This window comes from Coffea arabica, chromosome 2e (genome assembly GCF_036785885.1).
Source record: "Coffea arabica cultivar ET-39 chromosome 2e, Coffea Arabica ET-39 HiFi, whole genome shotgun sequence".
Taxonomy (NCBI): Eukaryota; Viridiplantae; Streptophyta; class Magnoliopsida; order Gentianales; family Rubiaceae; genus Coffea; species Coffea arabica.
Genome location: NC_092313.1, coordinates 39361939 through 39434027, shown reverse-complemented (window position 1 = coordinate 39434027; position 72089 = coordinate 39361939). Strand labels below are relative to the sequence as shown.

Genomic DNA, 72089 nt, shown 5'->3' with positions numbered 1-72089 from the left:
ATAAATCAATAATATTCATAATATAAAATATAATGGGCTTTGAACAACACTTGTAAAGATGCATGAAGCGTAGGTAAACAAATGTGTGGATGGAATTTTGACGCAAGTATATTATTGAAAAAAATCTTATGCACTGGTGGTTCAACAAAAGTTTCAGAAGCGTAACACAAAATATGAATTCATGAAAAAGCAAAGACAAGATAGAGCGGGCTTATTAATGAGCAAAGTTTAGTTTTGGTCGACATGCACTTTATTAGTTTTCTTTTGAAACTAAAGCAAGCAAAAAATCCCTGTAGTTGCCATTAGCAACTTCTTCAATCCTTTTGGACAGACTAACTCCAGAAAACTTGTGTTGAAACTCTTCTTTGATCTGCTTGATGTCCACATCTGCTCGTGTGAGAATCACTCTAGTGACAGAATCTCTTGCAGCCTCATCCACATCAGTTCTTAGTGATGCATCCAAAATCTGAACATAATTAAGGCACATTAGAGCAATTTAAATTGACCAAGATTAGATCAAAAAATTAAAAAAAAAGTAATAATGTTAATAATAATAATTGTAGTATTAGTAGATTGGAGGGAAAAAAAAAAAGAATCCTCGAAATGATTAAATTAAAGAGCTTTCCTTGGATGCTGGAAAGTGTTACCTTGCTAAAGTATGCATGTGGCATGCATAAGCATTGGACTGTTTGTTTCAGAGCCCAATCACCATCTGGATCCTGAGAAGGGATAATGGATATTGAGAGAGTGGTCATATTAAAGGGCCCAAATAATTAGTATACAAATCGCTTGTTTTCAATAAATTAGTTTAGTATGCAAGAAAAGGCAAAAGACTTTTTAAATATGGATTTTTTCTAATGATTTTCTCTCAAGGAATTTGTTCATCAATCTGAATTTTACTCAATTTAATAGATGAATGCACACACTCACATCAAATCCACCCCTATAGTTAGAGACATTCCTAAATTAGTTTTACTTTTTTTAAAAAAAATTAACACTTAAAACCCGTACTAACGTGTGCATCAAGGCATGTTTTAGCCAAACCTTTTGAGTATGCCATGAGCGTCAAACAGAAACATATTGTGTAAGAGAAGGGGTGGCTTTAACTACGTCTGCCGGACACTGCTCTCGAATTTGCAAAATTCCTAATCTTAGGACTATTAGATACGGTTGATAATGAGATTTAGCTAAAACCCTTTATCTCTTAAGCTTGCCTTTACTCAAAATTAGACCTTGTCTTGATCTTAGTGGTTCAGGTTTCCAATTGAACAACCTCCTTGGACAATTTTCAATTGAGATATTCAAATTAATGGTGATTCACGCATTGCACTTTCTGTAATTTACCATGGAAGTCATTGATGCCTCCGCTGATGTTACATTAACGCGTGTTTATTATATTTGATTTACACCGTATGAACTATTAATAGACCAGAAAATTCTAACTATAAAAGAAAAATGAGAACAGTGTACAAAAATGCTTAACTTGTTTGAAAAGTTAAAGGTTTCTAACGGTTTTATCTTCAAATTAATGAAACGAATCTCTGACTCATAGAATTGTTGCATAGTTAATTACCTGTTGCAAGTGGTTTCCGCTAATTTCCTCGCAATATTTGTAGACAGCCTTGATATGGGATTTGCTTCTTGTTGCTAGTATCATTATAACTTCTTCATTCTCAGTAGGATTCTTCTTTGCAACAGCTTTAATAGCATTATAAAGCACCTTGGCTTCTGATTTTGCCGTTTCTTCTTGAACATGTGGACCTTCATAGCGGTACGCACTTACAAGTGCAACTAAAAGCTGTTTAATGCACCCAAAAAAAAAAAAAAAAAATATTAGGACAAAGAAAAATAAAAATGTCAATGGCACTCCAAAAATTGTCATTCCAAAAATGGAGTATGAGAATTTTCCCATATATTTCAAGCACATCCTCTACAAATTGTGCCCAACTGTGGATTTGTCTTGTATTCGCGTGCAGAAGCAGCTTCATTAGCCCACATATTTATTTGGGCATCTAATCCCTCAATTTCTCAAATTGTCAGGTAGGCCACAATCTTTTTTGGTTTACGCGTTTCCCCTACCATTTTCCCACTTTTTTGACATGTATATAACTTGAGAGTTGAATTTCAATGGAACCCGCACGTAAATTTTGTTGACAAAGTTAGAATTAGAAGTTCTCTTATTGGTTGTATAATACTTTCAAATAGCTAAGAAAATAATTTTTTTCAGCAGCTAAGTAAATAATTGATGAGAATATACCAATTGTTACATTGAAAATCAGACTTGTAAGCAATCGATTGCAACTTTGATCATGATATTTTAAGTGTGTAATTAATTGTAACTGTTGAGATTTCTGAATTTTATGTAGGTAACGGTCATAACTCAAGTTTGTGAGACCAAAGTGTGGAAAAAGGAAAAAAAAAAAAAAAGATGCAATAATTGTCAACCAAAATTTCCAATTAAGAAACTTTAGTTTGCCTCGTATCTCACCTTACGTTCACTGGTGTGGATTTGGGAAGCTATGTCTTCCTCAATAGAGTGGTGGAAGAGGGAATGGTAGGCTCTTCTTGCTCCCAAAAGGTCTTCAGATGATCTTGTACATGCTGTTTCTATAATAATATCAATTCTTGGGCCCATCTGCAAAGCCTCCTTAAATAAACGAGCATCTCTTTCCCAAGGATGCATAGTCCGGAGCACCACAGCATCCTACCCAATTCAATTTAGATTAGCAACAAGTCATTGATTTAGGCATCATGTAAAAACTGGTTTTTTACAATCAAGATCTTTATTTCTTGAGGGTTGTTAATTTCCTGCTTAATTTCCGATCAATTCAAACAGTCCCTTTTATGACCAAAAGAGATTTTCAGCATCTTTAATTAGATTGAAATATTATGCAATTGGTTAAACACCAAAAGATGAATATGCCAATTAGAGAGAAATCTACATATTTAAAATCGAAAAAAGGGTACTTTTAGGATGGATATAGAAAGTAAGAGTACGTTACTACTTAGGCCCCTTTGGGGTTGTGTAGCTTAACGAAAAGTACATTTTCAATTGGGTTTTTAATAAAAGCACTTATTGAATGTTTAAATATTTTTAAATATATTGTTTGGAAATATAGTTAAATAAATACTTATTATATTAGATAATGACTAATTTGAAATTTTTAAATGTATTATATTTTTATTTAGTTCATAACATAGAATAAAATGATTAAATTTAATATTTTAGTTTTTAAATCACAAAACCTATTGTAAAAGCACCAAATTTGAGTTTTTGCTAAAAATACTTTTAGCACCTAAAACTCTTCTCCTAATTTTATGAGATGATAAAAAAATTTAAAAGTGCTTTTAGCACCTAAAAGTATTTTTTATCAAAAACACTACAACCCCAAACAGGGTCTTAATTGAATGTTACAAAAAGCTTCTCGGTGTTGTAGATCATGCATTATGTGAGAGAAAAGATAAAAAGGGAAAGAAAATGACCCCCAAAAAAAAAAGAAAAACAAATCTTCCTTTGCATTTTCTCTCCAATGATAATATATAATTTAACTTTTTCATGATCTAAAATGTTCAAAAAAATAAAAACAGAAATCTTCGTCGTTCGCATTTTATCTCAAATGCAAAGTATCCAAGTGTGACATGCAGGTTAAACGGTAACTTGTTGGCAGATTGGTTGACTTCTTGAGTATGGTAACATAATCTTTTTAGCTTTCCATTTAGCGCTTAAAAAATTGAAGAATTAACTTCTTGCAAAAAAAAAAGGCACATGACCATTAATACCCAACAAAAAGAAGAAAAACAAATGATACCCACCTTGAAGCGTATGAATTCTTGTCTAAGTTGTAGGACACGTGGATCTGACCATCTCTCAAATTGACGTTCATCTTCTATGAAGAAATCTGGAGTGGCTTTTCTATATGAATGTAGCTGATGTGGATGCCATTTTGTCAATATAGATATAGAAGTCTTCTCATCGACTCCAAGTCCTAAGATAAAAAGTACATAAATATCAGTTCATTAATACGTACTTTTAAGATTTTGATTGTAATTCACCAGAAGTATTGAAAATAAATGAGAGTGCTTATGCGTTTAATTCTGCAAATAATACATTTAATTAAGGTGATGGTCAATGTAACCATCGTCCAATGTTTGAAAAGAAATAGTGGCTTAGGAAGCTACAAGAACATGATTGTTGATCAGTGGATAAAGATCCCATCAAGGAAGCCTTAAGAATAGAAATTGTTGTAGCAAAATTTTCTGGTTCTTGGCTACAAAAATTTGTTTTCTTTATGAGGTGAATAAAGAAACTTACATATGAGAAGTCAAAAACATTGTGGTTCTTGTCTTAGACTTGGAATGATTTTTTACATATCCTTGTCAAAAATCAAAAAATACTAACAAGAAATATGAGGTGAATAAACACGCACGTAACCAATTACTTGAACAATCAATTGCCTGTTTTCAGACAAAATAGACAACAAAAATAATTCTTCAGTGGATGAGCTTGAAGAACCTGTGAAAGCCTTGTTGAGAGCTGAGATCTCCTTTGGGTGTGCCATTATAATATGTCAAAGACTGCAGATAATAATATGTCAAAGACTCAAAGCTCTTATTGCTCTGGAGTCTCTGGGTGAAAGGGTGAGGAAGAATGTTCAGCCAATGCCTCTTTTATACCCCACCATGAGGGTATATGTGTCTATAAAAATGATCAAATAAGAAGACAACCATGGAGTTGAGCAAATAAAAAATGACACATAAGTGTACTATGCTAGGTGCCATGTGAAATCATTGAAAGACAAAAAGTAACATATTTAAAGAAAGCAATTGAAAAGCTTTCATATTTGGCCATCTACTGTTCTGTTTTAGCTGTGTCATGACTTGATGTCTCGAGGCAGCTTCTGTAACATGTGGATTCATTAATGAACGACGTTATATGAAGGACTAAGTGCACAGTAGCATTAAATTGTGCTGAGCAAAAAATGAAAAAAATAATATATATATATATATATTAGCATTCATGTTAAGTAACATTCAAATCTATAAGGTGCAATTAACTTTTAGATCTTATTTATTTGCTGACTACCAGCTCACAAGCTAAGTAGGAATAAATGCGTCCAATTTTGCTTGCTTCTTGGATTTAAATTTACATGCATTGTTGGCATAATATTTCTTCTTTGAATGCTATGTGAATAGAGCTATTAAATGGAACGGGCAGCTCGAAAGTTCGATTGAACTCAACTCGATAAGGTTTGAGGTCAACTCGTTAAATATGGTAAACGAGCCGAATTCGAGTTGGAGATATGCTCGTTTAATTAACAAGTCGAGTAAACTCGACTCGTTTATTATTCGAGTAGCTCGATTAGACTCGATAAAGAAGGGTATATATGTCATTTCACAATTCAAAAGTATAAAAATTGAAAATTATAGATTTTTATTAGGGGTCAATTTGCACAAACTCGAGCTTGAACTCGCGTAAGCTCGGCTCATTTGTCATAAACAAGTCCGCTTAGTCGAGTTCGAACATATTTCAAAACTCGTCCACCTAGTCGAGCGAACTCGAACTTGGTTCGAGTTAAATTCGAGTCAAGCTCAGTAGCCAAAATACTCGGTTCGATTAACGGCACTATATGTGAAAGAGTTATAGATGTTTTGTCACCATGTGCAAGAAATTCTCTTAAAGTTTTATATGTGATTATGTAATAATAATGTGAGACAGTAGAGAGTTGCAATGGAAATAATTAAGTGTTTTTAGAAACCCTAATTGTTTGGAGCTAATTCGGAGCCAAAAATGTTATTCGAAGATACAATTATAGGCGTGTATAAAAAAAATAAGTACAGTACATTTTACAAAATAATGTTTGAATGGATCTGTTTCTCATAACATGTTTTTAAAATTAGTCCAAAGACCTTCTTCAACCATTTTTTTTTATTGTTCATATATATATATTTATATAAAAAAACTACTACAATAATGTTTTTCTAAAACTACTAGAGTAATTTTTTCTAGCTAGCTATGTTAACGACAGATTTATCGAACTACATCTGTAGCTCTATTTCGATTCAAAGGATGATGAAGAAGGAAAAAAAAAGGAAAGACTTGAAGGACAGACCAAACAGCAGCTTAAGCCATATACATGTAAAGTGATGTTATCTTTCTTCAGAAAAGTAATTTTGGATCATGAACTACAGTAAGAAAGAAAAAGATTTTCGTCAGAAAGATGAGTACAATAAATAAAACGCACAATATATATTTTAGATTAGTTCTTGACTTCTTATTACTAAAACCAAGAACCTATCATGTTAGAGCTAATTAAATCTAAGAAAATTTTGTCAAAGTTTCATAGTTCAAGAAAAGAGAGGATATTTGAGAAATTGAAGACATAAAATGTATTCACTGAAATGAAAACTTGTCATCAATATTTTAAAATCTTAAAAATAATTTAACAACATCGTCTCAATTGAAAATTGCCACAGCCATTGAACAGGCAACAACTCAAAAAGCATAAGAAATAGAATTCTCAAGGGTCACATTCGATGTGACTGTCACGATACTTAATTTTCTCGTGATATAAGTGTTCATAAAATTATGAAAACTTATGGATCATACATTACAGCTATTCTTGATTCTGTCAATTCTTTGACTTATCTATATAGTGAAGACCACGTAACAGTAATTATAGTTATGTGAAAGATATCATAGGTTGGTCATGAGCATGTGAGACGTAGGATTAGTTTTCCCATGTCAATCATGGAGGAGGGGCAGGAACGGGCATGATTTGGCCTAAAAAATTTGTACGATTCAGATTATTTCGTGCATCTCGATATTCACAATGTGTATGGGACTCATAAAAATTTGTTCTAAAATTACACGTTGTGCAAATAAAGCTACACCGTGTGCAAAAAAAGTTACGCGATGTGCAAAATGCACAAAATCGCCAGGAACAGTTGCACCTGCAACCGTTCCTGCCTGCGGTCCGTCAATCATCCATTGTCTTAGTGGGCACAAAACAATAAGACTGCTTCAACGACGTATGTATTCATCGTGATGATACTTTTTTAGTTCTTGGTTATTATACAATGTAGATCCAACATTTGTACACTGCAAAGATTAATTGAATAAATATTTCAAAAAAAAAAAAGATTAATTGAATAAAGGGCTAACTCCACTTTGTATCTTTGAATTTGTACTTTTTTTTGCATCTTAAATTCAATTTTAGATACCTAAACTCTTAAATTTGTTCCATTTAAATCCAATCAATAATTACCTTCCCAAAATTAACAAGATAAAAATGTTAAAAATTAATGACAATGTACAATTTTGTTCTCAGTGCAATCCTTTAATTTTTTTTTAGTACATTACCATTGATTTATATTGCTTCAATCACTATATTATTAACAAAATTAATGAGATAAAATATGGTACCAGTTAATGACAATGTGTTGTTCTATTTTTGCTACGATATTGTGTCACAATTTGACCATTTTCAACACATTATCATTGATTTGTTGGATTTTCTATGCCATTAATTTTGCTAAAGTTATCATTGAGTGGATTTAAATGGGACAAATTTGACAATTTAGGTAAAAATTTGAGAGTTTAGAGTACAAAATATCTAAAATTAATGTTTAGGATGTAAAGTAAAAAAATAATACAAGTTTAACGGTGTAAATTGATGCTAGACCTAATAATCCAAGCATTTTGATTACTTGACACTCGTTAAATTGAACGTCTTTTCCCCTGTCTCTTCTGTGATCATGGATTGGCATGGTCAATAACCTTCCCAGAAAGGACGAGAGACACCTTAATAAAAGCCACGGTTTATGGAAAATCAACACAGGTTTGTTGAGTTAATTTGAATTAGAATGATTGACATGAACTTTCTTTGGAAAGGCATTCCCTTATCTTTCTTTAGCCTACCGTTTTATGTTCAAAGAAAACCAATAGAAGCATCTTAGAGCAATTAAAGGAATAATACTACATTTCCACAACTTAAAAAAAAAAGAAAAAACTTAGAGCCTAACTGCTTTTGTTTCTCGAATTTGGTCCATTTTTGAGAACTGGTTTACAGATTATTAGAGGATCACGATGGGCAAAGAGGACACGAGACACATGGCAGGTGGGAAAATCTTCTGTATCTTTCTTTAGTCGAAGGTCATCCCAATTATTCACGCTCTAGAAAATGACAAATAAGGGTACCATGCTAGGTGCCATGTGAAATCATTGAAGAACAACCATATTTAGGGCCAGTTTGATAGGACTAAAAATATTTTTCGAAAGATATTTTCTGGAATTTTCAATGTTTGGTTGCATAAGTGCATGGAAAAATCTTTTCTGCCAAGAAACATTTTACACCAACGGGTGTACAGCAACTTCCGTTCTCACTCCACTGAAATTGTTTTCCTTACGTTCCGCCACTTCATTTAAAGAAAGGAGAATGATGTGTCCACTATGCTTCAAAGGTCATAGTTAGAACTCAAATCTGTCACACAATCTTTACCTTTATGATTCCTTGGTGATCACATCGGTATTTTCCCATAGCAATCCCTCTCTAAACATCCAAATTCTTGCTTTGTCAATCAAGGGCGACTTTTACATCTTACAAGCAAATTCTGAATTTGATTACCTATCTGAGCATGATTTTGATATTGGAGTACAGATCTTTGAGAAAAGATACTCCTTTATTGATGAACTAATCTGATGAATCCTAATTTCTGCAATACCATTTGCCAGCCATTGGTATTTTTTAAAAACTTCTTCTTGTTTCATGAGACTTCTCCATTGATGACAATTTTCTTCCGCCGTGGGGATGCGGTAGGAATGGTGCTGGGACTGGCAAGGAGGAGTTTTTTGCAGCTGTGGTGACAAGGGGTTAAAGAACGTGGACGGTAGGCAGCTTTGCTGGTGGTAGGCATGACGAAGCAAAACGTATGTTAGGATGCAAGGCGCTGCTGTGGGTTGGATATTCGAGAGCTAACGGGCTTAAATTTCTAGGAGGACAAACTAGTCAACCAAACACCGAAGACGAATAGGAAAGCATTTATTTTCTTTGAATAAATATTCTTTGGAAAATATTTTCTTACACCCAATCAAACAAACCCTTAAAGAAAGCAATTGAAACGCTCTCATATTTTTTTTCAAAAGAAAGAAAAATAAAACGCTTTCATATTTGGCCTTATGCTGTTCTGTTTCAGTTGTGTCATGTGCTGAGGCAGCTATGTGGATTCATTAATGAACAATACGTTATCTGAAATTCTAAATTCACAGTAGCATCAACTCGTGCTGTGCAAAAAATAAAGAAGCATTCATGTTAATTAACACTCAAATCCATAACGCACAATTAACTTTTAGATCTTATTCATTTGCTTACTACCACCTCACAAGCTAAGCACCCATTCGTTGTATTTTTGTAAGTCGTTGAACTTCGCTATGTGAAGGCAAATATGTTATTTTGATATTTGGTTATTAAAACTATCAAATAGGGCGAGTTGGGTGTAATTATTTACAAGCCTGAGGCAGCTCATTGAAATTGTCATAAACCTCAACCTCAAGTTAGGTTTCTAAAATTATTTCTCAGTCCAATAACATCGTCTCTGTTGAAAACTGCCCTGGCCATTGATTAGGCAACCACTCAATAAGAACAAGAGAGAGATATTTCCAAGTTCACATCCGATGTGACTATCATGAATTTACGATGCCTGGTCCTCTCGAGAGAAATGTGGTCATTGAATTATGAAAACCTGTGGATCACACATTACAGCTAAGCAGTGAAGGCCATCTAACAGAAATTATAAGGTTAGTCAAGAGCGTGTGAACGATATCATAGGTTGATCATGAGTATGTGACACGTAGGTTAGCCTTCCCATGCCAATTATCCAATGTGCCGGTTGGAACAGAAGGAAAAATCTACTTCGACAGCTTACGTTTTCATCCTAATGCTAATTATTAAGTTCTTGGTTGTTATACAATGTAGATCCAACATTGCACGTTGCAAGATCAATTGAGCAAATAATCCTAGCATTTTGCTTACTTAAAAAAAAAGGGATAATTTCAGAAACCTCCCCTGAGGTTTCTGACACTTTCACTGGCACCCCTGAGGTTCTCAAAATTTCACTGACCTCCCTTGATAGAAAATTGGGCCCCTTTGCTGACATCATGAAGGCCAAAATTACAAATATATCCTATGAAACTGGGTTTTATTACTGAAGATAGAGTGTATTACTACCGTTTAGTTGAAGAAAAAGACATCTAAAATGAATATTTTATCATTTTTTTGCTTGAAAAAAGTTCGAATGTGTTTAGATTCGATCAAGGGTCAGAACATGTTCTGAAACTATAAATCACTTTAAAGAGTTTTTACACGCCGCTCATCAACATTGTTTTCACATCAATAGTAAAATTTGAACATATAACTTTTTATAAAGAAGTGATTTTTGCTTACTAATTGAGTCAAATCCCACTGGTTGCTCCTAAACTAGTACCCTCGACAAATCGTGCAATAAAGAAATCGATCCAATCCTGAGACACATGATTCACGCAGGAGAGAACGACAACAAATGATATGTCCCAGTTCCCACCGGTGCAGCTTTAGCTAGTCATTACTAGTTCAGATGATGTCCCACTATTAATAGCTATCCAACAAAAAAGGGTTGGTTGTGTAAGTCAGTAGATATATTAATTTATGTTGTTCAACCTTAAACATGGTAGGCCAAACCAAAAGTTATATCGACAAAAGAGAGACAAGCCTGGAATTGAAAAGGCAGATGTGAATGCATGTCGACCTGCTATATCAATGCCTCGTGTCTGTCTTTTGCTTTAGTCATTGTTCTAGATTATAGCTCGAAAAGGATTTATTTGGATCTTATTAATGGCTGTCCAAGAATTATGTAATCAACTATCAGCATTGACTTGCACCACCCACTCTGTACAACTAATCAAGAATTAAAATTTGATGTTAAGTGATAAATCCTATTCCTCACATATTATACGTGTAAATCTAATCGATTCAGTATGAGTTTATATTAAATTCTTTTGTTTTTTTATGGAAAATAATATTCACATAGCCTGTTTTGTGTAGAAAGAAAAAAAGAAGCATGTTAAGATACACATGCTTCAGGAAACATCTTCGATCTGTGCCCCATTAAGAAATCAATTTGGTATGAAACATGTGTTTCCCAGATTTATGAAGCAACCGGACAGAGTATGCAACAACTAAGCTCAATGATGTGGTGAGTTGTTTAATCCCTCTCTAAGGTAAAAGTACACCTAAACAAATTAATTTAAAATGTCAGTCTATTTCTTGCCAAAAAAATTCAATTACAGAAACCCTGACTTACTGATATTTTAATTCTTGAATTCATCATTTTCTTTTAAGGTGCAAACCTCTTGGATTTTAACATCTCTTAACTTGTGAGAATTCAATATCTGGCAGGAACGGTATCCTCACTATTTATACTAATTATTTTGTGTAGTTTCTTGAATAATTTACAGAATCTAGAAGTAGTAAATTCAAAATTTAAGATTATATTTGCTTAAAGTTTTATGTCATGTTATATCATATTTTCGACTTTAGTTTTCTTTGCCTTTGTTTAGCATCCTGTTTCACATTACAAGTGATAATGTGGCCGCAAAAAAACACTATTTTATTTAAATTTACTTGTAAAAATTAGTGAAGAATTGTTCGTGTGTAGAAATTTAACTCGTGCAATTGGTAAGGATATTTTTTCATCGCATTATAATATCAGGGAGGAGGGCACCGACAAAAGAGTAGTTGGTACTTCGTACCAGTTCTTAATTAAGCCGACTTAGTTGTTTACTATATAGAATGATGTCCCACTATTAATTGCCGTCCAAGAAAGAAGATTTGAACGTGCAACTCATGGGATAAATACTACATGAGCTTTAAACATGGTAGGCCTTATTTCACGAGTGTTGTCAGGCATGCCAACCCAAAAATCATATCATAAAAAGTGACATAAGTAAAAAAAAAAAAATTTTGATTAAGCAAATATGAATGCTTTTTTTTTGTTGTAATGATAATATTCCTATGATCTATAATCTATTCTATTTTAAAGGAAGGAAAAGTCTAAAAAAATTGTGTAAGAGGTTAGTAGATATACAGACTTGATTAGATCAAAGGGCCGATGCTCTAGCACCTCCTTTAGATTTTTTTTTTTTAAAACAATTGGAGTTTAAAACCCCGACCTATAACCCAAAGAGGGACTTAGTCCCTTTCTGATGATCACTGATCAGTCAAAGCTCAGTGGTTAAGAAAATATGAATGTATGATTTGCAATTAATGAAAAAAAAGGGAGTCATATGATTCGTTTGGTAGAAATGGAAGAGTTATTGATGACCTAACTACTTCAGTAATGCCCATCTTCCATGGATATTTCATTGAAATTTGCATGAGGAAGGTGCTAGGTATATTGCTAAGTCGTTTTCACGCCCTAGGACACCACACAATCATGGAACACTTGATTTTAACAAATTCGAAATGCTGGATATTTATTTCTTACTCTGCCAATTCAGTCTAGTTATTTTCTAATTGTTGAAATCTTTAATAAAAATTTCCTTCTATTTATCGCCTAACCATGCTGGCTTTTTGGAACACAGATTTCTTATTGGCTTCAACCAGCTGGTTTCTTTCCCTTCAAAGTGTATCTGAAATTGAGCAGACTAAAATCCTTTTATATCAACTCAGATATATAACAGGAAAGACTAAAAATTCAGCTAAAGTAAAAGAATAAATTAAAGAAATTCTCAGCATCCTTAAAAACATTGTTTTTTTTTTAAAAAGAAAAAGAAAAAGAAAAAGGTCACTACGTCAAAGTAATTTGGTATCTCATCTGATTTTTTTTCCGCTGTATTCTTGTTCACTATTAGTGTACCGTATCATCCATTTGATATTTACGGTAAGTAGCATAATCTAAAGAAACAAGGTGTTGCATGTCTAAGTCAATTTCCAGAGGCATATCGAAAGTGAGTTCCACTACTTAATGCATCTGCATGTATTTGAGGTGCAACAAGTATCTCTTGCATTTCTTCCACTTTGTTATATGCAACTTTTATCTGTGATAGGGGTCGAAGTAAATTGCGGTACTTTTTTGAAAGGGATAATTTCACAAACCTCCCATGAAGTATCTAACAACTATAGAGAGCTCCCTCAAATTTTAAAAATTATACCTAGTTCCCTTGCCTTAACTATTTAGGTAACAAAATAGGTCCATCAAGCTAGATTTTTCCTCAAATACCCTAAATTACCCTTGTTCTATAAAAAAACAAACGAAAACTAGTTTCTTTAACACTTTCTTCCAAATTTGCAACAACATCACCACCAAGCAAATATTTCAAACTCTAATGCCAAATCTAATTATTTCCAAACATGCGACAAACCTACTAAGCAAATAGTTTAAACAGTTCAAGAATTTCAATAGCTCCAAAAATCTTTGCTACATCTTTGTTGTCACATCATCATTTTTTAAAATGAAAGAGAAAAGTTAATTTATATAAAAATTCCTGTCAGGATATCATATAATTAAATGAAAATGATGTCATAGACTTAACTGATCAAGAAACAAGTGAAAAACCACTGTTGATAATCTAATTTATAAAAAAAAAATGGCTAAAAAAAGAGTTGGAAAGGAATAAAAACTGCAGCAAGGGCAAAAATGTCCACTGGAACAAATAAATTTCAACTCCACTTTTCCAGCCATTTCTCAGGCAGGGGAGGGAAAACTAATTAAACAGGAAAACAAAAAACGTCAAGAAAACAAAACAGAAACAGGAGACAGATTCCAAGTGAAGAGAACTAATGGCTACACTGAGAGTACCAGATATTGTTCCATCTCCTGCTGAAGACTGTAAAACACTGAAGAAAGCCTTCCAAGGTCTCTCTCTTAATTTACTCTTCAAGAATTACTATCTACTCCTTTTTCTTGCTGATTCTTCTTCCTTAAATGCCTCCTATTTTTGTGTGGTTAACTAATTTTTTTTTTTGGTTGGGTTTTGATTATTGTAGTACTCATTCATCTGCGAATGTAATTGTTTGACGTTAATGGTGATTTGGTTGGTTGGATTTCATTTTTCAGGATGGGGGACTGATGAGAAGGCAATAATAAAGGTGTTGGGACGCAGAAATGCAAGCCAAAGGAAGAACATCAGAGAAACATTTCAGCAGCTTTACAACAAGTCCCTAATTGATGAGCTCGTTTCTGAATTGTCTGGTGATTTCAGGGTAACAAAACTGCCTGAAAATACTTCTTTGCGTAATAATTAGTTTGATTTCTACTGTAGTTTGTAATCCGTTGAACCATAAGTGTATCAGAACACTGCTAATTAGGGTAAATTTGGAAGGGCTCTCTCTAGTTTCTCCAGCTTATGCAATTTCCAACTTAATCTCTCTTGAAAATGGCATTCTTGTTGTGTTGCATTTGGACTCAGTTTCACAATATTTCTAGAACTGCAAATAAATAAATTTCAAATGCAAATATTTGTATTCTATCCAATTTCACTTTTATGTATGCTTTTTTTTTTTTATAATGTCTTCTTATCTGACTTAGATGTTGGTTTTACTACTGGTTTCCTACTATTTTTGTGATCGCAAGGATGTTGATGTACAAACAAATTCAATGGTAGTAAAGTTCTGTTGAATTATAAGAGTATCAGCCTGCTTACCTTGGCAACTGAGTAGGCTCTCTGTAAATTCTCCATACTTATCTCTGTCTCTGTTGAGAATGGGATAACTCTGATACCCCGCATTTCATGTTCAATATTTCGAAATCAAGGCCAGTTGAAAGTGTTATAGAACTGCCTTATTTTGTGTAATACACGTCATTCTGCAGTTGCTCTTTGATCTTTAGAAAGAAAAGGGGAGCATGCATATCTTTGAACTTGATGCTTTCAAGCACACTGCACACAGTAAACTTTTCAACTCTAAAAGTGCAAGTTTTTGTGGTGATTGGTGACAGAACGCTGTGATCTTGTGGACATATGATCCACCTGAAAGAGATGCAAGGCTTGTAAATGAAGCTCTGAAATCAAGGAAGAAAGGAATCAGGGAATTCCAAGTAATTGTTGAGATTGCATGTGCATCATTTCCTCATCATCTCGTTGCTGTAAGGAAGGCTTATTTCTCACTTTTTGACTGTTCACTTGAAGAGGACATCAGTTCAAATGTTTCTCTGCCAATACAAAAGGTATCTTCTCTTAATTAATGATAGGGTATCATTTGTTAGTAATTTTATTATTAATGTCCCCTTTTGTCCTTGTCAAATAGTGTTTTAATTGGTAATATTTACTTATATTTGGTATTTGGAATCAATTTCAGGAGTGAAGCAGAAAATTACCAAAAAGAAGGGACTTTCTGGAGCATATTACTTGAGACATGGGAGATTTCTAAAAAGCTCTATCAAACGCGGCCCACAAGAAAGGAACAAAAAACTAATTTCCTACCCTTTTGCTGATGAGGAGAAGACCAGTACGGAGAAGTCCTACTAGCAATAGGAAACAAGAGTCAATTCGGCAGGGCCTATCCTTGGTAATTCATCTTCTCAATTCGGTGGGGGCCCACGGGATAAGGAGCACTAGTCATTCGGCTAAAGAAAGGAAAGTAACGCACGGAGGCCTAAAAAAACAAGAAGAATTCGGCTTGCTTGTGGCAAAATGGTGGGGACCACGGAAGATAGGAAAAGCATTAGTTATCTTTGGCTTTAAGAAGGGAACAGACGGATAGGCGGGGGGAACACTAGCTCTTAGGATAGTTTTAGTTTTAGTTTTTCTTTTCCTTTCCCTTTGTCAGACACACGCCAACTGTTCGACAATATTCCCCAACGGAAAAGACATCTTTTATTCCTTACTTTCTAGTAAAAAAAAAAAATACAATACCTTCGCAATCAATTAATTTGCGTGGAGATTTAATTATGCGGCGTGGCTAAGCCTTCCATCTAGTCAAGGGTCAATTCGACGGCGCAGTCCCAAAAATCTGTGAGATCTAATTAGTTTTCACGCGTTCCTCAATTTATTAATATTTGCACGTTGTCTGCTTGAATTTTCATGGGATTATTTTATTAATTGGATGTCAAGGGCCCGATGTTCAATGTGATTTATTAATCTCGTGCCAATTTAGTCAATTAAATCCGTAATTGTTTGATTGATTAATATTAGTGGCAACTGGTGTGTTTACACATTAGGGGAATGTGTAATCTAATTAAAATAACCCTCGTAGCGTGTTATTATTTATTAGGGTTAGGTTTTCTAGTTATTAATGCAATTGAAAAATTAATTCCTACGGTCGTACCTAGGAATATTTTCTGGTTAGGGGTGATTAACGGTCGTACCTTGGTCCTCTATAAATTAAGGAAAAATTGGTCGTTAGACTTCATCGGCGACTGTAAGGCCCAAAAACAACCTAAGAGGGGGGTGAATTAGGTTGATTAAAAACTTAATTGAGTTTATGCACTTTTTCCTTAATAAAAAATTTACCTTCTTTTCTAGCAGTGATCAATCAAGTAAATTTAAAGAAGAGAACAATGTTGATCAGAATTAAGAATATATATAAGCAATGAGAATTTTATTGAACAAAAAGAATAAGATAGAGTATCAAACCGATTGTCTACCAAGCTTTCCTCAAACTTTAAGACCAATCACAAGGATGAGCACCTTCTCTTTGATGAACAATAATCAACTCAATGTACAATGGAGGGATCACTTCCTCCTTGCCCCAAACCTCACTTAGTCAAGTTAGGAAGTTTTACTATCACTCAGATAACCCTCAACAAAGCTACACTATTGAAAATTTCAAACACAAGAGAAGTGCTTACAAGAAATTCACACCACTTGGAGAACAAATCTTGCTTAGGAGACTATTTTCTAACTAAAATATCTCTTGAGATCTTGTAAACAAAGTGTGCAAAAATCCCTCACTGGTTCAGAATCGTTTGTATTTCAAGGGGACCAAAAATGGGCTTCAATAATGCTTCCAACGGATAGTAGGCATATGAAGAGTCAGCTAGCCGTTGGGGCCGTCGGACGTCCGACAGATTAATCACCGTCCGATCTCATCGTCCGAAAATCAGCCAAGTTGTCGTTCGGACGTTCGATGGGATATTATCGTCCGACAGCATCTGCGTCCGAACGTCGTCAGAGAGTCATCAAAACTTTGCGAAATTTCTCGGACGTCCGATGCTTCCTTACGAGCGTCCGACAGAGTTTCCTTTTTGATGTTCTTCATCCTTTCGGACGTCCGACAGCTTCCTTTAGGACGTCCGACATGAGTGCCCTGTTTTTGCTTCTTCTTTTGGTTGATTTTCTTTCCTTGACACCTTTGTACCTGATTCTCTTAAAAGCAAAACACTTATATTTGAAGAGAATTAGATAAACATTTCAAAGTGCTTTGTGATCATCAAAATCAAGAATAACATTCTCCCCCTTTTTGATGATGACAAAACAATGGTTTGAAATGAAATTTGATGATTACAAATAGGCTCCCCCTTTCTCATTTGACAAAAGCTCCCCCTTACTTAGTTAATCGTAGAACAAAAACTGAAAAACTCCCCCTCACTTGGCTAATCCACAGATTTATTTAAAATAGTTTATCCCCGACATTTTACCAACTGTCCAGTCAATTCAACTGTCCAACTGTCCAGACATTTTACCAACTGTCCAGCCATATCCATTCTCCCCTTTTTTGTCATCACAAAAGTCAAAAGGCAGTAACATGAACAAGAACTGATCGTTCATAACAAAGTTTTTGAACTAAACATTCATAACAAGAACTAAACATTCATAACATTACATCCACATATCCAGTTTTGAACATTACAAGCACCAGAATTAAAGAAACAACAAAAAAAATTCGAGGCAGCCATCTAATATCCAGCAAATAGAAAACAGTCAAACAGAATGCAAATGATCCTAATAGGACTAGTGATCCTAAATGGTAAACTAAGTGGACCCAGGGGTCCTTCGAGTGAGCAGATACTGAGAGAGATCCTCCTCCTCAGTGTCTTCATCATCTTCAGCATCTTCACCAACTGGTTTCTTGCCTTTGTCAGATGTGGAAGGATCATGAGGTGTCACGGGAGTAGAGGTGAGGTCAATGGGAGCAGGACTCATAGAGCGAATAGGAGCTGATGAACTGGGATCAGTAGAGCGCGGCTCTTTGCTATGAGGAACTTCCTCAACCACAGGTGGGGGAAAGAGAAGATTCTTTTTATCCAGGAAGTCTGCTTGTTGCTCGGATGACATGGTGAGCATGAGACCATGTTCAAGAAGTAGAACATGTTGTTTAAGATCTCGAAGGAGGTCAACCACTTCAGAATTTGAAGAAGAAGATGCCTTAGTGGCAGTCTTCCTAGGATGAATAGAAGTCAGTGATGGAGTGTGAAGGGGATCATGTGCAGCCTTAGATCTAGGTTCATTAGACATAGCCCCCTTATAAGCCCACAAATTATCCCTAAAGACAAGATTCTTACGCTCAAAATAAGTCTTAGTAAAGGCAGAAGAAAACGTTTCTTTGGGACAAACACCAAGGATGGGTATTTTGAAAAAATCAAAAATCTTCTGAAGAAATTTTCCATAAGACAATTTTCTACTAGAATCAGTGGTAAAGCGAAGTAAAAACTTGTACATGACAAAGCCAAAGTCAATGCGAATTTTTTCTCGAAAACAATAAAAAAGATACAGCTCCATTTTATTGGCATCTGTCCTATAGCCATCGGTAGGCACAAGCAAATTTGAAATGATTGAGAAAGCAATGAGATTCACAGGAGCAAGGTCATTTAGTTTTGCATCAGCAGGGGCAGAAAATTTATTTTGAAAATAGGACAACATCTTAGCACTGTCAAAGTGATTATCAACAGTGGGATGCTCTTCATAAGAAAAGAAATTGGCAATTTTACTTTTGCATCCTGGTTCAATAACAGTATTTAAAACAGTATTCACAATCTCAGGATCAAACACTAAATCTACCCCATTTACCCTGGACATAATTTCAGTGTGGTCAGTGCTTTTCCTAAAATTGGCAAAGAATTGATATAGCATTTCAGGGTAATAAACGTTAGGCATGGAAATGATATGTGACCATTTCTGGAATTCAAAGAGACGCAGAATGGACTCTAAACCTATCTTGCGAAATTCAGAGGGATTTATAGTGCGTTGAGGAATGAAACCTTTTTGGGTTATTCAGGAGTGTTTTTCTTTGGCAGCATCATCAAAGAATGGGGAGACAGTGGTTGATTGGGAGGGCGGTTGAGATGTAGTCCCTTGTCCGGATTCAGGCTGAGCAGAAGGCTGTGAAGTTTGAGCATTTACTGATCCCTTTTTGAAACGTTTGGAGGATCTTTTGGCCCTAGGAGAATCAGCATCCTCATCCCTGAGTGTGTGTTTGCGTCCGGCAGGCACTTTTCCTCCTCTTAGATTCACCATTGTGTGAAATGTGTGAGATGTATGATGTTAATGATGCACACAATAGTATGGGAGCGAATCTCACAAGAATTTTGGAGTAAACGAGCCTTTAAGATGATTGATCAGAGTGGTTATGGGAAAATAGGGTTTTGAGGAAAATTTGGGAACTGTCGAAATGTGATGATTTTTGGTGGAAAAATCAGGAAGATGAACTAGCAATGATCAGGAAAATTTTTTGTTGAGTCAATTTTGGACTAGGTGCTTCAGAAAAGTATGAATTGATAGTGAAAGGTGAGACAGTTTTCGTCTGAAAGAGAAGAGAAGAAGAAAGGTCTGAAGCAAATGAGGAGGGAAGTTACTGTAAAAAGTGTACCGTTGCACTGTCGGACGGCCGAACGAAGTCGTGCGTCCGACAGTTTCGTCCGAACAGGTGCTTTCTGGGAAAATAGCTGAAGAACATTATCGGACGTCCGCTCATCTGCTTTCGGAGGTCCGAAGGCTTTGAAAAATTTTTAAGATGATTTTTCGATTATTCCTAATTTTGATTTTAGATGAATGAATTGATCCAATGACAAAGTTTTTGTAAAAATATCAGCAATTTGATCTTTAGAACAAACATAATTCACACAAACTTCACCTTTTTGAACAAGATCGCGAATAAAGTGGTGTTTTATATCTATATGTTTTGTCCTAGAATGCTGAATTGGATTTTTGGTCAAATTGATAGCACTAGTATTATCACAGAATATAGGCATGCAGTCATATAACAATCCAAAATGTGACAGCCCCACCTCCCCCTAAGGCGAACCAAAGGGTTCGGCGGGCCGCCTGCCCAGCTCTCGTCGGGACTCAAAATTTTAAAACAATAAAATTCAATAAACCTACAAGCATACTATTCATAAGATATCTAACGCCAAAAGAGTTCTATTTACACCTTCAAAAGTATCGAGTCAAACCACTCTAATACATTAGAATAACGACCAGCAGAAGGTAGACCATATGGAGGGTTCTTATACAAACCACCAAAACAAAAACAAACATCCTAACTGTCTGACTGTTACAATCAAATCTAACTATACTAGTGTATGTGTCAAAAGTCCCCGCGTCGGCCCCTGCTAAGGAAAACAAAAGAAAAGGGGTAAGATATATGCTTAGTAAGTAAACAGGGGCAAAAGCTTAAATCTCACGTAACAACAATTGCACAGTAAGGGTAAAGCAAAAGCAGAAAAGTAACATCACATAGTAAGGATACAGGTGGCTCCAAAGCCAAGTCATTTGCCATGCGTGATCTCCTGTCGACACTCCGTCGACCATAAATAAGGTCCGTAGAAACTTCACTTGTACACCCACCGAACACCTTATCACCCTCACTGGCCAGTCACCTCACAAACTTGCCCGGGCGAACGAAATCACAAACTTGAGCTTGAGTCACAAGCTCGGGTCACAAACTTGGTCCACATAATCGGTGAACCGGATTCACAAACTTGGTGACCTCAAACCAGGTTGGACTAACTTCGACCAAGCCCTAACCGGCTCGAATAGTCCATCTCGGTCGGAAGATCAACCCCAAACTCACAAACTTCACAAAATTATTCAAAAGTCACCCCGAGCCACAAGCTCAAGGGGTTTAGTTCCAAAATGATTCATATACATATGCCATATACAAATGTGTGCGTAAATTAGGGTTTAGGTCGAGTGTGATAAAGTACACCCTCGCCTAGGTACCCATTTCATACATATCAAAACACATAAGCAACTAACACATAAGAGTGGCCTGAATACTTACACAACGAACAAAAGAGCAAAAGTACGAAATTTGTGCCGCGAGGAGTAGCTAGTAGGCCCCACCGGCTCCACCTAGCTCACCAACGTCTGAAATTGAAGATTGTGTCACAATATATCACAAACGGCTACTAACATACTTAAAACAAGCAAAACGGCAAAATCGGCACATGCAAGTGCGGAAACGGCAAAACGGGTGCACGCGCCCGCGCGGAACGGCAAACGGAAATGGTCAAATCTGCCTTCTCAAACCGTTTTGATCAAAAGTTAGCCTAGGAATGTCGGATCAAGGTACATGAGGTACCTTTACGAAGCTAAGAGGAAGGGCTACAATTTTCATGAAGACACCTAAATCCGGATCTGAACAGAAATAGGCCGAAAGTACAGAAAACCGTTCCAGGAATTCGCACTCTAGAGTAACGAACAGGGTATGTTTGCTGGACCATAACTCCCAGCTCACAAATCCAAATCAGGAAATTCCAAAGGCATTAGAAAGCTGAGACATAAGGCTAAAACTTTGATGTTTTGGTCAAGACCTGAATCCACTCAGAACAGAACGAAAATTGAGTGCCAAAGTACCTGTCAGAACTGTCCAGATTCAAGGCAGTTCTGACGATCGATTTTGTTTTGGTCATAACAGGAGCTACGGAACTCGGATTTCGACGTACTTCATATCGTTTCGAAGCCAAAACCAAGATCTACATTTCTTATGAAAGAGTTGACACCCAGATCGTATGGGATCAAAACGGAAAAATGCACGGACAGAGGCTGAAATTCAAAACGTACACAATTTCAGGGTACAAAACAGGTGCGAGTGTTTTGGTTATAACTCGAGCTACACAGATCCGTTTGACCGGAAATTTTTGTAGATATATTCAGGACATAAGAGGCTACAATATTGAAGAAGGCTACTCAGTCTAGTTTCGAGGGTAACTAGATCAAAAATGCAAAATACTACACCCGAATCACAAAAACAGATTCACAGAATGCATTCTAGCGGAAACATCATAAATCAGGCTATCGAAGTCCAAATCAAGTAATTCCAAAGCCATCCGAAAGCTAAGATACAGGGATACATTTCATCAGAAGACCTAAACAATCAAATCCTAAGCATTCCAACCCAAAATAACCAATTACAGTTGCAGTTCTCAGGTTCGGGTAGAAACAGGACAGCAAGGGTAATTTCGACTTTTCTCATGATACGCTACTCCGATTGACCTGAAATGTTTCAGGCACCTATAAAATTTCATTCCCTACAACTTTCATGTTTTAAGCCAAGGCCAATTCGGCCTCTAACATAGGGCTACAAAACCGGACAGAAAGGGGAACAAATTTTCCAGATTCTGGAATTTTTGGTCTTCAATGAAACTTTCTCAAATTTCTTGTTCCAATCACTACCAAAGCCCCTTATATAACCTTATATACAACATATACTAACTATACAACAAGTTTAGGCAGAAAATTATTAAACCCTAACTTGCATATCTCATCCAATAATCATCACAACTACTTGCACATCTTGAAATCAAGCCAAAACTTAAGCTAAATAACATCTTAAAGCAAGATTTAAAAGATCAAGGACCATGATCAGATTTAGTACCTCAAAAACAAAGATTGGAAGAGTGATACTCCATTTCCTTTGAAAATTTCTAGTTCCTCTAGCTTCCCAACTCACAATTAGCACTTTAACCGGTTTGGAAATTTGATTTGTCACTTGGATTGCTCAGATTCAAGAAGAAGAAAGTTGTTCTTGTTCTCTCTTTTCTCTCTCTCTTTGGTCAGCTATGGAGCAGAAATAATGAAGGGAAAGTGCAGAAAATTGGTTTAAGAAGGTTAGTTACTCACTTGGCCAAGAAACTCTAGGATGGCGACAAGTGTCGCCACCTCCACCTTTCATTTTTCTCTTTCTTTCCTTGCTATTTCTAGCCTCTAATTTTCGGTCAAACAAGCTGACAATTAAGAGGATATTTTGCTCAAATATCAATAAACTTGTATGGTAAGAAAGTGGTGGTCAATTGGTGCGTTCAAGCGGTAGTGCGCGGGACCCGCCGGTTCGCGCCGTTTTTCTTAAAAACACACGTACTAGGGTTTTTACTTCCCATTCACTAACTTTATATCATTGCTCCTAATCACATATTATTTCCCACTTAAAAGTCACTTTTAATCACCAAATTTGATCCTTGCTCCATACCGAAAATTCATCCGGCGGAAAATTGCGAAAACCCTAATTTTGCTCCAGTCTTGAAAACGAAGAGTGAAACCCTACTTTCTAGGTTTATCTGCACTTATTGTGGAATAATTGGGTAGGAGGCTTTAATAAATAATAATTTTCAAATAAAAGGCATTTTTGAGGAAAAACATAAGAAATTTGCGGGTCCTCACACTCTCTCCCCCTTAAAGAAATTTCGTCCTCGAAATTTTATTTTATTTTATTTTTTTTTTCAAAAGAGTATTTTAATGAATGAATGCAGTAAAGCGACAAAAGCAATCGAATTCTAGCACACCAATTACACAAAAGACATATACACACATAATACACCATATATCAAGAAGGCAGATAATCAAATACACCCGTACATGTCAAATTAGACAAATAATCATATGCACAAATACTCAAACTAATGTCATGTCATAACGGGATAAAAGCAAATCAAAAGTAAGGGCGATATCATCCCAGTCCCAGTTAAATAACCTCGTCCGGTCTCTCACGTCACTTATCATTCAAACTAGATGTCCATTGACCTCTTATACTCTTTCCAGTCGAACAAAGCCTGTTCATGTTTCCCCAAAGTACAAGTCTCAGGTACTTAATACCACTTCAACTTTGGAGTACTCAGGCACAAGAATCCGAAATAAGACGATTCACGTCTCGAGCTGGCCAGTCCCAAGAGTAAAACATCTACAATCGAAATTCCTACCCGACGTACCTATCTATGATCCTCAAATACCACGGAAAAGATTAAAGGCCCATAACATTCGCAATTCATAGCTTATGCTCGAACGGGCACTTAGTCCCTCATACTTATTCACCACTTAGTCCAGGGTCACTCCGCGCAGAGACCACGCAAAGCAGCTATAGGTTTTATCCCTTAATCGCTTAACTTTCAAGTCAAATCGAATCCCACAGTCCGGCATCCTAAACTTCAAGCCTAGGATACACTACAGAGATCTGAAGCCTAAGCTCTGATACCACCTGTGACAGCCCCACCTCCCCTTAAGGCGAACCAAAGGGTTCGGCGGGCCGCCTGCCCAGCTCTCGCCGGGATTCAAAATTTTAAAACAATAAAATTCAATAAACCTACAAGCATACTATTCACAAGATATCTAACGCCAAAAGAGTTCTATTTACACCTTCAAAAGTATCGAGTCAAACCACTCTAATACATTAGAATAACGACCAGCAGAAGGTAGACCATATGGAGGGTTCTTATACAAACCACCAAAACAAAAACAAACATCCTAACTGTCTGACTGTTACAATCAAACCTAACTATACTAGTGTATGTGTCAAAAGTCCCCGCGTCGGCCCCTGCTAAGGAAAACAAAAGGAAAGGGGTAAGCTATATGCTTAGTAAGTAAACAGGGGCAAAAGCTTAAATCTCACGTAACAACAATTGCACAGTAAGGGTAAAGCAAAAGCAGAAAAGTAACATCACATAGTAAGGATACAGGTGGCTCCAAAGCCAAGTCATTTGCCATGCGTGATCTCCTATCGACACTCCGTCGACCATAAATAAGGTCCGTAGAAACTTCACTTGTACACCCACCGAACACCTTATCACCCTCACAGGCCAGTCACCTCACAAACTTGCCCGGGCGAATGAAATCACAAACTTGAGCTTGAGTCACAAGCTCGGGTCACAAACTTGGTCCACATAATCGGTGAACCGGATTCACAAACTTGGTGACCTCAAACCAGGTTGGACTAACTTCGACCAAGCCCTAACCGGCTCGAATAGTCCATCTCGGTCGGAAGATCAACCCCAAACTCACAAACTTCACAAAATTATTCAAAAGTCACCCCGAGCCACAAGCTCAAGGGGTTTAGTTCCAAAATGATTCATATACATATGCCATATACAAATGTGTGCGTAAATTAGGGTTTAGGTCGAGTGTGATAAAGTACACCCTCGCCTAGGTACCCATTTCATACATATCAAAACACATAAGCAACTAACACATAAGAGTGGCCTGAATACTTACACAACGAACAAAAGAGCAAAAGTACGAAATTTGTGCCGCGAGGAGTAGCTAGTAGGCCCCACCGGCTCCACCTAGCTCACCAACGTCTGAAATTGAAGATTGTGTCACAATATATCACAAACGGCTACTAACATACTTAAAACAAGCAAAACGGCAAAATCGGCACATGCAAGTGCGGAAACGGCAAAACGGGTGCACGCGCCCGCGCGGAACGGCAAACGGAAATGGTCAAATCTGCCTTCTCAAACCGTTTTGATCAAAAGTTAGTCTAGGAATGTCGGATCAAGGTACATGAGGTACCTTTACGAAGCTAAGAGGAAGGGCTACAATTTTCATGAAGACACCTAAATCCGGATCTGAACAGAAATAGGTCGAAAGTACAGAAAACCGTTCCAGGAATTCGCACTCTAGAGTAACGAACAGGGTATGTTTGCTGGACCATAACTCCCAGCTCACAAATCCAAATCAGGAAATTCCAAAGGCATTAGAAAGCTGAGACATAAGGCTAAAACTTTGATGTTTTGGTCAAGACCTGAATCCACTCAGAACAGAACGAAAATTGAGTGCCAAAGTACCTGTCAGAACTGTCCAGATTCAAGGCAGTTCTGACGATCGATTTTGTTTTGGTCATAACAGGAGCTACGGAACTCGGATTTCGACGTACTTCATATCGTTTCGAAGCCAAAACCAAGATCTACATTTCTTATGAAAGAGTTGACACCCAGATCGTATGGGATCAAAACGGAAAAATGCACGGACAGAGGCTGAAATTCAAAACGTACACAATTTCAGGGTACAAAACAGGTGCGAGTGTTTTGGTTATAACTCGAGCTACACAGATCCGTTTGACCGGAAATTTTTGTAGATATATTCAGGACATAAGAGGCTACAATATTGAAGAAGGCTACTCAGTCTAGTTTCGAGGGTAACTAGATCAAAAATGCAAAATATTACACCCGAATCACAAAAACAGATTCACAGAATGCATTCTAGCGGAAACATCATAAATCAGGCTATCGAAGTCCAAATCAAGTAATTCCAAAGCCATCCGAAAGCTAAGATACAGGGATACATTTCATCAGAAGACCTAAACAATCAAATCCGAAGCATTCCAACCCAAAATAACCAATTACAGTTGCAGTTCTCAGGTTCGGGTAGAAACAGGATAGCAAGGGTAATTTTGACTTTTCTCATGATACGCTACTCCGATTGACCTGAAATGTTTCAGGCACCTATAAAATTTCATTCCCTACAACTTTCATGTTTTAAGCCAAGGCCAATTCGGCCTCTAACATAGGGCTACAAAACCGGACAGAAAGGGGAACAAATTTTCCAGATTCTGGAATTTTTGGTCTTCAATGAAACTTTCTCAAATTTCTTGTTCCAATCACTACCAAAGCCCCTTATATAACCTTATATACAACATATACTAACTATATAACAAGTTTAGGCAGAAAATTATTAAACCCTAACTTGCATATCTCATCCAATAATCATCACAACTACTTGCACATCTTGAAATCAAGCCAAAACTTAAGCTAAATAACATCTTAAAGCAAGATTTAAAAGATCAAGGACCATGATCAGATTTAGTACCTCAAAAACAAAGATTGGAAGAGTGATACTCCATTTCCTTTGAAAATTTCTAGTTCCTCTAGCTTCCCAACTCACAATTAGCACTTTAACCGGTTTGGAAATTTGATTTGTCACTTGGATTGCTCAGATTCAAGAAGAAGAAAGTTGTTCTTGTTCTCTCTTTTCTCTCTCTCTTTGGTCAGCTATGGAGCAGAAATAATGAAGGGAAAGTGCAGAAAATTGGTTTAAGAAGGTTAGTTACTCACTTGGCCAAGAAACTCTAGGATGGCGACAAGTGTCGCCACCTCCACCTTTCATTTTTCTCTTTCTTTCCTTGCTATTTCTAGCCTCTAATTTTCGGTCAAACAAGCTGACAATTAAGAGGATATTTTGCTCAAATATCAATAAACTTGTATGGTAAGAAAGTGGTGGTCAATTGGTGCGTTCAAGCGGTAGTGCGCGGGACCCGCCGGTTCGCGCCGTTTTTCTTAAAAACACACGTACTAGGGTTTTTACTTCCCATTCACTAACTTTATATCATTGCTCCTAATCACATATTATTTCCCACTTAAAAGTCACTTCTAATCACCAAATTTGATCCTTGCTCCATACCGAAAATTCATCCGGCGAAAAATTACGAAAACCCTAATTTTGCTCCAATCTTGAAAACGAAGAGTGAAACCCTACTTTCTAGGTTTATCTGCACTTATTGTGGAATAATTGGGTAGGAGGCTTTAATAAATAATAATTTTCAAATAAAAGGCATTTTTGAGGAAAAACATAAGAAATTTGCGGGTTCTCACACAAAATCATTCAAGGTATGCTTCATCCATAAAAGTTGAGCACAACATGCACTAGCGGCAATATATTCCGCTTCGGTTGTAGACAAAGAGATTGCATTTTATTTTTTGCTAAACCAAGAAACTAAGCAATTACCAAGAAAGTGACAAGTTCCACTAGTACTTTTTCTGTCCACACGACAACCACCAAAATCCGCATCCGAATATCCATATAGAGCAAATTCACAAGATCTAGCATACCAAAGACCATAGTCTAATTTACCTTTCAAATACCTAAAAATCCTTTTAACAGCGTTCAAATGTGATTCTTTTGGACAAGATTGAAATCTAGCATACAAGCAAACAGCAAACATAATATCAGGTCTACTTGCGGTTAAATAGAATAGGCTTCCAATCATACCTCTATAGTACTTTTCATCCACATGATTACCTTCTTCATCTTTGTTAAGTTTTGTTGAAGTGCACATTGGAGTTCCAACTTGCTTTGAGTCCTCCATGCCAAACCTTTTCAGCAATTCCTTGGTGTATTTTGCTTGATTTATAAAAATTCCCTCTAGGGCTTGATGTATTTGAAGTCCAAGGAAGAAATTTAATTCTCCCATCATACTCATTTCAAATTCACTTTGCATAATGATGGAAAAATCCTTGCATAGATACTCATTAGTAGTACCAAAAATAATATTATTTACATATATTTGCACAATAAGAAGATCATTTAACACTTTCTTAGTAAAAAGTGTGGTATCCACAATACCTCTTTTGAAACCATTTTCAATCAAGAAACCACTCAATCTTTCATACCAAGCTCTTGGAGCTTGTTTTAGTCCATATAATGCTTTTGAGAGTTTAAACACATGACTTGGAAATTTGTATTTTCAAAATCGGAGGGTTGATCCACATATACTTCTTGATCAATAAAACCATTTAAGAAGGCACTTTTAACATCCATTTGAAACAATTTGAAACCTTTGAAGCAAGCAAAAGCAAGAAGCATTCTAATCGTTTCTAATCTAGCTACGGGAGCAAATATTTCATCAAAATCAATTCCTTCTTCTTGTGCATATGCTTTAGCAACTAATCTGGCTTTATTTCTTACAACTACACCTTTATCATCCAACTTATTTCTAAATATCCACTTCGTGCCAATGATAGGTTGATTTTGAGGTCTATCAACAAGTGTCCAAACCTTATTTCTCTCAAATTGATTAAGTTCCTCTTGCATTGCCAAAATCCAGTTTTCATCATTTAAAGTATCATTGATATTTTTGGGTTCAAAAAGAGAGACTAAAGCAAAATTGTCTATCAATTTCTTAGATGAGGAACGAGTCTTTACCTTCTCGGATGGATCACCAATTATAAGCTCTCTTGGATGATTTTGGCTAAATTTCCAAGTATTGGGAAGGTCTTTGAATGAATCATCATTCTTGTCTTCATCTTCCTTTTCTTGATCATCATGAGCTTCATCCTCCATTTCCTTTGCTGCTGGTTTAGAGTTTCCTTCATCTCCAATTGTTAGCTTTTTCATTCCTTCACGAACACCTACATCATCATCCTCACACGAACTTTTGGAATTATCATCATTAGTTTCATCAAATGTTATGTGTATAGCTTCTTCTATCACAAGAGTTCTTCTATTAAAGACTCTATATCCTCTTTTGTTCTCAGAATACCCCAAAAATATTCCTTCATTAGACTTTTTTATCAAACTTACCAAGATGTTCCTTTAAATTCAAAATAAAACATTTGCAACCAAAAACTTTGAAATATCCAACCGTAGGTTTCTTATAAAAAATCAGTTCATAAGATGTTTTATTCAAAATAGGTCTCAAGAGAATTCTATTCATCACATAACATGCGGTGTTTACTGTTTCAGTCCAAAGATATTTTTGCAAACTACATTCATTCAACATAGTTCTAGCAGCCTCTTGGAGTGTCCTATTTTTCCTTTCTACAACACCGTTTTACTGTGGAGTCCTTACAATAGAAAACTCATGTGTTATGCCATTATGATCACAAAATTCTGGAAAACCACAAAACTTGAATTCCGTCCCATTATCACTTCTAATCTTAACAATTTTTAAACCAAGTAGATTTTGCACTTTAGCAAACAGTGAAGTAAAATTCTTGAAGGCATCATCTTTATGAGCAAGAAATATCACCCAAGTATATCTAGAATAATCATCAACAATTACAAAACAATATCTCTTACCTCCCAAGCTAGTAATTTGAGTAGGACCAAATAAATCAAGATGCAAGAGTTCCAAAGGTTTAGAAGTTTATACACACTTTTTTGGTTTAAAGGAAATTTTTGTTTGCTTCCCAAATTGACATGCATCACAAATTTTGTCATTTTCAAAACTGATTTTTGGCAAGCCTCTAACCAACTCCTTTTTCGAAATTTTCTTTAGTAAATCCATGTTAAAATGACAAAGTCTCCTATGCCACAACCAAGGATCTTCATTTGAAGCTTTAAGACATTGGAAACTAGATGAATCAAGTTTATCAAGAACAACAATATAAATATCGTTAAATCTCTTACCTTTGAACACAACATTATATTTAGAGTCAAGTACAATGCATTCATGTTTTTTGAACAACACATTCAAGTCTTTATCACATAATTGACTAACACTAAGCAAGTTATAACCTAAGTTATCAACTAAGAGCACATTATGAACAAAAGTTTCACCATCCTTACCAATATCACCTATTCCAATTGTCTTAACTTTCACGTCATCACCAAATGTCACATTTACACTTGATTTTGATTTTAGCTTTATGAACAACGAAGGATCACCGGTCATATGCCTTGAACAGCCACTGTCAATGAACCATCTTGACTTGTTTGAGCCTTTTCCCTGAAAAGAGAGAGTGTTTAGTACCCTTTAACTTTTGGGTCCTCAATAGTTAGCATTGTGTCTAACTACCCACATGTATTTCCCTCCTTTGTTCAGATTTCTTTTCACATAACAATTTCCTTTCAAATACCCTTTTTGACAAAAAAATTACACACAATGGAAGAGTCTTTAGTATGTAATGGTTTGATAAATCTCAATCCACTCCTTTTATATGTTGTGAAACTATGTGCATTTTTGTTGTGTGCTAATGTTCTTTTATGAGTAATAAGAGAGGTGGTTGACATGTTCTTTTTGAGATAATCTTGTTTTCTAACTTTTAAGATCTCATCCAAATTGTCCATCCTTTTATTCAAATCACCATGTCTTTCCTTTAACTTTTCACAAACACTTGTCTTTCTATCAAGTTCATTTTAAACATCACATCCGGCTCTTACAAGACACTCATTGTCAGTCTTTAGTTGTTTATTTTGGTGAAAAAGTCTTGCATTTTCTTGAATGAGAAAATAATTTTTTGTTTTAACTGCTTGTTTTTATCATAAGATTCCTTCAAGGCATTATGCAATTTTTCAACAAAGGATTCAAGATCATCATCATCTTCATCATCACTATCAGATTGAGAGTGTATGGAAGTTACCTCATTATCTCCAATAGCCATGAAGGCCATTTGATCTGATTCTTCTTCTTCTTCAACTTCGCCTTCGGAGTTGCATTCATTCCATGTAATCTGGAAGTTGTTGAACCTTGGCTTTCGATCTGCTTTTCCATCTTTCTTTTTCTTTAGAAAGCATTCGTTTGCGTAGTGTCCAGGCTGTCCACACTCGTAGCATTTGTCCAATTGTTTCTTGTTGAATTCTTGTTTTCCCTTGTTCCTTGCGTTTGAAGACTGGTTCTGGAATTGATTGCTAGGTCCTCCCCTTCTAAACTTCCTTTTATTCAAGATTCTTTTGAAGCTTTTTGTGATGAGAGCAAGATCGTTGTCATCACCATCCGAGTCTTCATCATCCAACAGAGCTGGATCATCATCACCTTGGGCTGCCTTTAGAGCTATGTTTCTCTTTGCTCTCGCGTCCTCTTCCTCCTGCACTTTAGTTTTCAACTTCAACTCATAGGAGGTTAGTGAGTTAATGAGAGATTCAATAGGCACAAAATTCAAATCCTTAGCCTCCTCTATTGCAGTCACTTTACTTTCCCATTCTTTGCCCAATGCATTGAGAATTTTTCTGTTTTTCTCTCCCAATGTGTATTCTTTGCCCAACACCTCGAGATCTTTGATCAAGTTATTGAACCTGCAATACATTTTGTCAATATCTTCAAGGGGTTTTATTTTAAATGATTCATACTTTGTGACCAAGATAGACTTTTTCTGTTCTCTCACGTTGTCACTACCCTCATGAATTTCTCTTAGCTTATCCCACATTTCTTTGACAGATTTACATCCTTTTACTCTAATGGATTCATTTGAGTCTAAAGCACTATAAAGAACATTCATGGCTTTGGCATTCACTATGAGATTGGTTTTATCTTGAGCATTCAACTCAACTCTTGTTTTTGGCCGAAACAAACCTGTATCTGCATCAAGAATGTTAGCATCATGCGGTCCTTCATTCACAATAAACCAAAGCTCAATATCAATGAATTGCAAAAAATAATCATTCTTTCTTTCCAACTAACATAATTGGAACCAATAAACATAGGAGGCCCAGTGACAGATTGCCCCTCAACAAACGTGGCATGATTGGTTGTCATCTTTACTCCAAGCCGCTTGAGGTTAATCTCAAAGAGAACAAACTCTGATACCAATTGTAAGGTCTAAAGACAACCTAAGAGGGGGGTGAATTAGGTTGATTAAAAACTTAATTGAGTTTATGCACTTTTTCCTTAATAAAAAATTTACCTTCTTTTCTAGCAGTGATCAATCAAGTAAATTTAAAGAAAAGAACAATATTGATCAGAATTAAGAATATATATATAAGCAATGAGAATTTTATTGAACAAAAAGAATAAGATAGAGTATCAAACCGATTGTCTATCAAGCTTTCCTCAAACTTGAAAACCAATCACAAGGATGAGCACCTTCTCTTTGATGAACAATAATCAACTCAATGTACAATGGAGGGATCACTTCCTCCTTGCCCCAACCCTCACTTAGTCAAATTAGGAAGTTTTACTATCACTCAGATAACCCTCAACAAAGCTACACTATTAAAAATTTCAAACACAAGAGAAGTGCTTACAAGAAATTCACACCACTTGGAGAACAAATCTTGCTTAGGAGACTATTTTCTAGCTAAAATATCTCTTGAGATCTTGTAAACAAAGTGTGCAAAAGTGCCTCACTGGTTCAGAATCGTTTGTATTTAAAGGGGACCAAAAATGGGCTTCAATAATGCTTCCAACGGATAGTAGGCAGATGAAGAGTCAGCTAGCCGTTGGGGCCGTCGGACGTCCGACAGATTAATCACCGTCCGATCCCATCATCCGAAAATTAGCCAAGTTGTCGTTCGGACGTCCGATGGGATATTATCGTCCGACAGCATCTGCGTCCGAACGTCGTTAGAGAGTCATCAAAACTTTGCGAAATTTCTCGGACGTCTGATGCGATCGATGTGCGTCCGAAGCGTGCGTCCGATCCTCCCGGACGTCCGATGCTTCCTTATGAGCATCCGACAGAGTTTCCTTCTTGATGTTCTTCATCCTTTCGGACGTCCCACAGCTTCCTTTAGGACGTCCGACATGAGTGCCCTGTTTTTGCTTCTTCTTTTGGTTGATTTTCTTTCCTTGACACCTTTGTACCTGATTCTTTTAAAAGCAAAACACTTATATTTGAAGAGAATTAGATAAACATTTCAAAGTATTTTGTGATCATCAAAATCAAGAATAACAGCGACTATAACTAGCCTATTAATGAATTAAATGAACCTCTCTTGCATCAATTATCGGATAAATGGACTGTGTCTGAATAGTTGTATCCTTGGCTAGAATTTAACTATTCTTGATTTACTTCTTGCTACATTCGTGCTAGTTAATTATTCATTTTTTGTTTAATTACTTAATTATTTTTAGTTTCATTCCGATAAAATCTCCTTTTACCAATTGGAATTTAAAAGAGAAAAATACGCTCAGTCCCTGAGGAGATGACCCTACTTACCGCTGTCTACTGTTTAGTAATTTTTGTCAACTAGTTAATTCTGGTATTTCGGATTAAGCAAACTCTTCGGCAACAGGGTAAATCAAGTAACCCATTGCACAGCTAGAACCCCTGCTCCAGTACCTAGGATTAATTATTGATTGCTTTTAGTCGTAGTTAGGTTTTCATTATTATTATTGCACAGACTCGACGACCTGTCAATTTTTGGCGCCGTTGTCGGGGACTGGCGTCAATTATTTGTTTCTTTTTAATTTCAATTTTGTTCTAATTTTCTGGTATTTTTTTCTAGTTTATGCCTCGTTCTTCTCATACAAGCGAATTAATTTTCGATCCTGAAGTAGAGAAGACCGCACGTAGAACGAGGAAAGAAACCAGACAGCTCAGAGAGGCGCACTCCAGTGCCGCATCTCAGAGACCTGAGCCAAAAACTGAACCAGCATATTCGTTTGGTGACACTTCAAGCGACTCGGATCAAGAGGAAACCACCATGGCAAATGCACAAACATTAAGTGAGTTGGTTGCGCCTAATTTAAATCAGCAACCTTTGTGCATTACCTTTCCAAGTTTAAATGATAACACATCTTTTGAGTTGAAATCTGGACTAATTCACCTCTTACCATCTTTTCATCGTTTATCAGGTGAGGAGCCCTATAAGCACGTGCAGGAGTTCGACGTCGTATGCAACAGTATGAAGCCTCCGGAAATTACAAAAGAGCAGATAAAAATGAGGGCCTTCCCCTTCTTCTTGAAAGACTCCGCGAAGGACTGGCTGTACTACCTACCACCAGGTAGTATTACCACGTGGGACCAGTTAAAGAATAAATTTTTAGACAAATATTTCCCTGTGTCTCGAGCTGCAAGCCTAAGGAAAGAAATATGTGACATCAAACTGCACCCACGCAAGTCCCTCTATGAGTACTGGGAGAGGTTTAAGAAGCTGTGTATCAAATGCCCTCAGCATCAGATAAGTGAGCAACTGCTCATCTAATATTTCTATGAGGGGCTACCTTTCAGAGACAGGAGTATAATCGATGCTGCAAGTGGAGGGGCGTTAGTGAACAAGACTCCTCGGGCAGCATAGGGTTTGTAAAGGAGATGGCTGAAAATTCCCAGCAGTTTGGCACTAGGGAGGATGTCCCAACATGTAAGGTGAATGAGGTGGAAATATCCTCCATCCAATAACAAATTTCTGAATTGACATCCTTTGTGCGGCAGCTAGCTATGGGAAGTGCCTCGCAAGCTAAGGTGTGTGGGGTATATGCTGCTTTGGGTCATTCTACAGAGATGTGCCCACTGGTTCAAGAAAAAAATACAGAACAGGTGAACATGGCTGGCCACGCACCCGCGCCAAGAAGGCAGTACGATCCGTACTCAAGTACCTACAATCCGGATTGGAGGGACCACCCTAACCTGAGTTATGGGGGGAACAAGTCGTCTAATTTCATGCCAAATAGACAGCAAGGACATCAACAGCAATACCAGCCTCACCCACCACCACCCCCGTCGAACTCAAGTCCGTCCCTAGAAGAGATGATGAAGCAATTATTTGCGAATCAACAGAAGACGGATTCAGACATGAAAAATCAGTGGGGACAAGTGCAATCATTGCAAACTCAGGTAAATCAAATGGTCATTACGCTCCATCGGTTAGAGTCCCAAATGCAAGGAAAGCTGTCATCTCAATCTGAGTTGAATCCGAAGAATGTAAGTGCCATGACCTTGAGAAGTGGTAAGGAGGTCCAAGGACCCGACCCGTTGATTCCTAAGGACAAGGACGATGATCGAATTGAGAAAGAAATGGAAGAGGAGGGCGGAAACAATAAAAATTCAAAGGTAATCTCGGACCCACTCATTCCAACTAAACCAACCCACCTCCGTTCCCAAGCAGATTGGAGAAACCAAGGAAGCAGGATAAGGAGAAAGAGGTCCTAGAGATCTTTCGCAAGGTGGAGATCAATATTCCCATTTTAGATGCGATTAAGCAGGTACCCAGATACGCAAAATTTTTGAGGGACTTGTGTGTCAATCAAAGGCGGTTGAAGGGAGATGAAAGAGTAGTAGTGGGGGAAAATGTGTCGGCAATTCTACAACGGAAGCTTCCACCGAAATGCGGGGACCCAGGTATGTTCACTATTCCTTGTAGGATAGGCAATACCTTGATTGGAAAGGTTATGTTAGATCTAGGAGCCTCAATTAATGTGATACCCAAGTCTATATATGTTTCTTTGAATTTAGGTCCTTTAAAAGAGACTGGGATAATAATCCAACTGGCTGACCGAACCAATGCATACTCTGGCGGGTTGATTGAGGATATTTTAATGAAAATTAATGAACTGATTTTCCCTGCTGATTTTTACGTGCTTGATATGGATGATGAACACTCTCACGACCCATCACCCTTACTGTTAGGTAGACCCTTCTTGAGCACAGCTCGAACTAAAATTGATGTTAATAAGGGTACCCTATCTATGGAATTTGATGGTGAGGTTGTTCATTTTAACATTTTCGAATCCATGAAATATCTTTCGAAATCACATGCTGGCTCTATTTTCTCTATAAATGTTATTGACCCTACTGTACGAGAAGTTTTTGAAATTGAAGACAGGAATGAGTTGGAAGTTGTTTTGACCAGGCACTTCGAGTCAGAGATGACGTCTGGAGTAGAGTTGAATGAAGAACTCAAACGTGTGATTGGAGCGTTGCAAACGTTGCCAACCACAAAAATAAGGTATGATCTCGTACCCATTTTTATACTTGAACCTCACCAAAGGCTACTTCCATCTGTGGTGCAGGCGCCTGTTTTACAGTTGAAACCGTTGTCGAAACACCTAAAGTATGCGTACTTGGGTGAGGGGGAGACACTCCCAGTGATCATCTCCGCGAGTTTATCAAAAGTTCAAGAGGACAAGTTGATCCGAGTTTTGAGGGACCATAAACAGGTAATAGGATGGACCATCGCCGATATCAAAGGAATTAGCCCCGCAGTATGTATGCATCGGATTCGACTCGAGCAGGGTGCTAAACCTATTCGGCAGGCTCAAAGGAGACTGAATCCCCTCATGATGGAGGTAGTGAAGAAAGAAATCTTGAAACTGCTGGAAATAGGGATAATCTTTGCAATATCAGATAGCCCCTGAGTGAGTCCGGTACAGGTGGTCCCGAAAAAGGCAGGGTGATTGGTGGGTGTCAAACCAGCAAAAATAAAATTCCTACTCTTAAGTCACGAATTAAGTCCACTATGGTACTGGAGCAGGGATTTAGACTGTGCAATGGGTTAATAACTTCACCCTGGTGCCAGAGTTTGCTTGATCCGATATACCAAAGTATCTTAATTACGTAAAAGATAAAATTCGAATATAACAGTACGCAGGGTCGAATCCACAGGGACTTGAAAATTTATTTTGAATGAATGTAACATTAAATAAAAATAGGGGGGATTGATATGGAACTGTCTAATTTAATTGCTCAAATTAAAAATAAGATAATGGCAGATAAAATAAATAACAATAAATATAAAGTAAATTAACGGAAGGAAAATCTCTAGTCAAAGGTATAATCTCCACTAATGGTTCAAATCATTGATCACAGATGCAGAGATAAAATCTTTCATTTACAAATAAACTGGTTATGGTTGTCAACAAGTTCTGACAACTTGCCTAACCTTCCTGATTCGATAACCACAACAAACTCTGTGGTTATTGCCCTAGCCAATTAAGCAGTCCTAAACACGCTCTTAGGATTTAACCTATTGACAGCATTAATCATTAGACTGGCCACCAATTATAACCAACAAACACACACGCTCGGTTTATTTAGGCTATATCATATATTTCCGCAACAACAATTCAAAAGTTTCTACTACAATTGAATCATGTCACTTGCCACATGCACTAAAATTACCCAACAATTACGGATTGAGCACTCTTAGATGGCTGTTAATTACTCACACAATTAAACAGTGATCAAGTATTTAATTGCAAGAAATAATCATATGAATAAGTGAACAGAAAATATATAAATACTTGCAAATTAAAGAACGTAGGCAAATCAATTCGATCTCACAGTTTTGTCGAACCAAAGCTTCGATTTAACCTCTGACTAGATGAAGAAATTAGCCACTCCTCATAGTTGAATTGCAGCCAAAAGTACTACTTGAGTTCTTAAAAAAGGAAAATAAATTGGGAAAAGGAAGGAAAAACGGAACGGAACAGAATGGCCTGCGTTGATTTTCAGAGTCTTCTCCCTTTGCCCTTCCGTTTTCTCCTTTTTTTTTTTAATCCTCTTCAGTTGAACCAGAGGTCTTGTTTTACCTAGCGTCCCCCCAGGGCTTCTTTAGCGTTTCTTTCTTTTTTTTCCAAAAATGGGCCTCGTGTGCAATTGAAGCTCAATGGGATGCGGGTTTTCTACTGCATCAGTTGTACTGTTCTTTGCTGTAAACTAACCAAAAGCAAAAGCCCAAAACGCTTGCTAACTTTATGCAGTAACAATCATCAACCGAACAGGGCATTGTAGATGAATACTCCTGGATGGTTTCCACACCCCATCATCCCTGATATAGCGGTTTTCAAGTATCAACTAAGAAACTTGTATCAAGATTTTCTTAATGGAATTTCCTCAATTAGGCTTCAATTTCTCCTTTTCTGCCTCAATTGACTTGAAGTTCCTAGAAATCACACAAAAATTCAAATATAAGTAGAATCTAGCAAATTATCACAACATTTGGTCAAAATAAAGGGGAAAATATTAACAAATAAACTGCCTAATTTGCGCATTAACAAATTCCCCCACACCAAGACAATGCTTGCCCTCAAGCATTCACTACTCAAAAATCACAGTCAAGATCACAAATACTTGAATAGCTCCATAAACTTGCACAAGTGTCACATCTTCTCAACAATTTCACCAAAATTAGGATGTTAAAAACTTGACAAAGCTCACATGGATAGCAGTGTATACACTCAACCACTCAAAATATGGGAAGGATGTTTATATCACTCAAATCAACAACATGTGATGATTTTACCATATGCTTGCTAATATATCAAATCTCCACCACTTTAATGAACTTGATACAAAAATCAAAGGGTCTTTTAATAAGGATGTAATGGGGCTTGGGTTAAATGTTAGACAAAATGGACCTTTAGGCTAATGTCAAAAGAAATACCAATAGCTCATTGCATGAAATGAATCGCCCCTTTTTTTTTTCAATCCCCTAACTCCAAGGCACATCAACAATCGAAGCCAACTCTACATAAGAACCTTCACACAGGCATCAACCCAACTTTCTCAACACTACTACAAGGACACTTCCATATTTTTTTCTTTTTATTTTTTTTGTTTTTTTTTGTTTTTTTTTTGTTTTTTTTTTGTTTTTGTTTTTTGTTTTGCAGCAAAACATAACTAAACTTGAAAGATAAACACAACTGCCAAATCCTTGTAGCAATACTTGATAATTTTCACGCAATAAAACTCAGGCATCCTTGTGACTCAAGGTTCAATAATAAAGTTCAAATAAAAAGGCTTAGGGTGCAAATTTGGGTATTAGACAAAGAAACAGTCAAGGCTCAGATTGGTTAACTAGGTGAAATATGATCAAGGTAGGCATTTAGAAAGTCAAAAGGGGTTAAACCTAATTGCCCTTCTCATATTAATGCCTCAAATTCAAACGTGGTCTCGACATGCATAACAAAGCAAGTTCTAGAATATCAAATCATGTGTGATATCACCCATTCAAAGCAAATAGAGCAATTATAAATGTAATGCTCATCAGGCCCAAAAGCTCACAAAAAAAAGTGAAAATATGTCAAATTTTTAAACACCCTTCATTTGAATCAATAGTCAAGAAAACACATTACTTGCACTAGCAATAGAATACCATTCACACTTGCATCTTGACTGAATCAATACGAATCTCAAAAAGTCTTGAAAAATCAGAAACTAGACGAATTAACTCAAAAACTGACCAAAAATACTTAAAATTTTTTCTCTTTTTCATTTCATTTTTTTTAAAAAAAAAACCAAACTAGAAATTAAAAACCAACATGATCTCCCTCCCCCACACCTAAACATTGCCTTGTCCTCAAGGAAAAAAATAAAAATAAAGTGTAGAAAGAAAGAAATACTCCCCTGAAGAAATACTAAGTTTCCGATGGAAAAGGAGGTTGGAAACGAACGTGCTCGAAATAAGCTGCCAGGTTCTGACCCATGTGGGACAAACGTCGATCCATCTGTTGGCTCTACTCCGTACGAGGACCGACTGCTCGGAGATTCTGCTGATGGTTGAAGGTTCGCTGCTGATCTCGGCGAGGGCCAACAGTTGCTATTTTATTTGATCCTACCTATCACAAAGAAATTATATCACGTAAATCACTTTTAACAAATCAACAACACAATCAAACTACTAAAAACAATAACTCTTGGGTTGCCTCCCACGCAACGCCTTTCTTTAATGTCTTTGGCTAGACAAAATAATGCTTCAATCAGAGGGTTCAAGCACTGCAAGGGTCACCTCCTCAACATTATTAACTTCAAATCCTTCATAAAAAGGTTTGAGACGATGACCAATAACCTTAAAAATCTTGTCAGTGTGAAGACTTTGAATTTCTACTGCACCATGATGAAACACATTAGTCACAATAAAAGGTCCAATCCAACGAGAACGTAATTTACCAGGAAAAAGTTTAAGTCTAGAGTGAAAAAGAAGTACTTTTTGACCAATACAAAAAATTTTCCTTGAAATTGTTTTATCATGAAATGCTTTTGTCTTTTCCTTATAAATGCTAGAACTCTCATATGCATCATTTCGGACTTCCTCCAACTCTTGCAATTGCAACTTCTTGTGTTCTCCAGCTTCATCCATCCGCATATTGTAATTTTTAACTGCCCAATATGCCCTATGTTCCAATTCCACAGGTAGATGACAAGGTTTGCCAAAAATTAATCGGTAAGGAGACATACCTATGGGGGTCTTAAAAGCTGTACGGTAAGCCCAAAGTGCATCATCTAAGCGCAAACTCCAATCCTTTCTATTGGAATTCACCGTCTTTTCAAGTATCGACTTAATTTCTTTATTGGAGATTTCTGCTTGACCACTAGTCTGCGGATGATAGGACGTAGAAACCCGGTGAGTGACGCCATATTTCTTCATTAATGCTTCCATTACTCGATTGCAGAAGTGTGTCCCTCGGTCACTGATAATTGCTCTTGGCGTGCCATACCTGGCAAAAATATGAGATTTAATAAAATCAACTACAACCTTAGCATTGTCAGTCCTAGTTGCCTTAGCCTCTATCCACTTTGAGACAAAATCAACTGCAAGTAATATATACATATTACCAAAAGAGGAAGGAAATGGACCCATAAAATCTATACCCCATATATCGAAAATTTCACAAACCAGTATAGGAGTAAGAGGCATTTGATCTCTATGGCTTAAATTACCTGTCTTTTGACAATTTGCACATGATTTACAAAATAAGTATGCATCAATAAACAAAGTTGGCCAAAATAAACCACACTCTAAAACCTTTCTTGTAGTTCGCTTAGGGACAAAATGTCCACCATACGCATATGAGTGACAAAAAGATAAAATTGATGGAACCTCTTCTTCAGACACATACCTGCGAATAATTTGGTCAGAACAATATTTCCACAAGTATGGTTCATCCCACACATAATATTTAACATCACTTTTAATTTTTTCCTTTTGAGATCTAGACAAATCATTAGGTAGCGTTCTAGTAACAAGATAATTCACTAAATCAGCATACCAGGGAGTTGTCTTTTGAACTACAAAAAGATGCTCATCTGGAAAATTATCCTTCAAGGGAGCAGGTCCTTCACTATTGATCAAACGACTGAGGTGATCAGCAACCATATTTTCAGCACCCCTTTCGTCTTTAATTTCCAGATCAAATTCTTGAAGTAGGAGAATCCACCTTATAAGTCGTGGTTTGGCCTCTTTCTTGTTGAGCAAATATTTCAAAGCTGCATGGTCAGAATAAATAACGACTTTAGTGCCAAGTAAATAAGAACGGAATTTTTCTAAAGCAAAAACAATAGCTAAAAGCTCATTTTCCGTAGTTGAATAATTGCACTGGGCACCATCCAGGGTCCTCGAGGCATAATAAATGACATAAGAAGCTCTGCCCTCTTTCTGGCCGAGTACTGCACCAACAGTAAAATTGCTGGCATCACACATTATTTCGAAAGGAAGACTCCAGTTTGGTGGTCGAACCACTGGTGCTGAAGTCAATGATTCTTTGAGCGTGTCAAATGCACTCTTGCAATTATCATCAAAATGAAATACCACATCCTTTTGAAGTAATTTGCATAGAGGATGGGATATCTTTGAAAAATCTTTAATGAAACGCCTATAAAAACCTGCATGGCCAAGAAAAGAGCGAACTTCCCGCACACTTGCGGGGTAAGGTAAGCATTTGATAATTTCTACCTTAGCCTTATCTACCTCAATTCCTTTAGCAGATACCACATGGCCTAAAATTATGTCTTGATCTACCATAAAATGGCATTTCTCATAATTTAAGACAAGATTAGTCTCAATGCACCTTTTAAGAATTTTTGTGAGGTTAGTTAAACATTTATCAAAAGAATTACCATAGACAGTAAAATCATCCATAAACACTTCTATGATATTCTCCACATAATCAGAAAATATACTAACCATTCACCTTTGGAATGAAGCAGGCGCATTACAAAGACCAAAAGGCATTCGTCTATAGGCAAATGTACCAAAAAGGCAAGTAAATGTGATTTTCTCTTGATCTTCAGGCGCCACTGGAATTTGTAGAAAACCTGAAAAACCATCAAGACAGCAATAATGAGATTTTCCTGCCAACCTTTCCAACATCTGATCAATAAAAGGCAATGGAAAATGATCTTTACGAGTTAATGTATTTAATTTTCTAAAATCGGTACAAACTCTCCACCCATTTTGAACTCGAGTGGGCACTAACTCACCTTTAGGATTTTCAATAACAGTAATTCCTGTTTTTTTAGGAACTACTTGAACAGGACTTACCCACTTACTATCCGAAATGGGATAGATTATACCTGTGTCAAGAAGTTTAAAACTTCTTTCTTCACTACCTCCATCATTGGTGGGTTCAATCTCCTTTGAGCCTCTCTCGAAGGCTTAGCACCATCTTCTAACAAGATGCGGTGCATGCAAGTGGCTGGAGTTAATCCTTTTATGTCAGCCACTGTCCATCCTATTGCCTCCTTGTGGTCCTTCAACACCCGAATTAGTTTTTCTTTCTCTAAAGCAGTTAATTTACTGAAAATTATTACTGGAAGTGTATCTCCATCTCCCAAGAATACATACTTTAAATTATCCGGTAACTGCTTTAATTCCACCTCCGGGGCTTGCACAATAGATGGCAAAAGCTGTGAATGAGACAAAGGTAATTCCAAGTAAGACATATTGGAAAATTCTGGACAAAGAGAATTCAATTCAAAAATAACTTCCTGCAATTCAAAAGGAAAAACAAACTTCCCTTTTATCTTTTGCAAATTTTCCTGACAGAGACCAGTAGAAATAGCAACCTTCAACGCATCGTCATTATTAAATTCAAAATTTTGCTGCGCCAAAGAATCAATTACATCTATAACAAAAATTGAATGAGATTCACCAGGATATTTCATGGCATCATAAATACTAAATTTAATAACATCACCATCAAATTCCATAGTCAATGTGCCAGTAAAAACATCAATTTTTGTTCTAGCAGTTTTCAAAAATGGTCTCCCTTATAGTATTGGAGATGAATTAGAATTATCATCCTCCGTATCAAGTACATAAAAATCTGCAGGAAAAATCAAATTATCAATTTGCACTAAAATATCCTCCAAAACTCCATCAGGATAGGCATTTGATCGATCAGCCAGTTGAATTATTACACTTGTCTCTTTTAAAGGCCCAACGTTCATCAAATTATAAATAGAACGAGGCATAACATTTATCGAAGCACCCAAATCCAACATAGTTTTTTCAATTTTAATATTGCCTATTTTGCAAGGGATAGTAAACATACCCGAGTCCTTGCATTTAGGAGGCAATTTTTTCTGCAAAACTGCCGAGACATTTTCTCCCATATGCACTTTCTCGTTTCCTTTCAACTTTTTCTTACCAGTACATAACTCCTTAAAAAATTTAGCATATCTAGGAATTTGCTTAATTGCATCTAAAAGAGGGATATTTACCTCAACTTTTCGAAAAGTGTCCAAAACCTCCTATTCTTGCTCTTGTTTTTTGGACTTTCCCAGTCGACTAGGAAATGGAGGCGGAGGTGTAACCACTTGTGTTGATTTTTCTCCAAAATCTGGTTGTTCCAAGGCCCTAGGTTGAGACACATTTCCCTCTTTTTCGAGCTCTTCCTCGATTGCTTGTTCAGAAATTCTCTTGCTCGGCTCAGGTAACTCTTTGCCACTTTTTAATGTGATGGCACTAGCATTTTGCTTGGGGTTAACAATTGTCTACGAGGGTAGCTTTCCAGATAATTGGGACTCCAATCTATTGACTGTGGAAGCTAACTGGCTCATTTGATTCTCCAAATTATGAATGCTAGTTTTCGTCTCCTGTTGAAATTGTTGAGTGTTAGTAGCCAAAGATTTCACAATATCCTCAAGTGACATACCTGATTTAGGAGCAGATTGTTGCTGTGAAAGTTGAGGTCTACGTTGATATTGTGGCTGTTGTGGAAATCCTGGTGGCCTTGCTGCATAACTAAAATTAGGATGATCCCTCCATCCTGGATTATAGGTGTTTGCATAGGGATCATACCGCCTCTGAGGTGGTCCTGGAAATCCAACTGCATTAGCCTGCTCAGTCGAATCATCTTGGAGTGTGGGGCACATATCTGTTGGATGACTCGAACCATAGCAGATTCCACATGTTTTCAATTGCTGCATTTGTCCTATAGCTAACTTTTCAACCAAAAAAGTTAGACAATCTAATCTTTGCTTTATTGAAAAATTACTTACCTCATTGACTCTACGAGTTGTGTTATCCTGCCTGTCTCCAAATTGTTGAGCATTTGCAGACTTCTTGCCTCCGTGGGTGTTTTATTCATTAAGGAGCCCCCACTAGCAGCATCAATAATTCTTCTGTCAGTTTGGGACAGACCCTCATAAAAATACTGGATGAGGAGTTGGTCAGGAATTTGATGATGAGGACAACTAGCACATAGTTGCTTGAATCTTTCCCAATATTCATGTAGAGTCTCTCCATTGAATTGTCGAATTCCACAGATGTCTTTTTTAATGCTTGCAGCTCGGGATGCAGGAAAGAATTTTTCTAGGAAATGCTTCTTCATGTCTGTCCATGTGGATATTGACCCAGAGGGCAGATAATATAGCCAATCCTTAGTTTTATCGGCTAAGGAAAATGGAAAGACTCTTAATTTAATTTGCTCCTCTGTGACTCCCTGGGGTTTCATTGTCGAGCAAACCACATAGAATTCTTTGAGATGCTTGTGGAGATCTTCACCTGATAAGCCATGAAAAGAAGGAAGTAAATGGATTAGTCCAGATTTCAACTCAAATTCAACATCTAATGTAGGATAAGTAATGCATAGAGGCTGTTGATTTAAATCTGGTGCAGCCAATTCTCTCAATGTCCGTTCATTAGCCATGGTGCTATTTATCTCTTCCGTCTCACTAAATGAATCCACAAAATCTACTACTGAATTATGTCCAGTAGATGAGGAGGATGCCTCTGCTCGTTCTCTTGTTGCTTTTCTCAATGCACGAGCAGTCTTCTCTATCTCAGGATTATATTGCAGTTCACCTGTACGAGAAGATCTAGGCATAAACCAGTAACAATAAAAATAAAAATAAAAATAAAACAAACAAAGAAAATAAAATTCAAAGAAAATAAATTTATTTTGACACCAAGTCCCCGACAACAGCGCCAAAATTTGGTGGGTGTCAAACCAGCAAAAATAAAATTCCTACTCTTAAGTCACGAATTAAGTCCACTATGGTACTGGAGCAGGGACTTAAGCTGTGCAATGGGTTACAAGCTTCACCCTGGTGCCAGAGTTTGCTTGATCCGATATACCAAAGTATCTTAATTACGTAAAAGATAAAATTCGAATATAGCAGTGAGCAGGGTCGAATCCACAGGGACTTGAAAATTTATTTTGAATGAATGAGTTTGTTTGGATAAGAGTTTATTTGGATGATTTATTTGAGATATTTACTGTAGCACTTTTTGTGATGTGATGTATGTGAGATAAAAAGGTGGTTGGGAAGATAAAAAGGTGATTGGGATTTGTGAGGCAAAATTTTTTTTTCCAAAATCTCTTTGTCCAAACAAACTCAATGTAACATTAAATAAAAATGGAGGGGATTGATATGGAACTGTCTAATTTAATTGCTCAAATTAAAAATAAGATAATGGCAGATAAAATAAATAACAATAAATATAAAATAAATTAACGGAAGAAAAATCTCTAGTCAAAGGTATAATCTCCACTAATGGTTCGAATCATTGATCACAGATGCAGAGATAAAATCTTTCATTTACAAATAAACTGGTTATGGTTGTCAACAAGTTCTGACAACCTGCCTAACCTTCCTGATTCGATAACCACAACAAGCTCTGTGGTTATTGCCCTAGCCAATTAAGCAGTCCTAAACACGCTCTTAGGATTTAACCTATTGACAGCATTAATCATTAGACTGGCCACCAATTATAACCAACAAACACACACGCTCGGTTTATTTAGGCTATATCATATATTTCCGCAACAACAATTCAAAAGTTTCTACTACAATTGAATCATGTCACTTGCCACATGCACTAAAATTACCCAACAATTACGGATTGAGCACTCTTAGATGGCTGTTAATTACTCACACAATTAAACAGTGATCAAGTATTTAATTGCAAGAAATAATCATATGAATAAGTGAACAGGAAATATATAAATACTTGCAAATTAAAGAACGTAGGCAAATCAATTCGATCTCACAGTTTTGTCGAACCAAAGCTTCGATTTAACCTCTGACTAGATGAAGAAATTAGCCACTCCTCATAGTTGAATTGCAGCCAAAAGTACTACTTGAGTTCTTAAAAAAGGAAAATAAATTGGGAAAAGGAAGGAAAAACGGAACGGAACAGAATGGCCTGCGTTGATTTTCAGAGTCTTCTCCCTTTGCCCTTCCGTTTTCTCCTTCTTTTTTTTTTTAATCCTCTTCAGTTGAACCAGAGGTCTTGTTTTACCTAGCGTCCCCCCAGGGCTTATTTAGCGTTTCTTTCTTTTTTTTCTAAAAATGGGCCTCGCGTGCAATTGAAGCTCAATGGGATGCGGGCTTTCTACTGCATCAGTTGTACTGTTCTTTGCTGTAAACTAACCAAAAGCAAAAGCCCAAAATGCTTGCTAACTTGATGCAGTAACAATCATCAACCGAACAGGGCATTGTAGATGAATACTCCTGGATGGTTACCACACCCCATCATCCCTGATGTAGCGGTTTTCAAGTATCAACTAAGAAACTTGTATCAAGATTTTCTTAATGGAATTTCCTCAATTAGGCTTCAATTTCTCCTTTTCTGCCTCAATTGACTTGAAGTTCCTAGAAATCACACAAAAATTCAAATATAAGTAGAATCTAGCAAATTATCACAACATTTGGTCAAAATAAAGGGAAAAATATTAACAAATAAACTGCCTAATTTGCGCATTAACAGTGATGGTGGAGTCAAATCAAGAGGGCGAGCTCGTACTAGTTCGAAAGCCTACCGGGTGGCAGCAGTGTATAGATTATAGGAAGTTAAACACCGTCACGAAAAAGGATCATTTTCCCCTTCCTTTCATTGATCAAATGGTAGAGCGATTAGCAAGTCGAGCTTACTATTATTTTTTGGATGAATTTTCAGATTATTTCCAAATTGCTATCGCACCCGAGGACCAGGAGAAGACAACCTTCGCATGCCCTTTTAGAACATTTGCAAATCGAAGGATGCCATTTGGGTTATGCAATGCACCTGCTACCTTCCAATGTTGTATGGTAAGTATTTTTTCGGAATATGTTGAGAAGATTATTGAGGTTTTTATGGATGATTTCAGTGTGTATGGCGAAAGTTTCGATAACTGTCTAGATAACCTGAAATTAATTTTGGTTAGGTGTATAGAAACTAATCTTGTGTTCAATTGGAAAAAATGCCATTTTATGGTCGAGCACGGGATAGTTTTGGGTCATATAGTGTCGTCTAAGGGTATTGAGGTTGATAAAGCGAAAATAGATGTTATATCTACTTTACCTTACCTTGCGAGTGTGCGGGAAGTGCGTTCTTTCTTGGGTCACGCAGGTTTCTACAGAAGATTTATCAAAGATTTCTCGAAAATTGGAGCGCCCATGTTCCAACTTTTGCAAAAAGAGGTGCCCTTCGAGTTTAATGAAGCATGTAAGAAGGCGATTGATAGGTTAAAGGAACTATTGATCTCTTCACCCATTATCCAACCGCCCGATTGGAACCTACCATTCGAGATCATGTGCGACGCCAGCGATTATGCAGTGGGCGCGGTGCTGGGTCAAAGAGTGGGGAAAGCAGCCCATGCTATATACTACGCATCTCGAGCCCTGAACGGAGTTCAATTAAACTATTCAACCACCGAAAGGATCTTTTAGCTGTTATTTTTGCTTTAGAGAAATTTCGGTCCTATTTACTGCGTGCTAAGGTTATTATTTTCTCTGATCATGCAGCCCTGCGGTATCTGTTGACTAAGAAAGAGGCAAAATCGCGACTTATAAGGTGGATACTGTTGCTACAAGAGTTTGACCTGGAAATCAGAAACTAGAAAGGGACCGAAAATCTGGTAGCAGATCACTTGAGTCGAGTACAAGTCACCGAGGACGACCTCCCACTGAGAGAAACTTTCCCCAATGAGCTCTTATTTTCTGTTAATTTATCCTTGCCTTGGTATGCAGATTTCGTTAATTTTCTAGTCACTGACAAGTTTCCTGCAGGATGGCCTAAGGCAAAGAGGGACAAGTTAAGGAGTGATGCAAAGTCTTACATCTGGGATGACCCTTACCTCTGGAAGCGTGGTGCCAACCAAATCATTCGTAGATGTGTAAGTGAAAATGAATTTCAGTCTATTTTAGCTTATTGTTACTCTTTTGCGTGTGGAGGTCACTTTGGACCAAAGAGGACGGCTCGTAAGGTTCTAGAGAGTGGATTCTATTGGCCGACCCTCTTTAAGCATGCCTACTCATTTTGTAAGTCATGTGATAAGTGTTAACGAGTAGGTAATATTTCGCGTAGGGATCGAATGACCCAAACCCTAATGATTTTTGTTGAGATTTTTGACGTTTGGGGTATTGACTTTATGGGCCATTTTCCTTCGTTTTATGGTTTTCTATATATATTGCTTGCCGTAGACTATGTTTCGAAATGGGTGGAAGCAAAGCCCACCCGTACTAATAATTTCAAAGTGGTTGCAGAATTTGTCAAATCTAATATTTTTGTCCGCTTTGGGATGCCGCGAGCAATAGTAAATGATCGGGTACCCATTTCTGCAACAAGACGATTGCTGCACTTTTCAGGAGGTACGGTGTCTTGCACAAAGTCTCCACTTCCTACCATCCTCAGACAAACGTTCAGGCGGAAGCATCAAATCGAGAGATCAAGTCGATTTTGGAGAAGATGGTTCGACCCGATAGGAAGGATTGGAGTATGAGATTTGAAGATGCTTTATGGGCATATAGAATGGCGTACAAGACGCCAATCAGCATATCCCCTTATCGTTTGGTATTTGGGAAGCCATGTCACCTCCTCGTCGAGTTCTAGCATAGAGCATTTTGGACGGTCAAGCAATGCAACATGGATATTGAGGAGGGCGGAATTTAAAGAAAGTTGCAATTACAAGAATTGAAGGAGATTCGCAACGAAGCCTACGAGAATGCTGTGATTTATAAGGAGAAAAATAAGATATTTCATGACCAACAGGTCTCTAGGAAGACGTTCGAATGTGGGCAAAAAGTTCTATTGTACCACTCAAAATTGAAGTTATTCCCAGGTAAGTTACGTTCTCGTTGGATCGGTCCCTTCGTTGTAACTAATGTTTTTTATTATGGTGCAGTGGAGATCCAGAGTTTAAGGATGGAAAAGAAATTTGTGGTGAATGGTCATCGTCTCAAGCCATATTATGATGGGGCTCCAGTTGAACGGGTGAAAACGATGCATTTGGAAGATCCGATTTGCTTGGTTTAAGCAAATTATGGGCTATGGCTAGCCAAAAACACTAAAGAAAGGCGGTCTTTTGGGAGGCAACCCAAATATTAGTTTTATTATTTTTAGTGGTTCATTTCTTTCGTTTTGTCGTTTCCCCGTTGGGTAGTATCAATATTAATATTTTCTCCACTGTGATCAGGAAGTGAAATCTTGGCGTGACCACGCGGTGTTTGTGCCTCCTGAGGTCAGAGGGCGTTTATCAATCTTGGCGTGCCCACGCGGTGTTTGTGTCTCCTGAGGTCAGTGGATGTTTTGTGATATTGGCATGCCCACGCGGTGTTCGACGACCCAAGGCATGAATTCAAAAAAAAATTATTTATTTATTTATTTATTTATTATTATTATTATTACTACTATCATTAAAAGAAAAAAAGAAAAGATTATTTTCGTTTTAAACCCTCAAAAAAAATAAATAATAATATTTAAAAATAAAAAAAAAATTTCAAGGAAATTTTTTTTTTCTTTTTAAACCTTAAGTTTTTGTTTTCTTTTCAAAAATTCAGAATTTCGAAATACAAATTCGGAAAATGAAGAGACAAGGTTTTGAAAAAAAAAAAAACTCTTTCTTTTTCTTTTTTTTTTCCTTCTTTTCCTTCTTTTCTTTCTTTCTCTTTTCTTCCTTTTCTTCCCCGCTGCCTCGCTTCCCCATTTCCCTTTTCCCCTTCGACCGACATCCCTTGCAACCGCCGCGCCTCGCCGTCCGCGCCGCCATCACCACCACTTCGGCCATCTCCACCAGCGGCCAACCTCGTGCGCCACCAGCTCTGCCGTCTCCCCCATCGACGTCCATCGCTAACTGGCACGCCGCAGCCGATAGCACGCCGCTGCCATCGCGCCCCCTCGCCCGCTAGCCCGTTGCACTTCACCAGCTCACAAGCTCGCCGCCTGCTCCGCCGCAAACCCACGCTGCCGCCGCCCTCGCGCGCAGCCCTCTTGCCCAACCGCCGCCCGCAGCCGCTGACTTGATGACCTCCATCAGCACCACCACCTGAGCCGCGCGTGGCTCTTGCCTCTGCCGGCCTCTCTTGCAACCTCGCACACGCTTACCGCCACCCATACCAAGCGCCGCTTCCTTCACCACCAGCTCCACGGCCGCGCACATCTCCTCCATTGCCGCACGTCACCACCTGTCCAATTTAGACAGGTGGAGGTATTGTAATCTCCTCCTTGATTAGCATAAATTGCTGGAATTTGTGTTTGGATTTCTTGATGGATAAAAGAAGGTGATGATTTGGCATTTTCTGGGGTTAATTTTGGACCGAATTGGGTATAATTGCTGCTATATGCGGGAATATTTTCTGATATTTATTGAATTGTTGGGCATTTGATTTAGTTTTTCCCTGCGCATCCACCAGTGGTACTGGTGTGGGTAGTTTACATCATATTTGTTACTCCTGTGCTATTGGCTGTCTCATTAACTACTGGGCATCTTTATTGAGTCGTTTCTGTCCAACTTCTGAACTGCTACTGTTGGAGTTGCCAATTTCTTGGGTCATTTGCTACTTTTAGCAGGTCGAATAGGTTAATTGACTGTCCAATTGGGGACAGTTGTTGAGATTTTGGTTGGAATTGTGTCCAATTGTTGCGATTTGTTGTTTTGAGTAGACACTGGCATCGCTTTTAGTTTGTTTGAGTGGTTGTTTTAGTGCATTATTGGGATTGTGTCCTAGTATTGTGGGTACTTTTCTGCGTTCATTTGTTGAATTGGGATATGAAGGTGCCGTTTGCATTTGCCGGTTGAAGTAGTTGCCTCTATTTGCCTTGTTTGGGGGCTATTGTGCCAATTGCTCTGCTTATTCTGCTTGGGTACATCTAGTGAGATTGTTAGGCTGATTTTCTTCTGCTTTAGCCTTAATTGGGGCCACCAGTGGTTATTGCTTGCACTTGCTGTCTTATTGGGGTAATTTTTATAGCCTGTGGGTGCTTGAATTGTGCTTTCTATTAATTGGGTCACCTGCTAGCTACCATGGTCAAACCACGATCTTCCTCTTCTAGGTCTAGGACCCCTAGGACCCCTCAGCCCCCTCCACCCCAGCACTCCATTCCCGCCTCTGACCCCTCGCACGACCCTTCCTCCTCTGGGAGGAGGGCTCGCCTTGGGCGACAAAGAGGCATCCATATCTCTGACCCTGTACATTTTGGAGGTCATTTGGACTTCACCAGGGCAGCCGACAAGCGGCGATATACTGCGGCCTGTGAACGGCAGATTATCCCATGCCATTATCAAGACGCCGCCACCTTGGGCCTCCTAAATATTCGAGTTGGTTTTGACGAGTTGATTGAGGCCATTGGGTGGCTTCCCTATTCTCGTATTACTGACTGCCCGGCCTTTGTTGAGTTGGTTAGGGAGTTCTATGTCACATTTGAGTTCGACCTCCCCACGGGTTACACAGTTTCTACCCCTAATGTCATTCGTTTTCGTTTAATGGGTCAGGAGTTCCATCATTCCATAACTGACTTCAATCTGGCCCTTGGTTTTATTGATCCAGCCTATGCCGAGTCTCGTGAGTATGCCGAGAGTGCATGCGACTATGTCCAATCCTTTTTCTCCCGCTATCGCCATATTTGGGAGGAGATGTCCGTAGATAGAGATAACTATGACCCTCGTCTATCTAAGGGTTCTTATCTAAAGGGCTCGGCGTCTCGCTATATCCACCATTTCTTGGCCTATAGTTTCTCGAGTAGGCGAGATAGTTCGGGTATTCTGTCTAAATCCGAAATTTTCTTTATATGGTATATGCATAACAATATTAAGGTTAACCTTGGGTGCTGGCTCGCTTCTCAGTTCAAGTCTATTTTGCCTAAAAAGAAGCGCCCCTTGATTCTTGGGTCCTACATTACTCACTTGGCTATTAATTTGCATGTACTTGATATTTCTAACCATGATTTGCATATAGCCTGTCAAATGGAGCCCTTGGATATCCCGTGTTTAGAGAAAATGGGCTTAGTTCGGGAGGGCGACGACGGTTGGGAAGTTGTTCCCCCGAGGCCGCTCCGGTCCCCCCTCGGTCATCTTTTGCCTGAGCTTCCACGGATGGCGGCGACCCCGGCCCGTCTACCTCCGCACCGCCCCCTTCCGCCCCAACGGCCGACGATTGGACCCAACTCCGGAACACCGTTGAGAGACTGGAGACTCGCGTGACCCACATTAGGATCAACTTGCATAGCATGGCGCAGAATCTGGCTGCATTTATGCAACATGCGGGCATTGCTCCTCAGTTCGCGCCCGATCCACCCCTGTTTTGACGATTTCAGGGAAGTACTGTTGCCCTTCTCCTTCCTTTTTGCTGTTACATTATCACATTGAGGGCAATGTGTGACTTAGGTGTGGGGGGGTCAGTTTGGGTGCTAGTATTTCCAATTTCCGATTTTTGGGTGTTTTCCCTTTGTTTTCAGTTTAGGTGTTTTTCCTTTGTTCTTTTTGGGTGTTTTTCCCTTGCTGTTATCTTGGTGAATGTTTACTCTTCTATTGCTAGTTGTAGTTTTCTCTATGAATTGAGTTTCGGTGGCAAGTAAGAGCATACTGTCCTGGTGAAAATTTTGAGTTTAAACGACTTGGTGCAGTTTATGGCTAACTTGTTTAGGCAATGTAAATATTTTGCTGGCATTGTTGTGTGGATTGGTCTCCTGTTGACCTTAGTTCTCCATATTTAGGACATGACGTAGGCTATGATACTTGGTATTTTGGTGTTCTATGGTGAATAACATATGGCTATACTCCGCTAGTGTCGTCACCTAGTAACCGGGAGTCTTAACCACAAGTGTTGGCTCTCGCGTCAAAAAGTGGCGATATCTATGAGTAAGTAGTCCTGGAGCTGTGAAAAGTTGAGTAACTGGGCTCTTTCATCTAAAAATGTCAGAGTTAACGTCACAAGACTTGAATAGCTTGGGAATAAGCATTATTTGTTCAATCCAAAAAAAAAAGAGAAAAAAAAAGATCAGATGTGGAAAATATGTTGGTCTATGATCATGTTGGCCCGCCGATCCTTGGTTCTCAATGTTGAGATTTTGGTTGCCAGTTGACTTAATTGCTGACTGTTGCTAGTTAATATTTGGATGTCCTAGACGAGTTAGCCATGAATTGGACGGGTCTATGAACTTAGGAGCTAACCGGGAGAGATATGTCTTGACACTTAGCCACTAAAACTTGATTTCGGTATAAGCACAGCTGGCAATGATAACGTGAAAGCTAGCCATTGTTGAGTTGAGATGTCCCCATGCTTGAGGGCAAGCGTGATTCAGGTGTGGGGGAGAATTGATAGGGTATCATTTGTTAGTAATTTTATTATTAATGTCCCCTTTTGTCCTTGCCAAATAGTGTCTTAATTGGTAATATTTACTTATATTTGGTATTTGGAATCAATTTCAGGAGTGAAGCAGAAAATTACCAAAAAGGAGGGACTTTCTGGAGCATATTACTTGAGACATGGGAGATTTCTAAAAAGCTCTATCAAGGCGGCCCACAAGAAAGGAACAAAAAACTAATTTCCTACCCTTTTGCTGATGAGGAGAAGACCGGTACGGAGAAGTCCTACTAGCAATAGTAAACAAGAGTCAATTCGGCAGGGCCTATCCTTGGTAATTCATCTTCTCAATTCGGTGGGGGCCCACGGGATAAGGAGCACTAGTCATTCGGCTAAAGAAAGGAAAGTAACGCACGGAGGCCTAAAAAAACAAGAAGAATTCGGCTTGCTTGTGGCAAAGTGGTGGGGACCACGGAAGATAGGAAAAGCATTAGTCATCTTTGGCTTTAAGAAGGGAACAAACGGATAGGCAGGGGGAACACTAGCTCTTAGGATAGTTTTAGTTTTAGTTTTTCTTTTCCTTTCCCTTTGTCAGACATACGTCAACTGTTCGACAATATTCCCCAACGGGAAAGACATATTTTATTCCTTACTTTCTAGTAAAAAAAAAAAACGCAATGCCTTCGCAATCAATTAATTTGCGTGGAGATTTAATTATGCGGCGTGGCTAAGCCTTCTATCTAGTCAAGGGTCAACTTGACGGCGCAGTCCCGAAAATCTGTGAGATCTAATTAGTTTTCACGCGTTCCTCAATTTATTAATATTTGCACGTTATCTGCTTGAATTTTCATGGGATTATTTTATTAATTGGATGTCAAGGGCCCGATGTTCAATGTGATATATTAATCTCGTGCCAATTTAGTCAATTAAATCCGTAATTGTTTGATTGATTAATATTAGTGGCAACTGGTGTGTTTACGCATTAGGGGAACGTGTAATCTAATTTAAATAACCCTCGTAGCGTGTTATTGATTATGGTTAGGTTTTTCTAGTTATTAATGCAATTGAAAAATTAATTCCTACGGTCGTACCTAGGAGTATTTTCTGGTTAGGGGTGATCAACGGTCGTACCTTGGTCTTCTATAAAGTAAGGAAAAATTGGTCGTTAGAGTTCATCGGCGACTATAACTAGCCTATTAATGAATTAAGTGAACCTCTCTTGCATCAATGATCGGATAAATGGACTGTGTCTGAGTAGTTGTATCCTTGGCTATAATTTAACTATTCTTGATTTAATTCTTGCTATATTCGTGCTAGTTAATTATTCATTTTTTGTTTAATTGCTTAATTATTTTTAGTTTCATTCCGATAAAATCCCCCTTTACTAATTGGAATTTAAAAGAGACAAATACCCCCAGTCCCTGAGGAGACGACCCTACTTACCGCTGTCTACTGTTTAGTAATTTTTGTCAACTAGTTAATTCTGGTATATCGGATTAAGCAAACTCTTCGGGAACAGGGTGAATCAAGTAACCCATTGCACACCTAGAGTCCCTGCTCCAGTACCTAAGATTAATTATTGACTGCTTTTAGTGGTAGTTAGGTTATTATTATTATTATTGCATAGGCTCGACGACCTGTTAATTAATTTGCTTTGAATTATGTGAACACAGATGCTATTATGTGCACTCCGCACTCAGTATTATAGCATATAGGTAGAGCATGTATTGGTAATGAAGCCAATGTCCACATTAGCGATATTACTTCTGTTGGTATCTTGTGCATTTTGAGGCAGACTACTATTCACTTTGGAAGATCCGTTGATAATCCAATCAATTACTGTCATTGAGCATATTTACATAGCTCAGAACACATTTTAACCTTATGTTGTAAGTTACACATTAATAATGCTCCTAATTACTATTTCATCTGGACTTCCACAGATACTTGTTCGACTTATAAGTTCATACAGATTTAACAAAGAAGTAGTGAATTTTAGTGTTGCTAATTCAGAGGCAGCTACTCTACATGATGCAATTAAAACGGGGCAGTTGGATCATGATGATCTAGTTTGGATACTCAGCACTAGAAACTATTTTCAGCTTAGAGAAACTTTCAAGTGCTATAAGTATAAATATGGGAGTTCAATAGAACAGGTTCATCTTCCTATGCTAGTAATGAGTTTCTTATCTTTTTTTTTTCCTTTTTTTAATATGTCTAACTTCTGTATTTGTCCTCTAAACTCGACCTATCTTGTGCACAAATATCTTGTCAGGATATTATGGCTTCTGGCAAAGGCACTTTGGAGTCTATTTTGAAAGTGGCTATTTGGTGCATAGACGCCCCAGAAAAGCACTTTGCAGAGGTAATAATACATTTATGCTTTCATCAACGGTTCTGCTCTGCACTATTATTGAAGTGATTATTCTGTGCAAATGGTACATCTTGAGCTTATGAATCGGCCTTTTGCTTTTTTCTCTTTCTTGTCTCATAAGGTAAACATGTCTCAAATGTAATGATTTCGTGAGCAGTATAGTGATATGTAAAGATGCTGTTCTTATGTCTCTAGATTGCTATTAATTCTCAATTTTTAAAAATGCGCATTCAACTATTTTCAACACTGAAGCAATGTATCTTGATATCTGCAGCAATGCTTATTAAGTATAAGCTCAAAGAAACTTTATTATATGTTACATTCTCTGCTTCACTTTTCTTTTCCCCACTACTTGTAGTGGTAATGCAATGCGAAGCATCTAGCTGGTGAAAGGAGCCTAAAAGCCTTTCATGTGGTTGGAATTTATTCAGATGAAACATTTGGGATTACCCATATTTCATAGATACCCGTTCTTTTGACGATGGAAAATACAGAAGCTAAAGTTTTTAAGGCTATTAGCTATAACTTCAGCAGACAAATGTGCCTCTGTATCAATTCATTGATTAACTTAATTGACTACATGATCATCATAGTTTGAAATGCACTCATAGTTGCCAGAATTGTTCATCTTAGTATAGGAAGTTAGAGCATTGGTTGCGCTGGTGAAGAAAATAGTTGTGCTTCTTGTCTTGATTAGACTTACAAGTCTGAAATCTTGCTGGAGTTCATGTCCATCGATAATTTATTCACTTTTAAAATTCCTTTCTCAACCTAGTCCCTCTCATATCACTACCAGCAAGGTTAATCTCTCTCTCTCTGTCTCTCTCTCTGTGCACGCATGTTTGGAGCAGGTCTGGAGAAAATCTGTTACACCGCTCTGGAAGTATAGGCTCCATTCTGAATAATTGATCTTCAGTTTCCATTCGTTTTTATTGAAATGGAGACTTAACTCTTGCAGGATACAGAAAGTTGTGAACTTTGGCTCACGGTTCTATTGTGAAAATTTCTCATCCATAAAGTACAAAGTTTGATCGAATATTCTTCTTGTAGATCATATTTAACTTGCGATTTCCTTTGATTAAAACACATCAGGTGATTAGAGCTTCGATCATTGGCCTTGGGACCGATGAGGATTCTCTGACCAGAGCTATTGTAACTCGAGCAGAGATTGACATGATGAAAGTTAGAGGAGAATATTTCAACATGCACAAAAGCAGTCTTGATAATGCAGTCATTGGTGACACATCAGGGCACTACAAGAACTTCTTAATGACGTTGCTGGGTGCAAAGATTTGATTCAATTTGTCTCACCATATTCTTCATGTTTTCTTGTAATTAATTAGCTCGGGTACATGGATTTGGTATTAAAGCGTAAGAAATGCTGCTTTGCTTGGGATGCTTTTAGCATTTACTAGTTGAAGAACCACTGGTATTGTATGCATTTTCACTTTTGCTACCTGTTTCCAAGTAATACAGAATAAATATTGTTGCTGAAATAGTTGAAGTTAGATTATGGAAATTAATATTTGTATAGCAGTTGATATATTTGCATGAAGATTGAAGAGTGAGTCTTGGAAGTCTCTAAATCTTGTTTTGGTTCTATTATTGTGTATAGGGATTGCAACAACTATATAATGACATGAATGGAAATTAATAGGCATCAACATGTCCTGCATTCAATTAGATCATTGTTGGGTCATACCTGAACCCAAAAAAAAAAAAAATGCTAGGTTGGGTCAACCCGTGAATTGACGCTCTAATCCCGTGAAATGGTTATCTTGTAATACTCAAACATTATAGAGGCCGTAATCTGTAATTCACAAAAACTAACACCCCTCGTATGTCACTTGAAGGTTTCAATTGCAAGTTTTGGAACCTTACAAGTTTTATGTTTTATCATGTATGGCAGCTAATTAGATTTTGTTTTGGTTAAATACTTCAAATTTTTAAGTTGTTTTATGCTCTTAAGACCTTATTTTGTATTGTTTTTGAAAATTTTGAATAATCTAATGCTGTTTTTTTTTGTTATATATTGTAGTACTGGACTTGCTTTTGCCGGAAACTCTAAAATTTGAAACTTTAGAATTCGTTTTTTGCTTTGTAAACTTTACTGTGTATGTTATCTTTGAATATTCTTCAACGATGAGAACTTTATTATGTATATTATCTATGAAAACTCTTTCAAATTGAATGGTTTTCATCATTAAATGAGTCAAAAAACTCTCCAACAGTAAGAGTGAGTAGGTTACATGATTGAATGGGCTGAAATATGTGATTAATGGGTTACGAGTTTTTCCAATGCATTTTTGGTTAACAGGTTAATCTTGTGAAACATGATCCACGCTACAATGATTATAATTGTGTAAAATGTAGTGAATCGAATTGGATCAACCTGTTAATTCGCTGGTCATAACATAAGGGAAATCCAATAAATTAGTTTTACTATTGAGGTTTACATCAGGATATGACAATAATACAACACGACAATCATACAAGATCATCCATTGCCTTCTTACACGTGTACTTACCGTGCTGGTGTGCCAAAAAGGCTGTCCTGGGATTGACGCTTGTGATATTGTCACGTGTTCTCAAAAGATTGCTCGCAAAAGTTGGTTAATAAAGTAATTTCAACTGTTGTTAAATTATATCAGATCTGGAGCATAAATGGTTGTGCTGATTTTTATCCAATACTACAAGATGAGACTCTTTTCACTAGTAATGTTTTGAAAATCGGACCGGACAGGCCGGTTCGATCGGTTGAACCGTGAACCGGCCATGGCACCGGTTCGGTTCTATGTTAGGGTTGACCATGCTAGAAAACCGGTCAAAAATTAATCCAATCGTGAAACTGTCGAAACTGGATTGAATCGGTTTTTTCCGGTTTTTGAGTTTTCCTTTTTCCTTTTTTTTTTTTTTTTTTACGTTTTGCAAAATGTAGTTTTGAAGATTTGAACTCATGACCTTTGTAATAGAAGACCAATATAGTAACCGTTGCACTATCACATCTTATTAATTTTTTTTTAAACTCATTTTTATAAAACAAACACTCATATTTTTTTTTTCATTTTCTTACAAAATCTCATTCTCTCATGACTCTTTCTTTTTAATCTTCAACTCTCTCTCTCTCTCTCTATCCTCTTTTTTTTGTCACTTCCTTTTTAATCAAACATCTTTATTTTTAATTTATTGATGTTTTCTTACATCTTTTAATTTTATTTTTGTCCATTAAATTAAAAAAATTAAAAAAGAATTATTTTTTTAACCCAAATTATTTAATGCCACAACCACTTACTTTTATCTCATTTTTTATTTCTTATCAAGTTTGCATTTCTATTTTCGATTCTCTTGACTTCTTTCGAACTCCAAACTTTCTTTTTTAAATTGCAATCTCTAAATCCCAAAACGTAAATTAAAATTTAAGTTCACAATGTCTAAATTCTCATAGGCGTGAATTTTGTATAATTTCAAAATATTGTGATATTTTTGGGTTGAATTTAAGATTTTTTGATAGATATAATTGAAATTGAGATGAAATTTATTTGTTTTAACTTATAATTCAAAAATACATAATTTATTTTTAAAAATCCAAGTTATTCAAAAATGGTAAACTTTTCATCATGTAAAGTATTAAATTAGTCCATTACATGTCTTATTTTGTGCATATATATATTTATATAAATTATTTTTTTTAAAAATTCATTGAACCCAGGTTGAATCGGTCCGACCGGTTGAACTTCGATCCTTTCACTTCACCGGTTCAATTAACGTTCCGATTTTTAAAACATTGTTTTTCAGTAGAAAGTGACTATAAAGCAAATTTTTGTGGGTTCTACACATAGGGTTGAAGATCATGTATATACAATGATTTAGACCTTACATTTTTTTTTTTGGCCAATCTTGGTTGTTAACTGCTAGATGACCGTACTTGCCCTACTTCCAATTAAATCTACCTTCCTATCACTTGGCATCTGTCGGACAAAAAAGAAAAAAAAACACCCAGTACCATTTCATGCACTTGATTATTTGCTTTCCAAGTTAATGATCAAGTATTGGTTCACCAGAAAATGATAGATTTGGCAGGACAGAAAGAACCATAAATGCACCCACTTGAGTTTTAGATTCTTTTTTTTCATTAGGTTAACAAAGAGATTGGCCAAAATCCTTTGCAAATCAATGATTTGGCACACTTCGATCAGATAATTAGGCACTTCTCTTTCTCATTTCCCTTTGCACGATGATGTAAAAACCCAAAGTTTAGACTTTTTAACCACTTATTAGATGCCATGAATACTTAGAAGAACAAAATAACCTAAGACTATATATTTTGAAATATAATGGTAAAAGTACATGTACTTTTGAATATATAAACTAACCAATTTTACGTGAGTAATTTCGATATATTTCTATGTTTCTTCATAAAATATTTTTTTCTAGTTGTGTATTTGAATTTGCTCCTATGGAAAGCCTAAGAAACGTTTAATAATCTGGATTTTCAGTCACTTTTAACCTAAGTGTGAACGATCTTAGAATTTAAATGTCAAGTCATTTTGAAACGTTATGAAAGGTAATATTATCATTGTATATTTTTCTTATCTTTGTTTTGTTGCTATAAACACTCTGCCTTTTCCATTTTTTGACTTCTTTTTCTTAAAAAGAAATTGGTCGCATCTGATGTTTTTAGCCAAAAAAGAAAAGAAAAGAAAAGTTATTTTGTATGTGAGAGCAAAACAACAATTTATATGTGCAAAACATTTTTTAAAATTTTAGTTTTTTACCTTCTCACCCCTATCTCCACCTTTTTCGCTTTCAAGTATTAGACATATGATTCGAACTTTGGACGTCATAGTGAAAAATATTCTAAGAGTCCTCTTTTGACCGACTCAGTGATTATGAAAAACAAAAATCCATTTGGTGGTAACAATAGAAATCATACATGATACATGTAAACGTGCAAATTCAGGCCAAGTACAGCAATGCACAAGCACGAAGTTGAGTTAATTTTCTTGATCTCCTCTAGCAATCAAAGTAAGCATAAAATCTTTGAAGTTCCCATTGGCTATTTCTTCAATCTTATGTGATAGAGTAACCCCAGAAAGCTGATGATATTCTTCTTTGATGAGCTTCAAATCTACATCTGCTCGGGTAACAATAACTCTGGTCAAGGCTTCTTTTGCAAAGTCATGCCCAATGCCTTTAAGGGAAACATCCAAAACCTGAAGAAACATTTAATACCTTTGAGTAATTAATTAAGGTCTTGAAGATTATCATTTCTTGAAAAATGAAATGATGATCAATTAATTAATTAATCTCACCTCGGTAAAGTATGTCTCTGGCTTGCAAAGGCATTGAACTGTTTGTTTTAGAATTAACTGATCACCAAGATCCTGAAAATTAAAAGGGGGGAAAGCAACATTAGCATGAACCAATCAAAACTGGTAATGGACAAAGGAAGTGAGGATAGCCATTTTTTCGCTCTTAAGATCTTTAATGCAGTTATGCTCGTTTGCATGATTATTTCTAGGAGCTTTTAGGAAAACATTATTTTAGCACCATTCTAGAACAATGTGTATGTGAAATAAAAAAGTGATGGGAATACATATTTAAAGTATTAAGCAGAAATATACTATACTAATAAATTTCTTACCTCGTCCAAATAATTGCCACTAGTTTCCTTATAATGCTTAAATACAGCCTTTAGATGAAGCTTGCTTCTTGTAGTTAGAATCCTGACAATCTCTTCTTCCTCGTGGAGCTTCTTAGCACCATCTTTTATGACATTTTTGAGAATCTTCGCTTCAGATTTTGCTTCTTCTTCGCTGTATTTTGGACCTTCATAACGGTACGCACTTACTAATCCAGCTAGAAGCTGTTCATCGCATAAAAATCGTAAAGAATTCAATCACAAGATTAGGCCTTGAACAAGAATTGCCAGGGCTAGAACCGAATGCAGCGCAATGGTCAAAGACATTGTTTAATGTTTAAAAATGGAGTTTGATTGCCAATTCTCCTGCTCACATAGTTCACCAATTTGTTTCAACACATGCTATCACATAGATGAATTTCCGCATCTGATCAATGGTGCCAGTCAAGATTTAATATCCTAGTCAATTAATCTGTTCATCTAACCTATAGATGCACTGTCAAAAATATGTGATTCGTGTAAAAAAAAAGGTTTAGAATTACTCATACTAGAGATAATACACACGGGTTGAAAACATTATTGGATCAGCAATTGAAATTTTGTAACTAGAAAAAATGAAAAGTGGAAACGGAAGAACTAGTCTACCATTTTTTGTAGGGTAATGTTTTAATCTATCTAGCAATGCGCATGTCAGACACTTGTTGTCACATTCAGGGCCATTCTTGCACTAACAATGCTGGATGGAAGCCTTGGTGTAGCTTATCCAATAAGGCTAAGAAATAAAGTTCAACCTAAACCTTCTTGTGTTAGGTAATCTTAATTAAGACTTCGATAGGGTTTCACGGAAAATTTTTGAGGTTGACTAGGTGGTTGATGGATATTAATGTATTAGGTGGGTCCCATATTTGTTTCTACATCAACTATGTTAGATGTAATAAAAAATTCAAAGGACCAAAGCCTTGTAACGTGTTGCCAATATGCGAGGGTGTGTAACATAGGCGTTACATGTTGGTGACTCATAAACCATTGAAAAGAACATAAAAGTTAGGGTTATTTGGTTCACCTTTTTCTCAAAGCCGTGGATATGGAAAGCTATGTCTTCCTCAATTGAGTGCTCAAAGAGGGAATGGTAAGCTCTTCTTGCTCCTAATAGTTCCTCCGATGATCTAGTACAAGCAGTCTCTACAAGAATGCCATAATTTGGACGCTTGTACACTGCCTCCCTTAGCAGACGAGCATCTCTTTCCCATGGATGCATTGTCCAAAGCACCACAGCATCCTGACAAATCAATCATGTCACGATTTAGTGTGACATTTTGTGTAATTTTTTTTCTTCATTCATTCCAAACACGAATTTAAATAATTTTCTAATAGTTATATTTCTGGTTTTATATTGATTTTCCAAATTAAAATTGAAAAGAATGTTTATTTCTACATATATGCATATAAAAATGCAGTTAAAGTATGTTTGGATAGAATATTATTTGAAATATTATTTGGAATAATTACTGTAGCACTTTTTGTGATGTGATATATGTGAGATAAAAAGGTGGTTGGGAATATAAAAAGGTGAGTTGAAAAATATATTTATGATGCAAGCGAAATATTATTTGAGATAAGTTTACTATCCTAGTTAATACTCTATCAAATGGAATATTTTTTTAACGTTGACATTATCCTATCTTGATATGAGCATTTTTTCTAAGTAACCTTTGAAAGCTTGAATTTTAATAAATTGCAATGTAAAAGACTATATTTTTTCCTGTTATGTAAAAATATTATTAATCTTGTTTAACTTTGTGAAAAGGGTCTACTATAACATTGATTATTAGGATAAAAATCAAGTTTATAAAACGTTTATTTATGTAGTTAATTTATCATTTATCCATGTCCTTCTCTTCTTCTTCTTCTTTTTTTTCCTCTTGTAACTAGGAGGGTTCAAACTCCGAACCTTTCACTTATATTCTTTCCCTTGAACTACCAACCCATCCCTACTCCTATCCTTATCTCCATGACATGATACTCAATGTCTCTAAACTTCTCTCAATTTTTTTGGGTAAATTATCTTTTACGCTCTGTAGTTTGGTGCTTTACCGCATAATTCTTCTATAGTTTAAAATTGTATATATAACTCCATTATGGTTGGGGTTAAAGTGTCATCGTTAACTTTTTCGTTAAAACTAACAGTTAATAGTAAAAAATCAAAATCAAACTAACAAATTGATAAATTCACCCTTTCACTACTTTTTTTTCATATTTTTCTTTTTCCCTTTTCTTTTTGTCTTTTTTTTTGGGAAGAGAAGAGATGATTTTGAAATCTATATTTTATCCTACAAAATCTTAATTTTCTCCAAATACAAAAGAGATGGAAGGAAAATAAAAAAAGAAACAAAAAAGATGGAAGGGAAATATAAAATAAATAAATAAGAAACAAAAAATACAAAATCTTTTTTGACTACAAATATCATTATGGATGTTTAAACCAAATTTTCAATGGTATTTCCTGGTTCTTATTTATCAATTTTTATTTCAATTTCTTCTTTCTTATGTTTGGAGGAAAAATGGTAACGAAAGGATAAACTTGTTAATTTATTAGTTTGATTTTAACTTTTTACTATTGATCATTTGTTGACCTTGGTCCCTAGTTTTTTATGATTACAAAACAAATGGATGTTGCTAACATCTTCTCAAAGGTTTTTTCAGAAATGAAACAAATCAGGTTCAAAGATTAAGCACATTTGAAAAAGACAGAGTATGCTGAACCTATCGGACGCTCAAGAAGACAGTACCGGACGTCCGATAATCATTGCACAATTTCGGACGCATGTTTCGAGCGTCCGATAGGATCTTTCGAAATCAACAAAATTATCGGATGCTGAATATGTCTCTACCGGACGTCCGATAGAAACAAGATAATTTCTCAAATCTCTTTGTTTGCTGTCGAACGCACAAAAAGCTTGCACCGGACGTCCGAAAGAATTGAAGAAAAATTCTCAGTTTTACATCATACCTTCGGACACAGAAAACCAACCTACCGGACGTCCGAAAGAATTGAAGAAAATCTCTTAAATTCTCTGCCTGCTGTCGAACGCATAAAACAGGGCTACTGGACGTCCGACACTACCAACGGATAGTTGACTGTTCAGCTATTTTCTATCCGTTGGAAGCATTAATGAGGCACTTTTTTGGTCCTATATATATAGTGATTGGTCAGATATTTCAAACAACTTTTGCACACTGAAGATACAAAAGATCTAGAGAGATTTTAGTGAGAAAATACTCTTCAAGGAAGATTTGTAGTCTTAGTGGTGTGAGATTCATAGTAAACTTTTCATTTGTAAGTGAATACTTCATGAGTGTAACTCTGTGAGGGTTGTCCTGAGGGATAGTAAAACGTCCTGGCTTGACCGAGTGGAGTTCGGGGCAAGGAGGAGGTGAACCTTCCTTTGTACACAAGAGTGATTGTAATTCATCAACTTGAAGTAGCTTGTTTGAATTAAACTACAAGCTCAAAAGGAGTTGAGTTGTTAATTGGTTTGCTATTCTTTCCTTTTTATTTACTTATTGTTACATTTATGATCTTTAAATTGTTTATCTCTTTTACTCACAAGCACTTGTGCTTTCTTATCAACTGCTCCATTGTGTGCTCGCCTAGAAAAGAGGTTGTCCTCGGGTCTTACAATTGGTATCAGAATTTGGTCTCCTAGAGATTAAACTCAATCGGCTTTGGAGTAAAGATGACAACCAACAATGCTATATTTTTTGAAGGACATTCTGTCATTAGACCACCTATGTTTAATGGGTCAAATTATGTGAGTTGGAAAGAAAGAATGATCATTTTTTTGCAATCTATTGATATTGAATTGTGGTTTATTATTAGTGAAACTCCATATGATGCCTCTCTTATAGATGAAAATACTCAGAGATCTAGACCAAAAACAGGAAGTGAACTGACTGCTGCGGATAGAGCTCATCTCACATTAAATGCAAAAACCATGAATGTGTTATATTGTGCTTTAAACTCAAATGAATCTATTAGAATCAAAGGCTGCAAGTCAGCCAAGGAAATTTAGGATAAATTGAGAGAAATTCATGAAGGTAGTAAGAATGTTAGAGAACAAAAGAAATCCATTCTAGTTACAAAGTATAAATCCTTCAAGATGCAACCTCATGAAAATATTGATGAGATGTATTGTAGATTTAATTACCTTATTAAGGATTTGGAAGTGCTGGAAAAGGAATACTCTCTAGGTGAGAAAAATAGAAAAATTCTGAATGCGTTATCCAAGGATTGGGAGAGTAAAGTGACTGCTATTAAGGAAGTTAAAGATCTAAATACCTTACCCATTGAATCTCTTATTAACTCTCTAACTTCTTATGAGCTGAAACTCAAGTTTAAGGTGCAGGAGGAAGAAGATACAAAGGTGAGAAAGAGTATTGCTCTAAAAGCCTCACAAGATGAAAATGATACAGCCTCCTTAGATGGAGATGACATAGAAGGTGATGACAGTGATATTGCACTCATCACAAGAAGTTTCAAACGAATACTCAACAAGAGGAGATTCAGAAAAAGTGGACCTAGCAATTCATTCCCAAATCAGTTCAACAACTCGAGAAACAAAGGGAAGCTAGAGTTCGACAAAAAGCAAACTGTTCAGTGCTTTGAATGCGGCCAACCTGGACATTACGCAAGTGAGTGTCCAATGATGAAGAAGAATGAAGGAAGAAAACCAAGATTCAACAAATTTCAATTCACATGGAATGAGTGCAACTTCGATGGTGAAATTGAAGAGGATGAAGAATCTGCTCAATTGGCTTTTATGGCCATTGGAGATGATGAGATAACATCTTGTAACTCTCAATTTGAAAGTGATGATGAAACTGATGATGATCTTGAATCTTTCGTTATAAAATTGCATGATAGTTTGAAAGAATCTTATACTAGAAACAAGGAGTTAAAACAGAAAATTAGTTTTTTGCTTCGCGATAATGCAAATCTTTTTCAACAAAATAAAAAGTTGAAAGCTGAAAATGATTATTTCAAAAAGAATGAGACTGCTTTACACTTTGAACTTGACAAAAAAATAAATCTTTGTGAATTGTTCAAAAAGGAACAAGGTGATTTGAAAAGAAGAATTGATGGTCTAAATTAGTTGCTTAAACACAAGAAACAAGTCTGTTTTCAAAAAAATAGGTTGAATTGTAATTCTAACGAATTTGCTATTTATAAGAGAAGACAAGTAAGATTTATTAAACCTATTCATATAAATAATTCTTTGGTTATATGTAATTTCTGTTGTCAAAAAGGTCACATGAAAAGTGATTGTTATGTGAGAAAGAATATGAAAAATGGCATGAAATGCATGTGGATAGTTAGACATGATACTAACTCTAACAAGTAGGAGATTTTGGTAAGATTGATGAGATTCTTGTTCATAATACTTTTTTATAATTCTCTTTTGATGTTTCTGATGTTTTGAACTGAGTTTTTATTGATTTTTTACTGAATTTGTATGATGTTAAAAAGAGTGAAAAAAGAATAATGCTGATCTCATGATGATTTACTGTGATTACTGTCATTTCTCTGTTTTTATTTGGATTATTGGATTCTCTGTTATTGTTGCTGGTTTTTGGTAGTTGGTTTTTACTCTCATCTTATGATGACAAAAAGGGGGAGAAATGGATGTTATGTGTAAGGGGGAGTTATTCTGAAATTATAAGTTTAGATGCATTGTGTGAGGGGGAGTTTATGCTTATATGCTCAATATTTTTTCTTTCTTCCATCCATTGTTTTGTCATCATCAAAAAGGGAGAGAATGTTGACATTGGTCCCTAGCTTTTGCTGGTTACAAAACAAATGGATGTTGCTAACATCTCCTCAAAGGCTTTTTTAGAAATGAAACAAATCAGGTTCAAAAATTGAGCACATTTAAAAAAGACAGAATATGCTGAACCTGTCGGACGCTCAAGAAGACAGTACCGGACGTCCGATAATCATTGTACAATTTTGGACGCATGCTTCGGGCGTCCGATAGGATCCTTCGAAGTCAACAAAACTATCGGATGCTGAACATGTCTCTACCGGACGTCCGATAGAAACAAGATAATTTCTCAAATCTCTTTGTTTGCTGTCGGACGCACAAAAATCTTGCACCGGACGTCCGAAAGAATTGAAGAAAAATTTTCAGTTTTACATCATACCTTCGGACGCAGAAAACCAACCTACCGAACGTCCGAAAAAATTGAAGAAAATCTCTTAAACTCTCTGCCTGCTGTCGGACGCATAAAACAGGGCTACCGGACGTCTGACACTGCCAACAGATAGTTGACTGTTCAGCTACTTTTTATCCGTTAGAAGCATTAATGAGGCACTTTCTTGGTCCTATATATATAGTGGTTGGTCAGATATTTCAAACAACTTTTGCACACTGAAGATACAAAAGATCTAGAGAGATTTTAGTGAGAAAATACTCTTCAAGGAAGATTTGTAGTCTTAGTGGTGTGAGGTTCATAGTAAGTTTTTCATTTATGAGTGAATACTTCATGAGTGTAACTCTGTGAGGGTTGTTCTGAGGGATAGTAAAACGTCCTAACTTGACCGAGTGGAGTTCGGGGCAAGGAGGAGGTGAACCTTCCTTTGTACACAGGAGTGATTGTAATTCATCAATTTGAAGTAGCTTGTTTGAATTAACCTACAAGCTCAAGAGGAGTTGGGTAGTTAATTGGTTTGCTATTCTTTCCTTTTTATTTACTTATTGTTACATTTATGATTTTTAAATTGTTTATCTCTTTTACTCACAAGCACTTGTGCTTTCTTATCAACTACTCCATTGTGTGGTCGCCTAGAAAAGAGGTTATCTTCGGGCCTCACATCATTAATTTTAATGAAAAAATTGCAATGACATATTAATCCAAACCATAAAAGAATTATATTTAACTTTTTAAACTATAGGGGGTTCTGTGGTAAATCACCAAACCACAGGGGGTAAAAATAATTTTATCTTCTTTTTTTTTTTAAATTTTGAGACGGACACATTGTCAAATTTAATCCAACAGCTATGAGTATGTATGTCCACGCAAGGCTGGTTCTAATGGGGTTGGGTAGCGGCCACCGCTCCGCCCAGGTCCTCCCAATCTTTAAAATTTATGTTTTTGCCCCTTAAAACTTAAAAGATTTAAAATATACATTTGTAAATTTAACTTCTTGCCCTTGAAAAAAATTTACAAATTTATCATATTGACTTCAAAGGCTATAAATATATGAAGTTTGCACTATCAATATTGACTTCAAAGGCTATAAATATATGAAGTTTGAACTATCAAAATACATTATTGCTACAAGTGTGTATGTCTGTTTATATTTGGGCAAAAGTACACAAATACATAGGAGTAACTTATATAACTCTTTTTTTTTCCATTTATATGTGAACTTAAATTAAAGTAGCTGATTGCTACAAGTCCAATATAAAATCTGTATCTACCTTGAAACGTAAGAACTCTTGTTGAAGTTTCTGGACATGTCGATCATCCCATCTCTCAAATTGTCGTTCATCCTCTACGAAGATGTCACGGGTTGTTTTCCTAAAAGATTGTTTGTGCTCTGGATGCCATTTGCCCAGTATTGAGATCAATGACTTTTCGTCAACACCAAGTCCTGAAAACATCCGTAGTAAAATATTCAGGAAAAATATAATAATCATGTGATTACATCAAACTGCATCTTCTTACTCCATCTAATTAAAAACAACAAACAATTATTTTGATCTCTGACCCGCAAAAATGATAATTGAAACTTTAGGCCAAACAACAGTAATTTTCTATTAAAAAATTGTGTCGTTTTTCGTGATCACATTTTTCTATTATCTTTTTTTCTTCACGTAGATCAAATCTTTACAGTAAATTTTTTATAAAAAAATCCAAAAAAAAATGCAATCCGTATGAAATAATTAACTTCTACGTACAAAATACAATATAACCTTTAATTGACACTTGAAAGAGAAGAAAGATGACAGATCACTTAGATCAAGTACAAGATTCAACATTGAGTGCTTTACAAAATTTGAAAAAAAAAAAAATTTGTTTCAATCAGATGGCAGTTGTCAATCAAAATCATACATTTGAGTGTATAATTGAGAAAAAGAGAAAGTGACGTGAAAATGGATTTTCAATAGCCATGGTTGACTTGCCTGACAACAACGAGAGAGGTGCATTAATCAAGTAAAACTACTCAGACAAGCTACAAGCTTTTATAATGGAAAAATGAAATTAAAGAAATTAAACCCAAAATTACAACTGCTGCAAGAGCTTCATTGAGTAGCATCTTAAACTGTTTCCTGCTCAAGAAAGACGAAGTGAAGTGATGAAAAATCTCCAGAGGAAAAAAGACGTTCGCAAATTCGTTGGAGAAATGAAGTTTTGCATTGTAAAGTAATAAAATATGTGAGTTTGAGTTGTGTTTGTGTGTGTGTGTGTGTGTGGCGAAAGGAAAGAAGTCAAAGAACCGGTGAATGCTTTGGTGAGAACTCCAAATTCATCAGCCACTGCCATTTCAGTGATAGTTTGTTCCTATATGTACTACCTTTATGAAAAAATGAGATGTCAAATCCGTCTTTTTGTACAAAATAGATTAGTTGGAGACAGTCATAGCCCAGATAATTCTAATAGTAAGTATTTATTTTGCAAATGTCTGTCACAATTTATTGTATATTGGATAGCTTTTTTTTTTTGTTTTATTTTTTAAACCAATGACCCTTTGCTGTTGGCCACCACAAAGGTACTTAAGATATTGTAAGTTGAGAAATCAAGATTTCGACTTTTGTTTTCTATCAATTGTCAATCCATGTAATTTCTCTAAATTTAGCGAGAGTTAAAGGGCATCATCTGATCCAAAAATGTTTTAGTCCCTCTGACTCCTAATGACCTAGTTAGATCTATAGCGTTCTGCATAATATAGGATGAGAAGTAGGTCTAGGTGTAGATTGTTCATATTTGATTAAAAAAATAAAAGTCAAACAATCAACCAACAAAACATAACCAATAGATATATCAAGGAAAGGGCATTTTTATTTGGAAAAATGACATGTTTCATTCTTCACATTTCGCAAAAATATTCTTTTCGCCCCTCACTTTTAAAATAAAGCAAATTCATCTCTGACATTTAAAAATTAAAGCTATTACATCCCTGAACCTAATTTTCAATCTGAATTAAACCATTCAATAGCCCAATAATAAATTTCGGAAATAGAATTGATAGATCACTCGATCAATTTCATCATATTCACATGACATTTATTAAACCAAAAAAATAAAAATTATAACATAAAAGGCCATTCTTTGTCTTGGAATAGTGAATTTTTTTTTTCGTAAATCTTTTCATACACCGTTAGTATATCTGCTTGCGAATCTAGATGTGTATCATAAATATAAAATTTGGTATTTAAATTTAAATTAAAATAATATGACGGTACATAAAACCATCAGTGTATACAATGACAATGTAGAAAAGATTAATCTTTTTTTTTATGTTATAATTTTTTATTTTTTATTTTTTTGTTCATTAAATTTTACATGAATATCAAGTTGAATTAACCAAATGATCTATCAATTACACTCTCAAAATTTGTAATCAGGTTGATTGGTGGTTTGATTCAGATTGAAATTTGGGTTCAGGGATGTAAGAACTTCAGTTTTTAAATATCAAGGATGAAATTGTTTCGTTTTAAAAGTGATGGATGAAAAGAATATTTTTGTGAAATATAAAGGATGAAACCGATCATTTTTTCTTTTTATTTCGAATGTATT

At 36.5% G+C, this 72089-nt stretch overlaps 3 protein-coding genes across 3 annotated transcripts; 1 reads left to right on the top strand and 2 right to left on the bottom strand.

Annotated features, from left to right (window-relative positions):
* Positions 1 to 86: 86 nt before the first annotated feature.
* Positions 87 to 4670, bottom strand: LOC113732511 (annexin D4). Its single transcript, XM_027258335.2, has 6 exons — positions 4514 to 4670; positions 3814 to 3986; positions 2489 to 2704; positions 1574 to 1798; positions 648 to 719; positions 87 to 466 (listed from the first exon to the last, which is right to left on the bottom strand). Exons 1-6 carry the CDS (start codon positions 4557 to 4559, stop codon positions 254 to 256), a joined length of 945 nt encoding a protein of 314 aa, XP_027114136.1. The 5' UTR covers positions 4560 to 4670; the 3' UTR covers positions 87 to 253.
* A 9064-nt stretch (positions 4671 to 13734) lies between these two features.
* LOC113732512 (annexin D3-like) lies at positions 13735 to 58143 on the top strand. The gene is made up of 6 exons (XM_027258336.2): positions 13735 to 13887; positions 14089 to 14234; positions 14968 to 15195; positions 56217 to 56429; positions 56549 to 56638; positions 57740 to 58143. Exons 1-6 carry the CDS (start codon positions 13812 to 13814, stop codon positions 57941 to 57943), a joined length of 957 nt encoding a protein of 318 aa, XP_027114137.1. The 5' UTR covers positions 13735 to 13811; the 3' UTR covers positions 57944 to 58143.
* Positions 58144 to 61554: 3411 nt separating this feature from the next.
* On the bottom strand, positions 61555 to 70003 carry LOC113729453 (annexin D4-like). Its single transcript, XM_027253747.2, has 5 exons — positions 69770 to 70003; positions 63352 to 63567; positions 62292 to 62513; positions 61960 to 62031; positions 61555 to 61860 (listed from the first exon to the last, which is right to left on the bottom strand). Exons 1-5 carry the CDS (start codon positions 69986 to 69988, stop codon positions 61642 to 61644), a joined length of 948 nt encoding a protein of 315 aa, XP_027109548.2. The 5' UTR covers positions 69989 to 70003; the 3' UTR covers positions 61555 to 61641.
* Positions 70004 to 72089: the final 2086 nt, after the last annotated feature.

What these genes read in the sequence shown, in the direction of transcription:
- LOC113729453 (XM_027253747.2), bottom strand. Translation starts at nt 69,988, where the DNA reads ATGATTATTATATTTTTCCTGAATATTTTACTACGGATGTTTTCAGGA. An exon ending in AAGAGTTCTTACGTTTCAAG is followed by an intron (nt 63,568 to 69,769) that starts GTAGATACAGAT and finishes TTGATTTGTCAG; the next exon opens with GATGCTGTGGTGCTTTGGAC. An exon ending in GTGGCAATTATTTGGACGAG is followed by an intron (nt 62,032 to 62,291) that starts GTAAGAAATTTA and finishes TTTAATTTTCAG; the next exon opens with GATCTTGGTGATCAGTTAAT.
- LOC113732512 (XM_027258336.2), top strand. Translation starts at nt 13,812, where the DNA reads ATGGCTACACTGAGAGTACCAGATATTGTTCCATCTCCTGCTGAAGAC. An exon ending in ACTGAAGAAAGCCTTCCAAG is followed by an intron (nt 13,888 to 14,088) that starts GTCTCTCTCTTA and finishes TTCATTTTTCAG; the next exon opens with GATGGGGGACTGATGAGAAG. An exon ending in CAGAAAAGCACTTTGCAGAG is followed by an intron (nt 56,639 to 57,739) that starts GTAATAATACAT and finishes AAAACACATCAG; the next exon opens with GTGATTAGAGCTTCGATCAT.
- LOC113732511 (XM_027258335.2), bottom strand. Translation starts at nt 4,559, where the DNA reads ATGGCACACCCAAAGGAGATCTCAGCTCTCAACAAGGCTTTCACAG. An exon ending in GCGGAAACCACTTGCAACAG is followed by an intron (nt 720 to 1,573) that starts GTAATTAACTAT and finishes ATCCCTTCTCAG; the next exon opens with GATCCAGATGGTGATTGGGC. An exon ending in CACATGCATACTTTAGCAAG is followed by an intron (nt 467 to 647) that starts GTAACACTTTCC and finishes AATTATGTTCAG; the next exon opens with ATTTTGGATGCATCACTAAG.